General features: G+C 43.2%; 2 protein-coding genes across 3 annotated transcripts; both read left to right on the top strand.

Moving 5' to 3' along the window:
- The first annotated feature begins 23,865 nt into the window (after positions 1 to 23,865).
- Positions 23,866 to 30,783, top strand: LOC115146239 (delta-like protein 4). Of its 2 annotated transcripts, none has more exons than XM_029688200.2 (11): positions 23,866 to 24,328; positions 24,499 to 24,762; positions 25,060 to 25,117; positions 25,792 to 26,058; positions 26,706 to 26,766; positions 26,933 to 27,063; positions 27,273 to 27,442; positions 27,765 to 27,981; positions 28,198 to 28,948; positions 29,076 to 29,184; positions 29,342 to 30,783. In XM_029688200.2, the coding sequence occupies exons 1-11, from the start codon at positions 24,275 to 24,277 to the stop codon at positions 29,345 to 29,347; spliced, it is 2,088 nt and encodes a 695-aa protein (XP_029544060.1). In that variant the 5' UTR covers positions 23,866 to 24,274; the 3' UTR covers positions 29,348 to 30,783. The 2 variants fall into 2 exon arrangements, with proteins under 2 accessions (XP_029544060.1, XP_029544061.1); XM_029688201.2 differs by having other exon boundaries at positions 25,795 to 26,058.
- A 3,788-nt stretch (positions 30,784 to 34,571) lies between these two features.
- On the top strand, positions 34,572 to 41,623 carry LOC115146651 (glutathione-specific gamma-glutamylcyclotransferase 1-like). The gene is made up of 3 exons (XM_029688716.2): positions 34,572 to 34,867; positions 35,193 to 35,228; positions 40,866 to 41,623. Exons 1-3 carry the CDS (start codon positions 34,694 to 34,696, stop codon positions 41,229 to 41,231), a joined length of 576 nt encoding a protein of 191 aa, XP_029544576.1. The 5' UTR covers positions 34,572 to 34,693; the 3' UTR covers positions 41,232 to 41,623.
- Positions 41,624 to 72,089: the final 30,466 nt, after the last annotated feature.

The raw sequence follows: 72,089 nt of genomic DNA on the forward strand, positions 1-72,089 counted from the left end.
GTAGAAGGACACTGACAATCTGTAAGAGTTGACTTGTATTCGCAAGCTCATTCTCATTCTCTCAAAGTACATAAATACAGATAACACCCACATCATATTCCCTCATTTGAACTTGTTGCAACTTGCATTTGAGAGTGTGGGTGTACTGTGTTCATGCACATAGAGCCCTAAAAGGAGACATTTCTTATCTGTGACACAGTTTCCCATAAGCTCTCTGCCTCTATTCCCTGTTGCAGCAGGGCCAGACCACTTTCCCATTATTATGAGGAGGAGAGAGGGAAATAGGAAGGCACACGGTTTCCAGGTATTACTTTAGTCATGCTGGGGGAACAGTGAGAGGCAGGCCAATCTGAAGTGGAGACTGTGGGACCACAGGGGAACACGGGAGGAACACGGGAGGAACACAGTGGGAAAATAGGGGGGAACACTGGGGGAACACAAGGGGAACACAGTTGGAACACGGGGGGAACACAGTTGGAACACTGGGGAAACACGGTTGGAACATGGGGGGAACACGGTTGGAACATGAGGGGAACACGGTTGGAACATGGGAGGAACACGGTTGGAACATGGGGGAACACGGTTGGAACATGAGGGGAACAACGGTTGGAACATGGGGGGAACACGGTTGGAACATGGGGGGAACCCCAGTTGGAACATGGGGGGAAGACAGTTGGAACATGGGGGGAACACAGTTGGAACATGGGGGGAGAGGGAACTGGGACCCAGAAGGGGTGGGCCGTGACATAATAACATCACACAGAATGAGCTCTTCCTTGACTTTTCCTGCTCGAACACACACGAAGAGACACACACACGCACGCACACACACACACACAGACACACAAGCACAGGTTGAAGTAAGTCTATGCGTAAATATTGACAATGCCAAAACATTGTTGTAATTGCCATAAGATGGAGAATTGTTTTTTGTTCCCATTAAAACTCTATAGTAATCTTCAATTGTAGTACATTTTTCTCTGGTTGTCAGCCAGGGGCACCAATGAGAACAATGGACATTGTACTCCATGAGAATGACAAAGTCCTGTGATTCTATGAATGAGTCGGACCGGGAGATGATGGGGGAGTGGGTGTAGGTCAGGGGTGGAAGTGACACGGCTTTCCAGATTAATTGATTGTGTCATGGGTGAATACAGGAGCACAGGCCCTCAAAGATTGGTCAGTGTGTTTCATGTCATGTGGTCCTGTTGGTCAAGGTGCACTCTTAGAAAAAAGGGTTCCAAAAGGGTTCTTCAGCTGTCCCCATAGGAGAACCCTTTTTGATTCCAGGTAGAACACGTTTCGGTAAATGGTAGAACACTTTTGGATTCCATGTAGAACCATATGTGGAAAGGGTTCTACCTGGAACCAAAACGGGTTCTTCAAAGGGTTCTCCTATGGGGACAGCCAAAGAATACTTCTAGGTTCTAGGTAGCACCTTATTTTCTAAGAGTGTAGGGGATTTGACATCTGACAGAGTTGTTACACATCATAACCACCATAGGGGAAACAATGATGTGAAAACATTGGTCATTCAATTAATGCTGACATTTGAAATACCAAATCGCTTCAGACAATCAACCAAGCTGACCCTGTGAACTGAACTTTTGCATTTACAGTAAGCTGCTTTACTCACCATTAGTCCATAGGCTATAGGCTCCCACCCTGCACACTCCTTCTAGTTGCAGACCCACATTGTTTGAGAAGGCACAATGCACTGTCAGACGACAGCCTTATTGTCTGATGAGGAGCCATGTTGTCTAGTGACGGTCCCATTCTACTGTAGTATACAGTGTGTACCTTAATAGGTTTAACAGCAGCACAGAGCCCCCTCTCCTTTCTCAAAGGACAAACAGGAACTGGCCAGAACATGGAGGTGATGCTTATCTCCCTTTCACAAGCAACCCCGCGGAGGGAGGGAGAGAGAGAGCTATGGTGGGGAATGAAATGAGAGCAGACATGCAGTTCCACAGCAAATCATTTAGATGTAAAGGCAGAGATAGGAAAAAGAAGATAGAGCTGATAAGATTACAGTCAAGCTCCATTTTAGAGCAAATTAAAATCATTGCCTAGGGACGATAGATGGCTGCATTTAAGAAGCTAAATAACACCAGAGGAATTGCACACAAAATAATAATCTGGCAATATGTCTATTTTTGACGCTGGTCAAATGAAAGACTTTGTTAAAACTGCCAATATATTCACATGAAAATAATGAACAATGGGCTGATGCTCTCAATCTAAACAATAAAAACCTGGATTGTAAAAGTGTGATTTTGAACAAGAGCCAACAGAAAACCAATCAAAAGCTTTTGTTGATGTGATTCTTTTCTTGCCCTTAATTGCCTTGTCTTTTGTTGCATGTGCAGTGTTTCTGTTATTTGCCCAGATCTGAGGCATACAGACAACAATCCACATCGCACGCTCAGGCTGTCCGGCATGCACTAAGCCAAGCTCACGCTTCTGTTTCATTTCAATCTGTTTGTTTTCCCCTAGACACACCTGCAGAACAAGGAGAGGAGCCAGCAAACATCTACAGCTTCCAACATCACACACAAAACAACAACCCTTTAATTATTGTCCTCCTGCCATCATTCCCCTCTCCCAAAATACACAGTGCCATGGTAATGGTGCACTCATGGTTCCACTGGTCTAAATGGAATCTTTGGGATGTCCCAACTATGACATCACCCCATTGAAGTTGAATTCAAAATGGTTAAAGTTAGGTTTAGGGTTAGGCTAAGGTTTGCACACATCTCACCAAATGTGGATCTCCCGTTTGTCTACCAACTGTTCAGCGTGCTGTTGATGTTTAACTGCAGACATTTTCACTCGATTCTACATGTAAAATTGGATTGCACTCGGTTCGCAAGTACTCTCGGTAGGCAAATGCTATTGCTGTGTTCAAGCCCTTAGGATTAGGAACTTTATGTTCCTAGGGTTAGGGCACAGAGTTTCTAAACCCAGAAGCGCAACATCGTGAGACTTCCGGGAAAACTTGCGAAACAGACTACAGTAGGCTTGAGTTTGGGGTTTAAAAAGTCAATGAGACTTTTAGTTGCTAATTTTCTTGAAATCTAAAGGCACAACTTAGATTCGCTCCAATGTCTTAAATAGTTGTTATTATTACTCCAACCTCGTGAAAGTGACAAACTGACACGTTTTCATTTTCGGCAAAAACAACTTCATATCAAAGGTGCCTTTGATGGCCTGCACATGTGCAGTTCGGCGCGAGACGACCGTTAGACCCGATGACGTGTTTCTGCGTATGAGCTTAGCTAGCCAATGTCGCCTGACATCGACTACAAGTGTGATCTGGGATTCCTATTGGAGAAGAAGTTTTAGCCTATCTTCATACTGTACTGTCTTTGGTATAGGATAAGGATGTCCAAAGGATCCCGGATAGCACTAACCCTAGGCAGAAGGTTGGGAACAATACTTGCCTGCCCTGGTCAGTCCCCATCCATATATACAGTATCTCTCTCTCATACAGTAAAAGTCAGAAGTTTAAATACACCTTAGCCAAACGGTTGGGATGGTGTTTTTCGGCTTGCAAGCCTCCCCCTTTTTCCTCTAAAGATAACAATGGTCATTATGGCCAAACAGTTCTATCTTTGTTTCATCAGACCAGAGGACATTTCTCCAAAAAGTACAATCTTTTTCCCCATGTGTAGTTGCAAACCGTAGTCTGCCTTTTTTTATGGCTGTTTTGGAGCAGTGGCTTCTTCCTTGCTGAGCGGCCTTTCAGATTATGTTGATATAGGACTCGTTTTACTGTGGATATAGATACTTTTGTACCCATTTCCTCCAGCATCTTCACATGGTCCTTTGCTGTTGTTCTGGGATTGATTTGCACTTTTCGCACCAAAGTACGTTCATCTCTAGGAGACAGAAAGTGTCTCCTTCCTGAGCGGTATGATGGATGGGTGGTCCCATTGTGTTTATACTTGCATACTATTGTTTGTACAGATGAACGTGGTACCTTCAGGCATTTGGAAATTAATCCCAAGAATGAACCAGACTTGTGGAGGTCTACAATTTTTTTCTGAGGTCTGGGTAGATTTCTTTTGATTTTCCCATGATGTCAAGCAAAGAGGCACTGCGGGTAGGCCTTGAAATACATCCACAGGTACACCTCCAGTTGACTCAAATGATGTCAATTAGCCTAACAGAAGCTTCTAAAGCCATGACATCATTTTCTGGAATTTTCCAAGCTGTTTAAAGGCACAGTCAACTTAGTGTATGTAAACATCTGACCCACTGGAATTGTGATACAGTTAATTATAAGTGAAATAATCTGTGTGTAAACAATTGTTGGAAAAATGACTTGTGTCGTGTACAAAGTACAACTTGCCAAAACTATAGTTTGTTAACAGGAAATGTGTGGAGTGGTTGAAAAAACGAGTTTTAATGACTCCAACCTAAGTGCATGTAAACTTCCCACTTCAACTGTAAATATGTCAAATCAGGGCTAATCTCAAGGTGTAGGCTCAACTTTGTCCCAGCTCTGTTTTACATGGCATGAGGTAGCTAGCAGCAGAGAGGGACCCAGCTGGCTCAGCTATAGTGGGGCTGGGCTGGGGCCCATGTGTGACCTGTCAGCTCTGTCCAGGGGGTACAGGGCCAGTTGGGCGTAGAGGGAGGCGGGGTGGGATTCCCATGTCAGAACCATGCTAATGTTGTGGGTTTGCTTTATAGCATGTTGTCCTTTTTGCTTCTCTGTCTGGTCTCGTGGATGTTTTTAGACCTTTATTTTCTCGTCATGCTCTGCTCTGTGTCACATCCTGACTCCCAGGGGTCAGCCCCATCCATGGGAACATTGGCTATGGTCACATTGGGAACACAGTGGACGTACGCAACACAGGGAAGATGAGGCTGACAGAAAAGCTGAGGAAGGCACAGGCTACTTTTAACATGAAGAATGTTCTGCAGCAGCCAAACTGGAGAGAGGGAGGGAGGCCAAAGAAGACGTGGGGCATGGACACTTAACCTGGGACCCTATATGGCAAGGCCATGTGTGGGTGTTTGTTTAGGAGGAATAGGGAGTAGTGACTCAGAAGGATGTGCGACCCCTCTCCGAATGGTGTGACCCCTGTGTGACCTTCACAGCGGAGGTGAGACTCCCTGTGTGCACTGATTAAGGGCCAGGATATGCGTGGACATCCTCTGATGTTTCAGGAATTTTCTCATTAAAGAAGTTCATGCCGATGGTCACATAGGAATCAGTGACAGAATAAACAGAGGAGAACTCCACTGGAGCCAAATAAACATGGGACTCATTCATCATACAGCATGTAATGTTCCCAGAACATTCGTTAGGTTGCTCCCTCGTAACATAAAAACTTTTGAGGTGCACTGACGATTATGCAATATTTGTATAAAACATTTGCCTGGTGTTGCAAGAACATTCCCAGAACACATTTTCTTATTACATTTCCAGGAAACCTAATAATAACCTTAGGGGAATGTTCTGTGGTGGTTGTTACAGATGTTGTGTCCCAGGAATGTTCTGTGGTGGTTGTTACAGATGTTGTGTCCCAGGAATGTTCTGTGGTGGTTGTTACAGATGTTGTGTCCCAGGAATGTTCTGTGGTGGTTGTTACAGATGTTGTGTCCCAGGAATGTTCTGCGGTGGTTGTTACAGATGTTGTGTCCCAGGAATGTTCTGTGGTGGTTGTTACAGATGTTGTGTCCCAGGAATGTTCTGTGGTGGTTGTTACAGATGTTGTGTCCCAGGAATGTTCTGTGGTGGTTGTTACAGATGTTGTGTCCCAGGAATGTTCTGTGGTGGTTGTTACAGATGTGTCCCAGGAATGTTCTGTGGTGGTTGTTACAGATGTTGTGTCCCAGGAATGTTCTGCGGTGGTTGTTACAGATGTTGTGTCCCAGGAATGTTCTGCGGTGGTTGTTACAGATGTTGTGTCCCAGGAATGTTCTCCGGTGGTTGTTACAGATGTTGTGTCCCAGGAATGGTCTGCGGTGGTTGTTACAGATGTTGTGTCCCAGGAATGTTCTGCGGTGGTTGTTACAGATGTTGTGTCCCAGGAATGTTCTGTGGTGGTTGTTACAGATGTTGTGTCCCAGGAATGTTCTGTGGTGATTGTTACAGATGTTGTGTCCCATGAATGTTCTGTGGTGGTTGTTACAGATGTTGTGTCCCAGGAATGTTCTGTGGTGGTTGTTACAGATGTTGTGTCCCAGGAATGTTCTCAGTTTTCTGGGCAGTCACCACTCAAAAGCGTAAATTCAAAATACATTAAAGGAATGTTCTTTGGTTCTGTGAGATGTATAAGGCAAATAATATTCAATCACATCATTCAGTAGTACTATGCATTAATTAATAGTGCCATTGTAAAAATGTGTTTACCATGCAGTATATCAGCTGCCTGGACTGGGCTAGGGGACTGAACAGCATTGATACATGACAGAATTTTTGCCAGTGTCTCAGGGGACGATAAATATAGAAAATACCAAACATATGGCATTCACTACAAGTAACGGTGTCAAACATTCTCATGGAGGTATAAAATGAGAAAATTCCATTAAATTAGCCTATATTTCAGGGCTCTGGATAATGTTTTCCTTAATGGCTTGAAATGGGGCAATCAGAGTGGCTATTACCATATCTGAGAGGTACGATTAAACGGCAGGGGTACATCAGGGTTCTGTTCGTATGTTATTTTCTCTCTCTTTCTCTCCTCTACCCCCTTCTCATGTCTGACAAATCGTTTCCAGCTCATTTACGATGCTCAGAGTGTGGGAGAACAACACCCCTCGGACGTAACACAGCGCAAGCGCCACACCATGTCCCACAGAGGAGAGAGGTGCTCTCAGGAAACACTTGCTGAGATAACAAGATAGTAAGGAAAGCAGGGCCTCTGAAAGGCCACGGAGCGCTCCACATAGAGGAAGAGGGCAAGAGGGGTGGGCCAAAGGGAGAGAAGGTTGGACCAGCAGGAGAGAGGGGTCAGCCAGGGGGAGAGAGGGGTGGGCGAGTGGGAGAGAGGGGTCGGCCAGGGGGAAGGGAAGTGTGCATGCTGAGTGGACCAGGAAGGTGGTGTCTGTTTGTGACAGTGTGCTCAGCTGTGTCCTGTACTGGCTACAGAGGGGCAAAATGAGTGACTGTAGACCAATCGGAAAGGTACTGTATACCTGTAATCTTTATGAGCGACAACAATCAACAATTTACCATCATCAATTACACCAAACGGTTTACAACACTGACTAACAGCTCTATAAATACTATGCAATTACACCAAACGGTTTACAACACTGACTAACAGCTCTATAAATACTATGCAATTACACCAAACGGTTTACAACACTGACTAACAGCTCTATAAATACTATGCAATTACACCAAACGGTTTACAACACTGACTAACAGCTCTATAAATACTATGCAATTACACCAAACGGTTTACAACACTGACTAACAGCTCTATAAATACTATGCAATTACCTTTCCCATAAATGGTACTACTTTTCATTGAGAGAAAAGAGACATCAGATTCTTATCAATGGTACTGTATTGCTATAGACTGCCACGAAACCATTCACATTTTGGGACACAAAGCCACATCACTGTTAAAATCACTGCAACTGGGTAAGGGTTGAGCAATACAGCTGCCAAGTGGGGGCACACAGAGCTCAGGGCTATCATTCAGCCTGATTAATGAGTTTGCTTGTTTTCACTGAGCCCAAGTATAGGGAAGAAGCGGTAAAGGGAAGTCGTCTTCAAGGCCCTTGTGTTTACGTTCTGAGGACAGAGGCGAGAGGTCGCACGGGGCTTTAGGAGAAGAGCAGATATCCATTAGCAAGTGGAAAGAGAGCCAAGGGATGTGGAGAGGAGGTGTAAGGGCAGGGGGTTCAACTAATACCCCTCCTCTTTCTCCAAACCTCTCTCCCTACAGCCAGTACGGTGGGAAAGGAGAAGCAGGGAAGTGCAGAACTCTCTCAAGATCAATGAATGTGGTGGAAAAAGGAGTGGCCCGGGGCGGCCAATGAGGGCCAGGCCACTGGGAGCAGTGGGGTTAACGTAAACAAGGAAACCACCTGATGTGAGCGGGGTCAGATAAACGCACAGGCCGCCACACAGACAGATGCTTCCTGAGTCCTGCACTCTCAATCAGTTCAACCTCTCTCTCTCCCTCTCCGCCTCATCTATCATTGATGTAAACCTTTGTAAAAAGCAGGATGATGTTGAAAACACTATCAAAAGCAAAGTGCATTGGCCATATGGTTGGAAGTGAAGGGGTGAGATTTCTGGAAGGCAAATTGTGATAGCTATACATTGATATCATGTGGTATGGTTTCCTACCACCACTAGAGATAAGAACAGCTTGCCGCTACCTGCTGGTCCTACTAGGGTTGCTTGCACCACTAAAATGGCAAACACAGTGTTTGTTGGTGTCTGTGCTGACTGATAAAGGGATAATACATTTGTTGTGACAGTGTCAGGTGGATGCAGGAGATTGCAGAGGCGCTTGGTGTGTTTTCAGCTACTGATAAACTGTCTGCCCAGACTGATAGCAAACCTCTCTATCGCCACCTCTGTGTCCCTCCACCCCTCTCTCTCTCTCTCTCTCTCTCTTTCTCTCTGCTCGGCTGGCCAGTCTGGGATTGTTTTGTGCTGTCCAATGAGGAAGGAAGCCGGTGTGAGAAAGTGCCTGTTTTTTTGGGACCAACAGGAATTGGCCTCATCACAAGCAGTTCCTTTTTTTGCTGCTGGAACAATGCAGTGGCGTCACACCCCTCGACTGGACCTCAGCATTTCACATGGAAAAATGTTCCCAGAATTCCGCTCCCAGGCTCAGGCTGAGGAGGGGCGGGGGGTAACGGTTGTGAGGGTAGAGAGTGACAGGAGCTGACCAATGGACACTTGTTACCGTAAGCACTGTGCTGTGTCTATGGAAACACATTTACTCCAAATGATATTTTTAGAGGGCATAAATGCCTAAATTCATCACTTTTAGTTTAATGCACTGGGCAGATTAAAGTTATGAAGCCCTAATAAAGCCTTTATAGTTCCTCATACGTTTTAAATGAGAGTTTAATGTTGAGTAGCTCAAACACTTCATCCATTGGGGCCTTCATGCTCTCACTACTTTATATATTGGGAAGTCATAGAAGCAACTCACCATGACATAGTGATGGTGACATAGTGACTACAGAACATGTCAGTATGTCAGTTATAGTTCTACATCCAGCAGGGTGGACTAGCCGTGGTCTGGCCAGCCAGACTGACCAGATGAAAGTGTGTGTAAGACAGGCAGGCCAGCGGTCCTCTGGGACAACATAAGCGGCTCATTGCTCTGTGTTTGTAATTACCGTGAGAGGGTAGGCACTGCTGTTCTCTCAGCCTTATCAGCATCAACATATCATACAAAGTTTGGAGCTGCACCAAATTACACGGCTCCATTTGGACCTAGCAAAATGCCGTCTTCCACCACAAAGGTGGAAGACGGCATCATGCTGCCATGCATTATGTTGATGGGGAATTGGGTGGGTGTATGTTGAGGGCAAAGTGAAGTCCTGGTGTCAGTGACCTGCAGATGAAAAGATAAACAGTAAATAAAAGGCCCCTGGTTAGGACTCTATAAAGAGCCCTTTAATATAGACTTACCTATTGTAAGGGAAAAGCAATTTACTATTTGGACAGGCAATTCTATGACTTCCCAGGAGACTTCCAGAACACCGACTTTGTAGCCCCTGCAGTTGCAAAACCCAGGGTCTATCAGTGCAGAGATGGCTTCCTCTCTGAGTAAAACCCTCCCAGGCCAGCCATACCTAACACAGTCCACCTCCTCTAGAGAGGTCAGGAAAGGGTAGGTTCAACTAAATAGAGCCACTTCTCCTGGGTAAGAGAACTACATGGCTGACTGGTGAAGGGGACAGGGGTTCAATGTGCTAGCTCTGCACTTACAGTCTCGATGTCATTCATCACTAGGGATAATAAATCATACAGGTTGTATGAGAAAGTTGGGCCTGCAGGAAAATGAATTAGCACTGTGTGGTTTACTTTGCAACTCCAGCCATTAGAAATAGTGACATTTAGTGCGAAAACGTCAACAATGCACACGTTTGGATTGAAGTGGAGCATAGTAGGAGTCTAGGCACTGTACCCTCACAGTTGATTTGGATGTGTGCTTCTCAGAGGTGTAGCTTGGTGGGTAGAGACATGATAAAGAGTCAGTTAGACCCCAGAGGGAAAGGGGGATAATCTAAGAACAACACACCGTAGCCTTCAAGCCTGCCAATGAGGGACCTCTGGGCAGGGATCTCCAAAGTGGGGCAAATACATAAGTCTTCCCGTCACAGAGGCCCATGTGAAGAGTAATTTATCGCCATGAATCCTATCCCCCCACCACCCACCCCTCATCAGAGACCGCTCAGACCCATACAGACCTCGTTACACAAACACCCTGGGTTGCAGCTAACCCACCTCTGCCTGTCCTCTGACGTCCCACAGAGACGTCCCATAGAGAGCATTTATCAGGTGCGAGTCAGACAGCTCATGTTGTCTTATTGGTGCAGCTGAGTAAGCACCAACTTACTGCCTGAATGATAGCAAACTCAGCATGAAGCCTGCCTATTGGCCAGGGACTCAGCATGAAGACTGCCGATTGGCCATGGACTCTAATTGACTATGAAAGTCTGCCGTGTTCACCGCATGAAGAGGAATAAATAAACAGACTCACCCCATCGCGACGTCCCCCAAAGGTTAACTCTCTAGCCCTCGCTATCTCCCTGCTTGCTAATTCGGCCTGCTAACGGCTAGCTTGTCAAGCTCCGGTCCGCTAACTGCTACCTTGTCTAGCTCGGGCCTACGAACTGTTAGCTTGTTAGCACAGGCCTGCTAACCGTCTGTACCACCGCGTCCCAATCACTCTCTGACCCCATTTACTTTCTATCTCTTTTTGATTTTTAATTTGTTTATACCTTCCGGAAACCTGCCTCACCCAATGTGATACGGAATCGCTATTACTTTTACTCTTATTTTTATTTTTATGACACTCAAGAACCTCCAGACGCTAACCAGCTAACTAGCTACAAGCTAGTTAGTCATTGTTAGTTAAAAAAAAAATAATAAAATAAAATAAAAAAACCTGAATCACTCGCCAGCCCCCCTGCCCATCCACCGCTGCCCCCTGGACACTGATCTCTTGGCTACATAGCTGACTCACGCTGGACTGTCCATTAATCACGGTACTCCTTTCTGCTTGTTTGTCTTACCTGTCGGCCCCGTTGCCTAGTCAACGCCATTTTACCTGCTGTTTGTTGTGCTAGCGGATTAGCCTCGCCTACTGTTTTTAGCTAGCTTTCCAAATTCAACACCTGTGATTACTGTATGCCTCGCTGTATGTCTCTCTCAGATGTCAATATGCCTTGTATACTGTTGTTCAGGTTAGTTATAATTGTTTTAGTTCACAATGGAGCCCCTAGACCCACTCTGCATACCCCTGTTACCTCCTTTGTCCCACCTCCCACACATGCGGTGACCTCACCCATTACAACCAGCATGTCCAGAGATACAACCTGTCTCATCATCACCCAGTGCCTGGGCTTACCTCCGCTGTACCCGCACCCCACCATACCCCTGTCTGTGCATTATGCCCTGAATATATTCTACCATGCCCAGAAACCTGCTCCTCTTATCCTCTGCCCCCAACGCTCTAGGCGACCAGTTTTGATAGCCTTTAGCCGCACCCTCATACTACTCCTTCTCTGTTCCGCGGGTGATGTGGAGGTAAACCCAGGCCCTGCATGTCCCCAGGTACCCTCATTTGTTGACTTCTGTGATCGAAAAAGCCTTGGTTTTATGCATGTCAACATCAGAAGCCTCCTCCCTAAGTTTGTTTTACTCACTGCTTTAGCACACTCTGCTAACCCTGATGTCCTTGCCGTGTCTGAATCCTGGCTCAGGAAGGCCACCAAAATTCAGAGATTTCCATACCCAACTATAACATCTTCCGTCAAGATAGAACTACCAAAGGGGGCGGAGTTGCAGTCTACTGCAGAGATAGCCTGCAAAGTAATGTCATACTTTCCAGGTCCATACCCAAACAGTTCGAACTACTAATTTTGAAAATTACCCTCTCCAGAAATAAGTCTCTCACTGTTGCCGCCTGCTACCGGCCACCCTCAGCTCCCAGCTGTGCCCTGGACACCATTTGTGAATTGATCGCCCCCATCTAGCTTCAGAGTTTGTTCTGTTAGGTGACCTAAACTGGGATATGCTTAACACCCCGGCAGTCCTACAATGTAAGCTAGATGCCCTCAATCTCACTCAAATCATCAAGGAACCCACCAGGTACAACCCTAACTCTGTAAACAAGGGCACCCTCATAGACGTCATCCTGACCAACTGGCCCTCCAAATACACCTCCGCTGTCTTCAACCAGGATCTCAGCGATCATTGCCTCATTGCCTGTATCCGCCACGGAGCCGCAGTCAAACGACCACCCCTCATCACTGTCAAACGCTCCCTAAAACACTTCTGTGAGCAGGCCTTTCTAATCGACCTGGCCCGGGTATCCTGGAAGGACATTGACCTCATCCCGTCAGTTGAGGATGCCTGGTCATTCTTTAAAAGTAACTTCCTCACCATTTTAGATAAGCATGCTCCGTTCAAAAAATGCAGAACCAAGAACAGATACAGCCCTTGGTTCACTCCAGACCTGACTGCCCTCGACCAGCACAAAAACATCCTGTGGCGGACTGCAATAGCATCGAATAGCCCCGTGATATGCAACTGTTCAGGGAAGTCAGGAACCAATACACGCAGTCAGTCAGGAAAGCTAAGGCCAGCTTCTTCAGGCAGAAGTTTGCATCCTGTAGCTCCAACTCCAAAAAGTTCTGGGACACTGTGAAGTCCATGGAGAACAAGAGTACCTCCTCCCAGCTGCCCACTGCACTGAGGCTAGGTAACACGGTCTCCACCGATAAATCCACGATTATCGAAAGCTTCAATAAGCACTTCTCAACGGCTGGCCATGCCTTCCGCCTGGCTACTCCAACCTCGGCCAACAGCTCCGCCCCCCCGCAGCTCCTCGCCCAAGCCTCTCCAGGTTCTCCTTTACCCAAATCCAGATAGCAGATGTTCTGAAAGAGCTGCAAAACCTAGATCCGTACAAATCAGCTGGGCTTGACAATCTGGACCCTCTATTTCTGAAACTATCTGCCGCCATTGTCGCAACCCCTATTACCAGCCTGTTCAACCTCTCTTTCATATCGTCTGAGATCCCCAAGGATTGAAAGCTGCCGCAGTCATCCCCCTCTTCAAAGGGGGAGACACCCTGGACCCAAACTGCTATAGACCTATATCCATCCTGCCCTGCCTATCTAAGGTCTTCGAAAGCCAAGTCAACAAACAGGTCACTGACCATCTCGAATCCCACCGTACCTTCTCCGCTGTGCAATCTGGTTTCCGAGCCGGTCACGGGTGCACCTCAGCCACGCTCAAGGTACTAAACGATATCATAACCGCCATCGATAAAAGACAGTACTGTGCAGCCGTCTTCATCGACCTCGCCAAGGCTTTCGACTCTGTCAATCACCATATTCTTATCGGCAGACTCAATAGCCTCGGTTTCTCGGATGACTGCCTTGCCTGGTTCACCAATTACTTTGCAGACAGAGTTCAGTGTGTCAAATCGGAGGGCATGCTGTCCGGTCCTCTGGCAGTCTCTATGGGGGTGCCACAGGGTTCAATTCTCGGGCCGACTCTTTTCTCTGTATATATCAATGATGTTGCTCTTGCTGCGGGCGATTCCCTGATCCACCTCTACGCAGACGACACCATTCTATATACTTTCGGCCCGTCATTGGACACTGTGCTATCTAACCTCCAAACGAGCTTCAATGCCATACAGCACTCCTTCCGTGGCCTCCAACTGCTCTTAAACGCGAGTAAAACCAAATGCATGCTTTTCAACCGATCGCTGCCTGCACCCGCATGCCCGACTAGCATCACCACCCTGGATGGTTCCGACCTTGAATATGTGGACATCTATAAGTACCTAGGTGTCTGGCTAGACTGCAAACTCTCCTTCCAGACTCACATCAAACATCTCCAATCGAAAATCAAATCAAGAGTCGGCTTTCTATTCCGCAACAAAGCCTCCTTCACTCACGCCGCCAAGCTTACCCTAGTAAAACTGACTATCCTACCGATCCTCGATTTCGGCGATGTCATCTACAAAATGGCTTCCAACACTCTACTCAGCAAACTGGATGCAGTCTATCATAGTGCCATCCGTTTTGTCACCAAAGCACCTTATACCACCCACCACTGCGACTTGTATGCTCTAGTCGGGCTACATATTCGTCGCCAGACCCACTGGCTCCAGGTCATCTACAAGTCCATGCTAGGTAAAGCTCCGCCTTATCTCAGTTCACTGGTCACGATGGCAACACCCATCCGTAGCACACGCTCCAGCAGGTGTATCTCACTGATCATCCCTAAAGCCAACACCTCATTTGGCCGCCTCTCGTTCCAGTACTCTGCTGCCTGTGACTGGAATGAACTGCAAAAATCGCTGAAGTTGGAGACTTTTATCTCCCTCACCAACTTCAAACATCAGCTATCCGAGCAGCTAACCGATCGCTGCAGCTGTACATAGTCTATTGGTAAATAGCCCACCCATTTCACCTACCTCATCCCCATACTGTTTTTATACTGTTTTTTTATTTTATTTATTTATTTACCTTTCTGCTCTTTTGCACACCAATATCTCTACCTGTACATGACCATCTGATCATTTATCACCCCAGTGTTAATCTGCAAAATTGTATTATTCGCCTACCTCATGCCTTTTGCACACATTGTATATAGACTGCCCATTTTTTTTTTTCTACTGTGTTATTGACTTGTTAATTGCTTACTCCATGTGTAACTCTGTGTTGTCTGTTCACACTGCTATGCTTTATCTTGGCCAGGTCGCAGTTGCAAATGAGAACTTGTTCTCAACTAGCCTACCTGGTTAAATAAAGGTGAAATAAAAAAATAAATAAAAAAAAGTGTTACATTTGCAGTATATAGTATTTGCTCGACTTAATGCATGAGATATGGGTTTTGAGTTAAAGCATGTTGGATCAACCTATTGGATCCTGCACTGGATACATGTGTATGCACACCAACTAGCTCTTATGAGATCAATCCTAGTGCAGAGAGCAATTGATTGAGAACAAACAACTAAATCAATGTTAATGATGATGCAAACACAGATCTACCTAAACAGCTGTGGACCTAACACTTCCCCTTTCATATGCAGTCAGAGTATGATTTCAGTCCACTTTCCTACAGAGCTCTAACAAGTTTTTACAATGTGTTCAGTAAGTGGGGAATGTATGTATCAAATAGTATTATTTGGACCTTTAGGGACTGTCAGGACGTCAACCAAACAGACTATAAAAACACAAAAGAAGCTAAAGTGCCCAGAGATCTGAATCACTTCCTGGTGTTAATACATTAGAATTATAAACACAGTCATTTAAATATATTTTCTCTTCCAAATTATATTTCTTAAGTTCATACCTCAAATTAAATATATTCCATTATGAAGCACAAGTTACAGTACATCAGCGCGTAGCTTACTATAGAGTGAATTAAGTACAAACATATTATTTTTGTTGTTGTTGTAAATTTACGGCAAAATTGACATTTATCTTTGACTTATATTTACCTTACACACACAGTGTACAATAGCCTATATACTGTAAATTCATATGGAACCAGACAGCTTAACACAGTCCATCAAATTAAAACATTTACACCTTAAACACTAATTCAAATAGTCCCATCATACACTGAGTGTACAAAACCTTTGGAACACCTTCCTAATATTGAGATGCACCCCCTTTTACCCTCAGAACAGCCTCAATTCGTCGAGGCATGGTCTCTACAAGGTGTCGAAAGTGTTCTGCAGGGATGTTGGCCCATGTTGACTCCAATGCTTCCCACAGTTTTGTCAAGTTGGCTGGATGTCCTTTGGGTGGTGGACCATTCTTGATATACACAGGAAACTTTTGAGCGTCAAAAACCCAGCAGCGTTGCAGTTCTTGAAGCATTCAAACCTGTGTGCCTGGCACCTACTACCATACCCCGTTCAAAGGCACTTCAATCTTTTGTCTTGCCCATTCACCCTCTGAATGGCACACATACACAATCCATGTCTCAACTTTCTTAAGGCTTAACAATCCTTATTGAACCTGTCTCCTCCCCTTCATTGACACTGAGTGAAGAAGATTTAACAAGTGACATCAATAAGGGATCATAGCTTTCACCTGGATTCACCTGGTCAGTTTATATCATGGAAAGAGCAGGTGTTTTAATTGTTTTGTAAACAGTGTATAGTGTCAATAGAACATTCCATACAGAGATACCACATACAACGGTGCACTAATGAAAACCTGAGATCTGCCTTGTAGACCTCACTTCTGACATACTCTCTCACAGACAAGAACCCATAAACACACCTAATTCCCAGGAGTCATACTATGTGAATCGGAAGCAGGGTAGGAAATGGCCTCGGCATCCACCAAATGGGGAAGGGACAAACCAGGAATTTCTAATCAAAAAGGAAAAAACAACAGCCATCCAAAAATACCCCCAGTCCTGTAAATAAACAATAATATGACTACCGAGTCTTAGAGGTCATGTGCCCTTGGCCAGGAAGTGCAGGAAGAACAGCTGATTAGGGATCATTAGGCCACTCCATAATTAAGCCAGAATCACAGGCCGTTATCGCATATAATCACGCCAGCTACAGGAACTCCATGACAAGGTGAAATTATTTGATCCCAATCAGTCTCATGATGTTCTTGGGGAGAACAGAACAGTGCAACTACATCTACTTTAACACTGACACATTACAGTCTAAATTGTAATATACAGTTGAATATGCATTACTACATATTATTAAAACCCCTGTTGGTACTCACTACAGTACTGTCTGTGGCTTTAACATAAGGAAATTACAATTAGGTGAGTATGGGACTGTATGACTGTATATCTGCACTGTCTTACTGATAATGGAATATGGTGGCTTAGTAAACATAGACCTCTACTGTACATCATATGAAGAAGGGAATGCCCCTGTTTCAGAGTCACATAGAGTGATCAGTTTGAGTGTAACATGCAGTCCATTAAACCTGAGGGGCCTGTCTTCTGTCAGGGTGTAAATCTGAGAAGCTGCCTGGACTAGTGTGATCTTAACGGCCCTCTTCACACCGTCAGACTTAATCCCACTCCTCCATTTTTCTCTTTCCTTTTCCTGTCGGAGGGTTTTGTCTTCTGTTAGGCAATGCCTTGACCTCTATGGGGAAGGATTTCCTCAAGGTCCACAACTTCCACACACACAATTAGCTCTGCAATCAGACATCACACACAAAATGATATTATTGTGACAAAAAAAATAACCCATTCAACTTTAATGTACTTGTCCTTCAAGTGTCACTAATACAATACACATTCTATATTTGACTTTCTTTCTACTTGGCACAGACATACACTTCCTCTAAGTGAGTCAGAGGCGAGAGGAGTCATGGTCCTACAGTGACAGATGCCCTGATGGCCGGCTTTATGTCCCTGCTGCCCCACCTTGTGTAAGACCTGGAGCGGAGCTGAACAGAGCAGAGCTACAGTGATCAATGGTGTTCATTGAAGGGCCCTGCCCTGCCCCTCCTGGCTGGGGTAATGGTCCATGGGTGGGAGGTACAGAAACCTCTCTAGTTTTTTTCCTAGGTTTTGGCCTTTCTAGGGAGTTTTTCCAAGCCACCGTGCTTCTACACCTGCATTGCTTGCTGTTTGGGGTTTGAGGCTGGGTTTCTATACAGCACTTTGAGATATCAGCTGATGTACGAAGGGCTATATAAATCAATTGGATTTGATTTGAGGTAGGAGTGACATGTGCTGTCCCTGTCCTGTTGTCCCTGTGGATGGTTCCCTCTTCCCAGGCTGGCCCTGGCCCCGTGGGGCTCGGTAGGCTGTCACACATACACTGGTCCCTGACACCACAAATTGATTTTGTATACTCTCCAACCTTAAAAACATTGCTTAAAAAAAAGAAACATTCTTGTTTTAACCCCAGTACATATGCTACTGTAAGTAGCTCCTTGTTTATGCATCAACCTATCATATATCACTGTACACATGTCGTTATTATTATTACTAACAGATCCAAATGGCTGAGTCCTCATGTACCACATTGTAAACTTGACTCAACATGCTAACCAACTGACTTCTTAGTGTGTGTCTAGAGAGCAGTTAGTTACTTAATAGGCCATGTCCTCTTTGTCCTAGTGTCACCTAAATCCCAGGCAGCACGAAACAGCCCCAGTTATAGAAGAGTGTTGTCATTGCCGTCCATAGGGGTAGCAGAGTGCTGACAGGACACTGTTTAGTCAACACTACACCAAGAGGGTGGTTGAAAAGTTCCAAAACAGCCCGCGGCTTTCATTTCTAATACGTCTGACGCCAGAGCCAGCAGCCATCTGCAGTGCAGGTGCTGTCAACTCACCTACAGCATTGTCTAAGTTGCTGGTTACTATGAAGATGACGAAGATCAAGACTGCAACTCTCATGACAGGAGAGTGACAAACAAAACGGGAATCTATGACTGCAGCTATAGCGGATCTCCACGTGTTCCCTTGGAAGCAAATGGAGAAAATCCATCATCTGGTTCCATTACACTGTAACACATCCATGAGTCAGACATTAGTTCCTCTCACCCACCACTCCCTAATACGCTGTAGGTATAAATCCTGCTGCCTGCCCAGAAAGGGTTGATCAGGAAACTGCTTGGTGCTGGAAGCCTGTCAAACAAGGGAGACTGCACTGCATTCAAATTCACTGGCAAATATGCTGTTATTCAAAAATGACTGCCATTACTGCTTTGAAAATTCCAACTAATTGAGGTTAACCGCTGAATTCAGATATTTTCGACAAACTCTACAAAGACTCTACTTTGCAATGGATTTACATATGCAGCATTAGATAACTGCATGTGTAGCTCCAGTTTCAGATGAAACCAGGCAGCAGAGTGCAGTGGTGAGGACAAACAGCATTGTGTTCTCTAGTCATGACAGCAGGTGATTTCTCTTCGTATAGGGCGACATAGTTAGATCCAGCCTCAGATCCATTGGCAGAGCACATCAAAAGCTCCATTGATTCGCTGGACAGATTGGAGCATAGAGATCAAATGTGCTGTTAAGAAGTGTTAAACCGCTGTGCCTTAAACAGGGGCAGGTTTTTGGCCTAAAAGGGGCCATCTGTTAACACTGTAGCTAATTTCCCATTGCACATGCCCAGTGTGTTGATACTGTTGGAACAGTGAACAAAATAGGCACATATCGGAGATGACACAGTACTTACACTGGCAATGAGACAATACAGATTTACAGTAAGAAATGTGGACACACAGCTGAAAGAAATTCAGTTATGAAAATGTTTTGATCACGCTTGACTTGACCGGCGATGAAGGGGTATCCTCATATTTCAATATGTTTTGGAAATATATTAGCATCAATAGAGGCTTATAGAGACGTGTAATGTCAGTGTTTTGTTGTAGAAACTATTAGTAGCAGCAGGGGTGAAAGCTAAATGCACCTTCATACCTTGTTGTTTCCCAATGAACATTTGATTTCTAAGGGTTTCAGATCCAAGCTAAAAGGCAGGAGAACAATCAGAGAGAGGGCAGCTTTACAAAACACTGACACAAAGAAAAATGACGCGCGAAAGGGGCTGCTGCAGATGGAATTACGGACGGCCTATGTCTCCTTTCCAAATATGTGTTTACACAAGGCTAACAGTGAGAGGAGAGAATAGAGACAGTTAGGTTATAGTTTGCATTGGCTGAGTGTAAATAACCCTAAAAGGGTAGAGGCTGAAATGTCATATTATTTCAGGCCACAATATTAAAATGCTCAAATGAATAAGGGCACAAACATAGTGATAAAATTGGGGGAGGTACAGGGTGGGATTGGAGTAGGTACGGGGTGATGGGTAAATAGTGATACAATGGGATTGGGGTAGGTACGGGGTGAGTTGCTGTAGGGATGGGGTTGGTACGGGGTGATGGGTAAATAGTGATAAAATGGGATTAGGGTACTGTAGGTACAGGGTAATGGGTAAATAGTGATAACATGGGATTGGGGTAAGTACAGGGTAATGGGTAAATAGTGATAAAATGGGATTGGGGAGGTACAGGGTGATGGGCAAATAGTGATGAAATGGGATTGGGGAGGTACAGGGTGATGGGCAAATAGTGATGAAATGGGATTGGGGAGGTACAGGGTAATGGGTAAATAGTGATAACATGGGATTGGGGTAAGTACAGGGTAATGGGTAAATAGTGATAAAATGGGATTGGGGAGGTACAGGGTGATGGGCAAATAGTGATGAAATGGGATTGGGGAGGTATGGGGTGATGGGCAAATAGTGATGAAATGGGATTGGGGAGGTGTGGGGTGATGGGTAAATATTGAGAAAGTTTGATGACACCAAGTGTAGAATACTGAAGATACAGCTCCATATGCCTATCTGATGCTGTCTGTTTTTGTTTATCATATTTAAAGGATGTAGGTTACAAATCCAGGCAACTTAACTTGTACAGTTATTTTTATTTATTTTATTTATCTGTTATTTTACCAGGTAAATTGACTGAGAACACGTTCTCATTTGCAGCAACGACCTGGGGAATAGTTACAGGGGAGAGGAGGGGGATGAATGAGCCAATTGTAAACTGGGGATTATTAGGTGACTGCGAAGGTTTGAGGGTCAGATTGGGAATTTAGCCAGGACACCGGGGTTAACACCCCTACTCTTACGATAAGTGCCATGGAATCTTTAATGACCTCAGAGAGTCAACACACCCGTTTAACGTCCCATCCAAAAGACGGCACCCTACACAGGGCAGTGTCCCCAATCACTGCCCTGGGGCATTGGGATATTATTTTTAGACCAGAGGAAAGAGTGCCTCCTACTGGCCCTCCAACACCACTTCCAGCAGCATCTGGTCTCCCATCCAGGAACTGACTAGGACCAACCCTGCTTAGCTTCAGAAGCAAGCCAGCAGTGGTATGCATTAATTTAATAATTTACCACCTCCTAAATTATTCATCTGTGTAGAAGTTTTGAAGTGTGTATGAGGGGCCTTGGGTATGACTCATAGCATGGTACTGAAGCTCACCAGTTTCCTTCATTCAGTCAGAATAAACTGGCTTTTTACAGATTGCATCCATACTATCACTTAAGAAAACAGGAAAATACCCCTACAAAAGTCTGGCTGAGCTCAGGTGCTATGACTCTGATCTCCTGAAATTCTGAGCATCACTGCAACTGTTGAGTAAAGAGTAGACCAGTCTGAAGACTCCAGCGCTTCTCCACAGGACCAGTCCAGTGTGCCACGGTGAATGGTGGGAAAAGGGCTCCAGTGCATTGGAGATTTGAGACTCAATAGTCCATTGTCCCTGTGCTCAACAGAATCGCCTTCAACCAATAAGTCAAACGTGGGGGGTGTAGATGAGGTCATCTCTGCAGGAGTGTTCTGCCATGAGACACCTTCATCTGGCCAGGGAACAGTTCGTAAATCCTGTTCCCTCACTCCTCCACTGTAAATCCTGCTGGACAAGGCGGTCTGCTCAATAAGTGATAAAGGCAACAATGCTGTTCTGCCATGAGACACCTTCATCTGGCCAGGGAACAGTTCGTAAATCCTGTTCCCTCACTCCTCCACTGTAAATCCTGCTGGACAAGGTGGTCTGCTCAATAAGTGATAAAGGCAACAATACTGTTCTGCCATGAGACACCTTCACCTGACCAGGGAACAGTTCGTAAATCCTGTTCCCTCACTCCTCCACTGTAAATCCTGCTGGACAAGGCGGTCTGCTCAATAAGTGATAAAGGCAACAATACTGTTCTGCCATGAGACACCTGCATCTGGCCAGGGAACAGTTCGTAAATCCTGTTCCCTCACTCCTCCACTGTAAATCCTGCTGGACGAGGTGGTCTGCTCAATAAGTGATAAAGGCAACAATACTGTTCTGCCATGAGACACCTTCATCTGGCCAGGGAACAGTTCGTAAATCCTGTTCCCTCACTCCTCCACTGTAAATCCTGCTGGACAAGGCGGTCTGCTCAATAAGTGATAAAGGCAACAATACTGTTCTGCCATGAGACACCTTCATCTGGCCAGGGAACAGTTCGTAAATCCTGTTCCCTCACTCCTCCACTGTAAATCCTGCTGGACAAGGCGGTCTGCTCAATAAGTGATAAAGGCAACAATACTGTTCTGCCATGAGACACCTTCATCTGGCCAGGGAACAGTTCGTAAATCCTGTTCCCTCACTCCTCCACTGTAAATCCTGCTGGACAAGGCGGACTGCTCAATAAGTGATAAAGGCAACAATGCTGTTACCCAGCATGGGTCTATGTGTGATAAAACTGTATGGAGGGTTTAAATGATTTGTTTAAGTCCTACATGTACTTAATTGGATTCATTTTGGTTTCCTTCTCTCAACAATCATTTGATCTTAAAAAGGAAAGAGGGAAAGTTATTTAACAGTTTGGCTGGATATTACATGTTCAATAAACATAGTTGTTTAAAAGTTAAACTAACATATAATGAGTAGGACTACAGTCTGCCCCCACTTCAATTTCCACAATTGGCTGTCTGCCAGTGAAGGTCATATAATGGAGGTTGGTTGAGCAGGTGGCATGGTATTATACTGGGCATTTATTTAATAGAAATCAACACAATGTGAACAGGGTAATTAACTCTTAGTTTACACGAAATATACAACAATAATCTAGTATGTTTACCCGAAATACACAACAATAATCAAACTTGTAAACAAAAACATGTATAATGTTGAAAAACAATACTGATTTAATTCATTAACATAAGTACATATCTTAATAACCTCTGTTACAATAATTATGTCAGAGAATGAGACTGGAAGTTTGGATTTGAGCAGTTCTTCACATTTCTGATGAGTGGGTGCATTCAAAGACTTGTGATTTTTGAGGCGCAGTGGTTTGGATAGAGCTCAGCTCATTATCATACAGCTGTATGTTTATCTCCCGCTTCTTCTTCTTCACTATTCTATATAATATGTGGCATTAACAAAGATGTGTGGTCAGTGATAATGGTAGGCACGCGACCAAAGAGGCACGCGGCATCTTTGTGGATGAGGGCGCACCCAATGACGCACAGCCAATTGGAGAGTGCAAAATGGATGCACAGGTTAAAAAAAGGAAAAGGTAATCCGTTTTACGATTATCAGGAATGTCTACTAGTGCAATATAAACCACACAAACCATATCAAATGTTAACTAATAGTTATCCAATGTTAAAGGTACAGTCTGGGAGAGATAACGAGTCACAATTAATTATAGACAGGGTAAAATAGACAGGATTTTCGTACAAATGCTATGATATTAATTTCGTAATTACTGATAATAACATCAAATAAAGAGGATGACATTTAATTTCCAATAATAAATAAAATAATAATTATTCAAAATATATTTTGAAAAAAAGTGCGTAACAACATATATAAATTATCCTTTGTTAAACAAATTCACAATTGCTGTAAGGCTACCAAATCCACAATTGCTGTGAGGCTACACGTGCTGAAAACCCCTTTCAGTGAACCAAAAACATATCAACAGATGCCAAATTGTTGATAGTCAGAAGTCTGTCTCCTGCGAGAGACAACGGCAGGATTATTACAATTGGACATGAGGGTTGGTTGCAACAGGCGTGGATGGAAAGGGGCGGTGTTTATTGATTGACAGTATTCATAATGACACACACGTATATAACGTGAACCGAGACGTGAAACACCCTTCATTAAGAAACAGAGTGCTCTGTGACTGATGTCCTGCCATATTTTCATAACAATATTGGCGCCACCAGAAGCTTTCTGTATAAGCAAAGCGCAAGAGTTGCATCGACACAACGCCAAGAGAAAACACATTTTCAGCAGGATCAAGATGGAAGGTCAACGTAAAGACAGAAGGATGAATAAACTGTGGATATTGACGTTACTGTTATGCGTTTGACCTGCATCTCACTGTCTGGATAACAAGGTTTCTCAATTTCTGCGCGTTTTGGATTGCGGAGCTCGGTCTCGCCCAAAAAGGTTTTGAAGAAGGATTTATTTATTTATCATTTCCAAACTTCATATTTCATCATCACTGCTTGGAATAAGAGCCCTCTGTGGAGAACAGGTTATTTTTCAAAGGATACGAACCGATCTGTGGAAAAGAATGGCAACTTGGTTTACCTTTATCATCGCAATTATTATAACGATTTTTAAGCAGGTAATTTTATAGTTAAACTATTACTGGAATCGTTCATGCCTAGATGTTGACACAGCAACAGTGTAATAATGCACAATGTAATAGCATATAATACGCCTATAATAATGCGCAATGTAAATTATTGCAATGGAATATTGTTCTATATTTATTAATTGATTCTCTTCCTTTAGGTTCTGGGATCTGGTGTATTCGAGCTTGATCTTCATCAGTTTCAGAATAATAGAGGTTTGCTGGCAAACGGCGTAGCTTGTAGTCCAGCGTGTAGGACTTTTTTTCGAGTTTGCTTGAAGAACTACCAGACCATAGTGTCACCAGGTGACTGCTACTTCGGCAGTGTCGTTACACCTGTACTAGGCACCAACTCGTTCAGCGTCATGGAGGACGGCACGTTCACTAAACCTATTCGCCTGCCACTCACCCACTTCGCATGGCCGGTAAGACACTATGCATTGCCTAAAATACCACATTGAAGTGGTTGAGAATATATATGCCTATTGATACATGGATTCACGGTGTTTGCAATAAGATGGGTGGTGAAGAGCTAAGCATAAATCAAACTGCACTAACCTATATAGACGTGCATGAGGATTTATGACATGTTAGTATGTCATTAGCCTAGTCCACATATCATTCAATAGATGTTATCTAAAGAAGAAACAAATAATGAAAAAAGATGTGCAACTGAAAAAATGAAACTCATGGTAGGCTAATGTTTTTTTCTCCACTCCCAGGGCTCGTTTTCTCTAATCATTGAAGCATGGTTTTCTCCTTCAGCGGATCTACCTGAAGGTGAGTGGCGCGCTACATACATGACCACCGCTAGAGGGATACATGGCACTGTTAAAGATGCATGACAAATACTCCCTATGCTCTAGATTTAAATCATTACGCAGAATAATTAAATGCAATTTATGCAGTATTAATAAATTCAATGTACACAGAAATGTTGCAGTTATAATGAAACTTGGAAATATGAATGTGTTGATGTCCATGTGTCATGATGAATTACGTGCAACAGAGCACTTCTTTCATGCTCTGTGTCCAACACAATCGCACTTCCTCTGGTTTATTTTAAGCGTGGGAAAGTGTTCAAGTCTTTAGTGAGAATATCTAAACCTTGCCAAAAGCCTCTGACTGCTTTTCCTGTATTTTACACCTTTTGCTGTTCCGCCCATTGGAAGGGGAATAATGGGTTGAAAATGTTTTGCTGACATACATGAAGATGACATTTCAATCGCAGTCCAACGACCCAATTGAAAAATAGGGCACAGGCCTTGATACATACCTATCATAAACTGAAAACTTGCATTACACATTTACTTTCTATATATCATATTGAGAGAAATAATTCAAGACAATGTGCACTGTTTGTTTGGCCTTTTTTTAAAGCATGCAATCATACAGTAGTGGCCTACTTGATAGGCCACACTATCTTGACGCATGTTTTTTGTTCTCTATCCCAGCAGATACAAACAACCCTGCTTTATTGATTAGTTATTTTGCCATTCAAAGAAAGTTGGAAGTAGGAGATGAGTGGTCCCAGGATGTGCAAAGTGTGAGGCAGACGGAGTTAAGGTACTCATACCGGTTCATCTGCCATGAAAATTACTACGGGGACAGTTGTTCAAAAATATGCGCTCCAAGAGACGACCGTTTTGGCCACTACACCTGCAACCCTGACGGGCAAATATCATGTCTACCGGGCTGGAAGGGACAATACTGCGAAGAACGTAAGCAATCAGAATAAAATGTTTTGGGTTTCTTAAGAAGACCTTTCACAAAATGTAGTAGGATGTTATTTCTCAAAGTATTTGCATAATAGGGCCCATAGTGTCGATATGCCGCTGCTCTAGAAAGGCTTAGATTTGCAGTTTGGAGTGACAAGGATGAGCGAAAATAGTGCGGCGCGCTCCCTCCCAACCCAGCCCCTTCACCCCTAGATTTCTCACAATTTTGGGACCATGTGGGTAGAATAATCCCGGGTAGCGTTCTGGTAAAGCAGCACGCGCCGGGTTAATCGCGGCATTATTATCAGCCACGCGCCACTAAATTGCGGGCTCTATTGTTGAGCGGTAGGGCAGCAGCTGCAAACAGGGTTCAACAGCCTACCAACAACAATGGGGCAGCTGTCCGCTTTTGAGACCAAGCATCTGCTCAGGCCTAACCAGCCGTTAAACACTAGTCTTGTAACCATGCAAATTCAATGTCACAACACAGAAACAGCAAATTAAGGTTTCATTAGAAATAGACAGGTAACCGTTTTGATACTACAACAGTGGGAAGGGAATTCCTAATCCGAGTCTGAAGCTTTATGATGTATTGTTGAATGAGTTTACAAAAAAATAAAGTTCCTCTTTTGTCTCACATTTATATGCAGCAATTTGCCTTGAAGGATGCAGCAAAATAAATGGAAATTGCTCAAGGCCAGGACAGTGTGTGTAAGTATACAATAGTTCATCTAGTGTGTGTGTGTGTGTGTGTGTGTGTGTGTGTCTGTGTCTGTGTCTGTGTGTGTTTACATACATGCTTGCCTGCCTGCATGTGTATTTGCCTGCATGTGTGTAAGTACACAGTGCTAAAGGTGTGATGTTTTGTTTGTGACAGATGCAGAGAGGGCTGGCAGGGCACCTTCTGTAATGAGTGTAAAAGGCATCCATCCTGCAAACATGGCACTTGTCAGCAGCCCTGGCAGTGCACCTGCAAAGAGGGCTGGGGAGGCCTCCTCTGTGACCAAGGTCAGTGTCTCCGGCTCCTCTGGGTCCTGCTGTGAAACAATACAGAAGTACTGCTGTTCAATAGCACATAGGGGGAAACCACAAGACGTGCTCTATGACAGTATAAATATGACATGTTCCTATAATATTGCAAGAGTCATCAGGCATCCTGATTATGATAGGAGACTAGGGCCGGGGAGTAACTGTTTTTCAAACACATTTATCCACAGATCTGAACTATTGCACCCATCACAAGCCGTGTCGTAATGGGGCCACTTGTATGAACACGGGCCAGGGGAGCTACACCTGTACCTGCCAGCCGGGCTTCACAGGGGATAAGTGTGACAGCGAGGTCAGGGAGTGCGACAGCCAGCCCTGTCGGAACGGAGGCCAGTGCTTGGTAAGCCCGGAAAGCCTATCCGTTTCCCACAACACACAGCACACACAGGCTTTCCTGTTTTTGTTTTTCCTATATCTATCTACATCTCTAGGCCGGTATAGAAGAATGCAACAGACAGACCTTTAGCCAGTTCACATACTCTCTCCTGTAAATGAATGTAATTCAAACTGGGGCACAGGGGGCATGAGAATTATGAGATAATAATGTGGAGTCGCAAGGGCATCGAAATGAGAGGCACAGCAAGAAACCTACACCGAATTTTGCTGGGATTGTTTCCTGTGACAGTGGGCTGTGATAACCTCTGTCTATCTGTGGCCAACAGGACCTTGAGAACGGCTATAGGTGTGCATGTCCACAGGGGTTCGAGGGGACGCACTGCGAGCACAGAATGCTGACTTGTGCCGATTCACCCTGCTTCCACGGGAAGTGCAGAGAAAGGGACAACGGGCGGAGCTACATGTGCGAGTGCCCAGGGGGCTTCACTGGACTCAACTGTGAAAAGAAAGTGGACAAATGCACCTCCTTGCCCTGTACAAATGGTATGTGATAGTTTCCACTCTCTCCACATCTCAACAACAACAATTAGAAGGAATTTGTTAATTGACTTTCAGTTCTTTTCAACACTGTCAGTACAGAGCACTTACTCAAACAAATCAATTTGGAATGTTCTCTCTAGAGACATCTGCATTAGAGCTAACCTCAATTGAATATGATGTGCACTGTTTGATAATGCTGGGCTGTTCTGTTCTGTTCAGGTGGACGTTGTGTTATCCACGGAACCACACGTTGGTGCAGCTGCCGCTCAGGCTTCACTGGCCCACGCTGCGAGATCAACATCAACGAGTGTTCCATGAACCCCTGCGCCAACGGAGCCAGCTGCATGGACCGCATCAACGACTACACCTGTATCTGCCCCCTGGGCTACACCGGCCGCAACTGTGACAAGCCCACTGACAGCTGTGCCTCCAAACCCTGCCTGAACGGTGGGACCTGCACCAACAGGGCCAAAGGCCAGCCTGCTGACTGCACCTGCTCAGCCCACTTCAGCGGCACCCAGTGCCAGTACTACGATGTGCCTTTACTCATCCCCTCCAGCCCCAGCCCCAGCCCTGTCAGAGAGACCCAAGACAGGCTCAACTGGGCAGCCATCTGTCTGGGTGTGGGCCTGGTGGTGCTCCTGGTGCTGATCTTCATGGTGGCCATGGTCCTGCGCCACATCCAGCAGCAGAGGAAGAGGGAGCAGGACTCAGAGACCATGAACAACCTTTCACATTTCCAGAAGGAGAACCTAATTTCTGACCTGCAGCTGAAGAACACCAACAAAAAGGTGGACCTGGAGGTGGAGGTGGATTGTCTCAGGGAGAAGTCCCAAAACCACAAACACATCAACTATCACTTGGACAACAAAACCTTCAAGGAGTACAAGGATGAGCCGTCGCAAGAGGATAAAGACGAGAACTGTAAAAAGACGATAGAGGAGAAAATGCCGTTGAGTAGAAAGTACAGGTAAGTTCAAATGCTGCCTGCAGATGACAACCTGGATAGATTTGACCTACTTCCTATTCTCCAGGGTTTGATAAATGACAGTGGTTTGGTGTTTAAAAGTGTTGACATGTTTTCTTTTCATTTACAGCGAAAGGCCAGAGTGTAGGATAGCAACGATATGTTCTCCAAGAGATTCCATATACCAGTCTGTGTTTGTGATAGCAGAGGAGAAAAATGAATGCGTCATAGCAACTGAGGTAAAGATTATTTTTTCACATTTCCTCTGAACATGTTCCTGCAACTCTTGACAGTATGTCATTAACAGTTATCAATCAGCAATGCAAAAATATATCACGGTTTCCATTATATTGCTCTTATGATTAAACTAGTTAACTTTTTGTCTTCTACTACCAGGTATAATACATGGAGGGTATCAGACATTCTGAAGAATGGATATCTTCTGGACTGTTTACAGTGTAGAAACAGACAGGGATTTATTTAACTGTGAATTGCTGCTCTTGAAAACTTGATAACTGGACCGAGCCGGTGTGCTCTATGAATGCAATAGGACTCAAACTACAGAACTTTGTTAGAATGTAAGGACTGAACAGACTGTGAGAAATAATACACAACTTGGACTTTTGGATGTTTCACCGTCAGGGTGTACTGACAGATTCAGCCCCTTGACAGGACTTGTCCGACCATATCCATGGAAAACAGGCCTATGTGTTTATGCCACCTTGCCCATCTGCAGGACGAGAGGGCTCTGTCTGGAGATACTCCACCTTATTTTGATAATCAGCCATCAGCAACCAACCAATCAACTTATTGCCAACAAGACTGTGGAAGAAGCCAGCTACTTCCATTTACCCTGGTGATGTGCTACAGTATGCAAAAAAGGAGACTTTGTTTAATAAACTTTCAAGGAGAGAAAAAAAATACTAGAAACGGTTCATTTTTTGAGAATATTTGAGACCCAGGCCTATGTCAATTTTGTAAATTATTATTATTATTATTATTTACATAAAAAATGTTAATAAAGAATGTATGCATCCCGAATCACAGAGCCTTAAGTATGGGTTATAGAGCTTGATACCCTGCTTCTTCTTGGATCCATTGCACAACAAAAACTGAAGGGAAAATACTTTTAAGAGAAAACAACTGATGCAATAAATGACGTAGTGCCAGGGGGATTCAAGAAGAAGCATTTTTACTTCTTATTATGCAACATTGCCCAGAAATTAAAACAAAGAAAAACAAAAGTGACTATCATACCAAGGACGCCTATAATTAGAATTGACATTACTGAACCAATAATGTTTTTTTAAAGATGAGTATTTCACTAGTTATTTAAATATTATGAAGCACTGGTCTTTCTATTATGTTTTATACGATTATTTTGTATATAATGTATATTTATAAATTTAGAAGTCGGTGTACAACGGTTTTCAATTTGATGCCCAAAAAGTTGAATTTATTTTCATGTTTAATGTTGTTGTGATTGTTGTTTTTTAAACAATGAAAACATATCTGGTACACTGTTTGTTGGTTTCATGTTGAGTAGAAGTGGTCAACTATAGAACTTTCAATTTGCCTAGATATTGGAATGATTAAGAACCTTCCGTTGAAGTCCTTCCCCTGTTGTGGAAATGGCTTCTTGTCTAGATGATGTATGACCTTGTAGCAGTTCTAGTAATCACATGCATACGGTGGTGACTGGTGAGTCAATGTGATGTGAAATCAATGTGCACGCAATCATTTAGTGGACAGTATTGTATTTGACAGCAATGTGAGAAATATGGACAAAAGTTATATATAAAAAAAATTGAATAAAAATTTTGAAGTACAGTACACAATATGGTCAGTATTTGTGTTTGTTTTTCAAAAAGAACATCAATCTCATCCTTATGCTCCTTGTTGTCAAGCATTCAAGTTGCTTTAAACTGGCTTAACTCCATTTGAGTCCATGAGCAGTCATTTTGACTCATTTGCTCTTAACAGTCTAATAAATACATTTAATATACGGTATCGAAGAAAAGAATATGTGGGTTGTGTTTATGAAGGTCTTTTTTTATTTTGTATTAACTCAATAGCATGTTCATTTGCTTATGTTACTGTAGGCTATCCGTTGCTGCATGTGACTGTAGGAGAATTTGAAAAAGTACATTTTCGGGGAAAAAAATGACAAAACTGTTTGTGATATCAAAATTCTTACAACATACATGTGTTAAATAGACTTATTTAGGAAAAGTCCAGGATGGAGGGGACATCACTTAAACAATTGTAGAGGTAATATAATTTTAAATTCATATCGAGTCAAAATGACTCACTCTGCTTTTCTGGTGTTAAAATGTCAAGCTGTTTCCTTGGATGTCCACCCCATAAGTTAAAATATTGAGACGAGGAGGGAACACAATCTGGAAAAGAGGCTACTTAACAAAACCAGGCAGATGCTTTGGGGTGTGACCCTACACCACTGGGAAAATCAGTGCCTCCTCTCTAACTGAGCGTGAATGCAGCAAATAGGGCCCCAAGAGTCCAGTGCCAAGTTACCGGCAGCCTTGAAGGGGTGCTAAAGCCAACACAACACCCCAGCCAGTCCAGATCTCCCAACAAAGACAACGATCACATGCTTAACGCCTGATCATCCATCTCTGCTATAATATTGATTAGTTTAATTCATTATTTTCTCTTAACAACCCTAACACACACACTTTTGTCTAATTCACATATTATATTTTCTTTCCTATTTTATAACCCTTTCAGACATCTACCATAAAGCCACATATTTTCATTGTGTTATAATCAAAGCATCCTGTTTTTGGCCAATTGACAACATTTCCTGCATCCCGTCAGATTAAAATGCACAGGACACTGGCCAAAAACTTCTCTCACATCTGTTACAAAAAGACTGCATGTTGATAAAAATATATTCTCCCATTCCTATTTCCCACGGTTGCGAACATCATTATCAATTGCTCTATGTTCTTCACAAGGATAAGATGTTTGATTATAAAGGCATTTATTCGTCACAAAAATCCTCAAAGTCCTATAAAAAACAAACATAGTAAATGACTGATAGAAAGAGAGTACCTAAACGTGCTTCAGGCCAGCTTGAACAAAAGAGAATCAAGTGCTCGACTGAGGAGACCCCAACTAGTGACTTTCCAGGAATATAAAGAAAATAGTAAATGACTGCTTTACAACACTCAAACAATGAGAATTAAATCTAAATTAAACCTAAAACAGTTTTCAAAATAGAGTGTATTGACAATAATTTGCATGTTAACATTGAGGAAAGGGCATCTGATCTCAGGAAATACAGTAACTTCAGTTTTCTTTCTTTTTGTAATGTTCTTAATTAACACATGGGGGCAGTAAACCATACATGGAAGTTACTTGCAACATTTCCTTCAATACTTAAAATGAGAGTTGGATAACTAGAGGCACGGGGTGTATTCTATATTTTAAGATTTTGTGATGATATCAAATAAGCTATTGTATATGGAACACCATTACCAGACTGTGTTGTTCATGGTAGGACCAAAACATCATTGTCCTAGCCTGAGGTCAAAGAGGGCTGAAGGTAAATCGTCTACTTAAGCGTCATTCATTGATCAGGTATGATACAAGCTTATATAGGGTGCTAGAGAGACACCTAAGAAGAGAACAGATGTTAAAAGGGCTTTACAATACTTGGATCTTATTCTGCAAGCTAATGCTTCTATTTATAGCTAATCTCATTAGCTGCTTCTGTGGTATCACACTATGTGACACTCAAGGATATAATGGGAGCTCTGTTTTCACACATGGTTAAAAAGAGACTGCAGGCTTGCTGTTTGCCTTACTTTCCTGACAGTGGAGAGCAATGAAGCAAACAGTGATATACATACAGTACTTCAAAGTACTTCAAAGAGAGTAAACATGTATTTTTCAAACACTACTATCACACCAACATCCATGGTGGAATTGCAAGATCTCAAGCAAAGCATTTTTACAGGATATACTCAAATCAACTCACAAGTGTGGACACTGGACAGCCAGTGTCACTGTCAATCTATGTATAACCAGGGAACATAATGTAAGAGCTTTCAACATCCTGTGAATGGGGAAAAAATAGCTTGCCGTTTCTGTGTTATGTAAACTATCCTCTGAAATACAATGAAAGGATGGAATAATGAATGAATGAAGTAATTCATGAATTAATGAATTGTTGAATTACTTTATATGTCTGTGTCTTTTATGTGACTCATGATTATTAGATACCATTTTCAGTAAATCAAACGACTACAAGATTGCAAATACAGTAGGCTACATTGTACATGACTTCCAGTGACTCCACAAGTAAAGATTAAACTACACACTTAATAAATCCCCTCTCTTATCAAAACAGTTGTGATGCTCAAAATCAATTCAGACAGTAGAGGAGAGTTGGGTAAGTTGAGCCATTTTCTTCCCATTCAGCATTACTCCGTCAATAGAAATAGTATTATTGTCTGACAAAGCTATCCACATATATTTCCCTGGTAATAATCAGAATTAATTTAAACATTTCAGTTTTGAAAACATAGCTTGTCCAAAAAAGTGGTCTCTCGGCACAAAATACCTCAGTTTGCACAACTTACCAGACCACTTTTTTTAGTCTTTTAATAATTTTAACCGAAAGGTTGCTGGATCGAATCCCCGAGCTGACAAGGTAAAAATCTGCCGTTCTGCCCCTGAACAAGGCAGTTAACCCACTGTTCCCTGGTAGGCCGTCAATGTAATTAAGAATTTGATCTTAACTGCCTTGCCTAGTTAAATAAAGGTTAAATAAAATAAAAATGTCTAAACATTTTAGAAACAAGCATCATGAAACCTCTAGCACAATACAATAATTTGACTTCGTGGAAATATTTTGGGGGACCCAATTTGCTTAACTCTTTTTCCATGCCATGTGGTTTCTTCCTTCACAGACTCCATGAAATGATGACCTCATCCTAAATATTTGGTCAAATTATAAATTTTGTTTATGGTTTCCTACAAACAGTGGTGGATCAATTTACGCATTTGGCTCAATTTTCCCCACTCTCCCCTACAGATCACTCATAGAATTCCATGTTATTGTTTGTCAGTGTCTGTTCGTCAGATATGTTGTTATAGCAACATTGTAACGTTCGAAAACAGGATTTCAGAGAATGTTTTGTGCTCGATAAGGTTTCTAATTGGTCGGCTTGTACTTTTAGTACGACCTCTTCTATGATATCATTGGTCAGCAACGTCTTGGTCTGACATCCCGCCACAAAACACATACACGTGTCTGTCTGTACACCAATATACTGTTGTAGTAGTACTGCACATTGGTTGATAGACACACCAAACTGATTGTACAGATATAAGTTGCGGTGAGAGATACTAGGTCTATGCATCAGCTCTTTTACATTTATCAACATCTTTGGGTTGGCTATGATAGGGTTATTAAGCATTAGCAAGACTTCGAAACGCCTAGGAAAAACCATGGCTCGGCGAAATGCATTTATAGCGAGTAGTTCAGCGGTCTCATGCTTCGGAATGCATCTACAAAGGAGAGTGAGCTCCACCGGTAACATCTTATAACAGCTCCACTGGCCACATACCTCAATTAAACGTCTATTCCACTTTGGTTCAACGTGGAAACAACTTTGATTCAACCAGTGTGTGCCCAGCGGGCTATTTCTTGACAGAAGAAAATAGGCAATACTTTACATCTTCTCTTACATATTACCTGAACCTGACCAACTAACCATAATGAAGCTACTGGACATTACTGTATCAGAAAAACCCAGCCTGTGGATATTCGGATATGGCTCATTAGTCTGGAAACCAGACTTCAAACACAAGAGAAACTACGTCGGCTATATCAAAGGATTTAGTAGACGCTTCTGGCATGGGGACAATTTTCATCGAGGAGACAAAAACTTGGTAAGTCTTTACCTTCAGAAATACAATCAGTGTATTTGCTACTGCTGTAGACAGACATAATATTATCTCAGATCAAACTGTTGAGCTTCAGAAGGTGGGAAGTCAAATGAAAAGTCTAATAAAAAATGTCTGATTTGTGTTGCAAACATATCGGTTATGGAAATGTCAACGTACATAAAGGTCTGGCATGGCCAAAAATACCTAGCCTGATAGGCTCACATGTAGTAGACTAGTCTAGCCTAAGTAGAAATTAATTGGTAAAACAATGCTGACTGTGCATTGAATCTTAAGGGCTCTATTAATCTCTGGTCCTTATCCTCCACAGCCAGGTAGAGTGGTGACTTTAGTGGAAGATCATGATGTAAGTGGCTTTGTTTCAAAATAACCCAGAACACACCTACAGCTCACATTTGTTTTGATCCTGTCTACTATGAATAAGTACTGTACTTTGTGTTGTAAAATACATTGACACTGGCAGTGGCGGGGGGGAGGGTCATAACATTTTGAACCTTAATCGATGCAAGGTGTAACGCTCGAAGAGTGATGGGTGTGGAGTCAGGCGCAGAGAGCAGAGGATTCGGGAAAAAACGCTTTAATGTCTAACAGAAAAATGTACAACGGGTGACGCCGAACACAGGCGTAATACACTCTACCCAAGTACAAACTGGTACCCCACCGGACAGTGAAAAAACCCAACAATAATCAGGAACACCTCTTGACATAACAGTAACAAGCCCCCACAAACACAGGCGGGCTAACCAAACTTAAATAACCCCAACCCAAAAACCCCAACAAGGAACATGTGAAACCAATTAGACAACGAAAAGGGGAAAAGGGGATCAGTGGCAGCTAGTAGACCGGCGACGACGACCGCCAAGCACCACACGAATGCCGACGTGTGGCTCCCGCAGTGCGCCGACACCGGCCTCGAGGACCTCCCGGAGGGCGATCCGGAAGGAGGCGATGGAACTCCCTCAGCATAGATGGATCCAATATGTCCCCCACCGGGACTCAGCACCTCTGAGACTCTGCACCCACTCCTCCACTGCAGGACCCTCGGTCTGGCTCTGATGCCATGGTGCCAGGACCGGCTGGTACCCCAACACGCACTGAAATGGTGACATGTTGGTAGAGGAGTGGCGTAGTGAGTTCTGGGCCATTTCAGCCCAGGGGACGTATCTCGCCCACTCCCACGGCCGGTCCTGGCAATACGACCGCAGAAACATACCCACCTCCTGGTTCACTCTCTCCACCTGCCCATTACTCTCCGGGTGATACCCCGAGGTCAGGCTGACCAAGACTCCCAGACGTTTCATAAACGCCTTCCACACTCAGGATGTGAACTGGGGACCCTGATCAGAAACGATGTCCTCGGGCACCCCGTAGTGCCGGAAGACGTGGGTGAACAGAGCCTCCGCAGTCTGTAGGGCCGTAGGGAGACCAGGCAACGGGATAAGACGGCAGGACTTAGAGAAACGATCCACAACGACCAGGATCGTCGTGTTTCCCTGAGACGGGGGAAGATCAGTGAGAACGTCCACCGATGTATGGGACCACTGCCGTTGTGGAACGGGGAGGGGTTGTAACTTCCCTCGTGGCAAGTGCCTAGAAGCCTTGCTCTGGGCGCACCCCGAACAGGAGGAGACATAGAATCGCACATCCTTAACTAAGGTGGGCCACCAGTACTTCCCCCTAAGACCCTGCACTGTCCTCGAAATTCCTGGGTGACCCGACGAGGGCAGACTATGAGCCCACCGAATCAATTGATCACGAACAGCAAGCGGCACGTACCTACGACCCTCCGGGCACTGTGGAGGCGCAGGTTCCTCCCTTAGCGCCCGCTCGATGTCCTCGTCCACCTCCCATACTACCTGTGCCACCAGCCTAGCCGCCGGATTGATGGGAGTAGGATCGATGGACCGGTCCTCGGTGTCGTAGAGACGGGATAGCGCGTCAGCCTTAGTGTTGAGGGAACCTGGTCTATACGAGATTGTGAATCTAAATCTGGTGAAATACATGGCCCACCTTGCCTGAAGAGGATTCAGTCTCCTAGCTGCTCGGATATACTCCAGGTTACGGTGGTCAGTCCAGATGAGGAAAGGGTGCTTAGCCCCCTCAAGCCAGTGTCTTCACACCTTCAGGGCCTTAACCACAGCCAACAACTCCCTGTCCCCCACATCATAGTTTTGCTCCGCCGGCCTGAGCTTCTTCGAAAAAAAGGCACAGGGGCGGAGCTTCGGTGGCGTACCTGAGCGCTGTGAGAGCACGGCTCCAACCCCAGCCTCGGATGCGTCCACCTCCACTATGAACGCCAAAGAGGGGTCCGGATGCGCCTACACTGGCACGTCGGTGAACAGCGCCTTCAAACGACGAAAAGCTCCGTCCGCCTCTGCCGACCACTGCAAATGCACAGGTCCCCCCTTCAGCAGTGAGGTAATGGGAGCCGCCACCTGACCAAAACCCCGGATAAACCTCCGGTAGTAATTGGCAGACCTTAAGAACCGCTGCACCTCCTTTACCGTGGTCGGAGTCGGACAATTACGCACGGCCTTGACGCGGTCACACTCCATCACCACCCCCGAGGTGGAAATGCGATAACCCAGGAAGGAAATGGCTTGTTTGGAAAACTCACATTTCTCCACCTTCACGTACAGGTCATGCTCCAGCAGTCACCCAAGAACCTTGCACACCAGAGACACATGCGCGGAGTAGATCAAGATATCATCAATATACACCACCACACCCTGTCTGTGCAGGTCCCTGAGAATCTCGTCGACGAAGGATTGAAAGACGGCTGGAGCATCCTTTAACCCGTACGGCATGACGAGGTACTCATAATGGCCAGATGTGGTACTAAACGCGGTTTTCCATTCATCTCCCTCCTGAATACGCACCAGATTATACGCGCTCCTGAGGTCCAGTTTCGTGAAGAACCGCGCCACGTGAAATGATTCCACCGCCGTAGCGATGAGAGGTAGTGGGTAACTAAAACTCACCGTGATGGAATTGAGACCTCGATAATCAATGCATCAACGGAAACCACCCTCCTTTTTCTTCACAAAAAAGAAAAACTCTAGGAGACGGGTGACATGGAGGGCCGAATGTACCCCTGTCCCAGAGCTTCCTTGACATATGTCTTCATAGCCAACGTCTCCTCCTGGGACAAAGGATACACGTGACTCCTGGGCAGTGCAGCGTTTACCTGGAGGTTTATCACGCAATCCCCCTGTCGATGGGGTGGTAATTGGGTCGCCTTCTTTTTACTGAAGGCGATAGCCAAATCGGCATACTCAGTGGGAATGCGCACGGTGGAAACCTGGTCTGGACTCTCCACCGTTGTCGCACCGATGAAAACTCCTACACACCTGCCTGAACACTCATCAGACCACCCCGACCGGAAGTGTGCCCTCTCCGGCCACAGCTGGTGCAGAAGGAGCCTCCTCCTCCGGTCTCCCTAGATGCAGCCCCCCCTAGCTCCATAGGTATGGGAGCGGGAGGGCCAGGAGGTGGAACAGACTGGACCCTTTCAGAACGTCCGCGAGCAGCCAGCAGATTGTCTAGCCGTATCGACAGGTCTATGAGCTCGTCCAGGGTGAGCGTAGTGTCCCGACAAGCCAGCTCCCTGTGGACGTCCTCTCTCAGGCTACACCTGTAATGGTCTATCAGGGCCCTGTTGTTCCACCCCGCTCCAGTGGCCAAGGTCCGGAACTCCAGCGCGAAGTCCTGCGCGCTCCTCGTCCCCTGCCTGAGATGGAACAATCTCTCACCCCCCGCTCGGCCCTCCGGAGGGTGATCGAACACGGCCCGAAAACGGCGGGTGACCTCCAGGTAGTGGCCCCTCGCCGATTCGGGCCCATTCCAGACGGCATTGGCACACTCCAGGGATCTACCCGTCAAGCAAGAGACGAGGACATTCACGCCCTCCTCGTCCAAGGGAGCCGGCCGAACGGTGTCCAGGTAAAGCTCGAGTTGGAGCAGGAATGCCTGGCACCCCGCCGCCGCTCCATCGTACTCCCTCGGAGGCGTCATACGCAGGGAGCTGGTACCGGATATCGCTGGAGGAGATGGTAGCGTTGCAGGTGGGAGGGTTGGAGGGGAAGTAGGGAGACCACTCCTCTCCCAGCGGTCCATCCTCTCCATCATCTGATCCAGCGCTGATCCGATGCGATGGAGGATGGACGTGTGATGAAGGACACACTCCTCCATCGCGGGGAGAGGGGTGGTCGCTGCTCCTGCTGACTCCATACTTTTGGTGCGGGCTTCTGTAATTCTCGAAGAGTGATGGGTGTGGAGTCAGGCGCAGAGAGCAGAGGATTCGGGAAAAAACGTACAACGGGTGATGCCGAACACAGGTGTAATACACTCTACCCAAGTACAAACTGGTACCCCACCGGACAGCGAAAAAACCCAACAATAATCAGGAACACCTCTTGACATAACAGTAACAAGCCTGCACAAACACAGGCGGGCTAACCTAACTTAAATAACCCCAACCCAAAAACCCCAACAAGGAACAGGTGAAACCAATTAGACAAAACCAAACGAAAAGGGGAAAAAGGGATCGGTGGCAGCTAGTAGACCGGCGACGACGACCGCCGAGCGCCACCCGAACGTGAAGGGGAGCCACCTTCGGTGATATTCGTGACACAAGGTGTATTTTTTGGTTCAACACATTAAATGTTTGAGCTTAGGTTTTGTACATTTCTCTGATCAAATAAATCATACATCAATTTCAAAACACCTGTTACAGTTTTTGGATTCAAGGTCAGGATTTGATATAAGGATTTTAGCATACATCTGTAAATTCACTTGAAAGTGGCATCCAGAGTGCAAATTATACTGTGACATTAGAGGGGTCTCTATTTTTTATGGGCTTTATAGTAAAGACATGTAATTGAACTTTGACCTTTTAATGTGTCATGAACACAACCAGCCATTATGTTTTTATCTGATTGTCAAACAAATCACTTCAAAAAGTAGATTAAAGGAGAAGCTCACTATTTTACAACTTAATGTTAGATGGCCCCTCACCCTGAAAGTAGTCTATGGGTCAAGGAGAAACTGTAGTCCATGGTTCAGTTTTCTTTTATTAACAGCCATTACAAACTTCAGCTAACTTTAGCCACCACACACTAACAATCAATGGAAGTGATGGGGGCATGTGACCATGTTTTTTTAAATGGCCAACGTACCTTAAGTACCATCAAACCAAATAGGGAGTTGATTTGAATTGATTTCAGGTGATTTGGACATACATTTTTTTAAACATGCCTCCAGCACTTCCATTGATTGTTAGCTTGTGTTGGCTAAAGTTAGTTGAAGTTTGTAGTGGCTGTTTAAAGAGAACGGATCAATGGATTACAGTTTGTCTTGGCCCATAGACTATTTTCAGAGTGAGGAACCATCTAACATCAAGTTGTAAAATAGTGAACTACTCCTTTAAGTAGGTTACCTGCGCATGTTCATCTACTCCAAAATAAGTCCAGCATCTGAACAGTGCACTGTGCCCCTGCAATTTGAATAGACGGACATCTAATACAAACACGTAAGTGGAATGACATTCAGCCTACAAAGTGGTGTGTATTCATTGATTCCAAGGGAAGCCAGGCTTCCCCAAAAATGTATGATTTCTCATTGTGTCTATCCATGTTTAATAATTGTCCTTCATTTCGCGAGAGGCTGAAACTATTTCACCAGAGAAAGCATCTGAGCGAGGCAAACAGCACCCCTCTTTCTTAGTATCTGTAGCCCATGTATCTGATGCTATTTGGCCAAAAAGAATAACACATACTCTTTTTGGCCATACAGCATCAGATACACGGGCTACACGTGCTAAGACAGAGGGTTGCTGTTTCGCTGGCTCGTATACTTTCTCAGGTGATATTGATGTCTTGCTGTAGGTACGTGTCTTAGTCAAAATTATCAATATATTCTATACATTCAATCTGATTACCTACTTCTCCTGCCCCAGTCTAACATCCATCTCTTCTTACGGCAGGCTTGCACCTGGGGGATAGCCTACGAGGTCACCGACTCCCAAATGGAGGAGTCTCTGCAGTATCTGAATGTGAGAGAGGCTGTGCTGGGGGGCTACGCCACCAAGGTGGTGGAGTTCACTCCCAGAGAGAAGTGCCAAGGGTCTCTGCTTGCCCTGGTCTACATCGCCACCTCTGACAACCCCATATATCTTGGGCCTGCCACTCCCACAGAGATAGCTGCTCAGATTGCCATCTGCAGAGGCAACACGGGCCACAACATAGAGTACCTCCTTCGCCTGGCTGAGTTCATGAGGCTGTACTGTCCTGAGGTAGAGGATGACCATCTCTTCTCCATAGAGGCAGCCGCCCTGGCTCTGCTCATCTGAACTACCAGGGCCAGGGATACTCACATCAGACCAACGATACGACCACTCAATGCTACGACACGCGCAACCCTGCTTGTTAATATGATCAATGTGAAGACAATGACAATATGAAGAGAGTGCGAGTCACTATAAAAAGGGTCAACATGTCATGATCACTGTTTTTGTTGTCCATTGTCTGTGAACGCCCATGACATTGAAATGTTTTAAGTTAATGGGCAATGAGATTACAAGTACGGTGCTGTATGTTTCTCTACAAGGTGTGTAAAGGGAAATCTGAAATTATTATATTTCCTGCAATCTTGTGCAAAAATGGTGACAGAATTCACCTTAACCTTTCCCAGTAACTTGGTTAATAAGGACTATGTTTGTACACAAATCTGCTTTCTAGTATAGCCATGAACAGCATTTATTGTATACTTTGATTACATATTAAAGAATAACTTAATCATACAGTAGTCTTGCTTTGCGTACAAGACTCCTAGGGTCTTTTACTATGAAGACATAGAGGCTGGCTGACTGAAGAAATCTACTCATATAAAACAGAAAATGTAACCTTTACCTTGGTGGCATACCACAGTTTCACCTTAACATTACACCATGCAGTCTGAGATTATTAAAGCTATATAACAACATCCTACCTTTTCCCAGCAACAAGAGATATGTCTTATGTAGAGAAATTGGGAGCCTATCTAAATGGAAGCTAGTGATTTGAACAACTATGAAGAGACTATCTTTCAATTGTCTGATGCAGAATCAGACTCCTTATCCATTAGGCCACACAGTCTATGATTATTAAATCTACATAACAATGTCCTAACTTTTCCAGGCAACAAGAGACATGTCTTATTTAGGGAAATCAGGAACCTGTCTAAATAAGTAAAGCTAGTGAAATTGAACGACCATGAAGGAACTCGAAACCTCAATCTTCTGATTCGAAGTCCGACATCTTATCCATTAGGCCACTCAGTCTAATTCTACACAGTGCCTTCGGAAACTATTCAGACCCCTTGACTTTTTCCACATTTTGTTCCGGTACAGCGTTATTCTAGAGTTGATTAAATAGTTTTCTCCCCTCATCAACCTACACACAATACCCCATAACGACAAAGCAAAAAATGGTTTCTAGAAATGGTTGCAAATTATTAAACATAAAAAATGGAAATATTTAATTTACATAAGTATTCAGACCCTTTACTCAGTACTTTGTTGAAGCACCTTTGGCAGCGATAACAGCTTAGAATATTCTTGGGTATGATGCTACAAGCTTGGCCCACTTGTATTTGGGGAGTTTCTCCCAATCTTCTCTGCAGATCCTCTCAAGCTCTGTCAGGTTGGATGGGGAGCGTTGCTCCACAGCTATTTTCGATTGGGTTCAAGTCTGGGCTCTGGCTGGGCCACTCAAGGACATTTAGAGACTTGTCCCGAAGCCATTCCTGTGTTGTCTTGGCTGTGTGCTTAGGGTCGTTGTCCTGTTGAAGGTGAACCTTTGCCCCAGTCTGAGGTCCTGAGCGCTCTGGAGCAGGTTTTTTATCAAGGATCTCTCTGTACTTTGCGCCGTTCATCTTTGCCTCAATCCTGACTCGTCTCCTGCTGCTGAAAAACATCTCTACAGCATGATGCTGCCACCACCATGCTTCACCATAGGGACGGTGCCAGGTTTCCTCCAGACGTGAAGCTTGGCATTCAAGCCAAAGTTCAATCTTGGTTTCATCAGACCAGAGAATCTTGTTTTGGCAAACTCCAAGCGGGCTGTCTTGTGTCTTTAACTGAGGAGTGGCTTCCATCTGGCCAATCTAACATAAAGGCCTGATTGGTGGAGAGCTTCAGATATGGTTGTCCTTCTGGAAGGTTCCCCATCTCCACAGAGGAACACTAGAGCTCTGTCAGAGTGACCATCGGGTTCTTGGTCACCTCCCTGACCAAGGCCCTTCTCTACCGATTGCTCAACTTGGCCGGGCGGCCAGCTCTAGGAAGAGTCTTGATGGTTCCAAACTTCTTCCATTTAAGAATGATGGAGGCCACTGTGTTCTTGGGAACCTTCAATGCTGCAGACATTTTTTGGTACTCTTCCCCAGATCTCTACGGACAATTCCTTCAACCTCATGGCTTGGGTTTTGCTCTGACATGCGTCTTTCCAAATCATGCCAATAAATTACATTTACCACAGGTTGACTCCAATCAAGTTGTAGATGATGAATGGAAACAGGATGCACCTGAGCTCAATTTTGAGTCTCATAGCAAAGGTTCTGAATACTTATGTGAATATGATTATTTTTATTTTTTACTTTTAATACATTTGCACAATGTCTTAAAACCGGTTGTCACTTTGTCATTATGGCGTATCGTGTGTAGATTGATAAGGGAAAAAATGTACTTAATCCATTTTAGAATAACTGTAACGTAACAAATTGTGGAAAATGTCAAGGGGTTTGAATACTTTCCAAATGCACTGTAACTTCCTACAATAATACAAATTTTTCCATGGGGCAAAGAGAAAAAGTAGCAGTATTATAGCTAATCTCATGATATTCTACACATTTTGCAATGAGGCTGAGAGAATTTAGCATTTTTAAAGCTAATTTCTAGCAATTCTGCACATATTGCCATGGGACAGAGAAAAGGTAGCAGGTTTACAGCTAATTTCCTGTCATTCTAAACATTTTTGCCATGCCTTATGACGTGTTCATATGCTATCTGGAGGGGGAGGGGACCTCTAGGGGGCCCCCCCTCCAAAAATAAATATATACACTCAGTGGCCAGTTTATTACGTACATCACCCCATTCTCCTACAGACAGTGAGTCACGTGGCCTTGGCTTGCTATATAAAACAGGCAGAGAGGCATTGAGGCATTCTGTTACTGTTCGATTGAACATTAGAATGGGCTAAATGTGTGACCTAAGCAACTTTGAGCGTGATCACCGGTGCCAGGCGCGTTGGTTTAGTATCTCAGAAACGGCCCACCTCCTGGGCTTTTCACACACGAGTGTGTCTAGGGTTTATAGGGAATGGTGCAACAAACAAAAAATATCCAGTCAGTAGCAGTCCTGTGAGTGAAAAAAATCTCATTGATGAGAGGTCGAAGGAGAAGAGCAAGAATCATGCAAGCTAAGAGGCGGGCCACAAACAGGCAAATAACAGAGCAATACAAAAGTGGTGTGCAGAATGGCATCTCGGAATGCACAACTTGTCGGTCCTTGTCACGGATGGAATATTGCAGCAGAAGACAACCACACCAGGCTCCACTCCTATCAGCTAAAACAAAAATAAGTGTCTCCAGTGGGCACCCGATCACCAGAACTGGACAATTGAGGAGTGGAAAAACATTGCCTGGTCCAACGAATGCCGGTTCCTGTTGCGTCATACTCATGGCAGAGTCAGGATTTGGCATAAGCAGCATGAGTCCATGGCCCCATCTTGCCTGGTGTCAATGGTACATGATGGTGGCGGTAGTGTAATGGTGTGGGGAATGTTTTCCTGGGACATGTTAGGTCCCTTGATACGAATTGAGAAATGTTTCTATGACCCGAAGACTTCAGGCTGTTTTGGAGGCAAAGGGGGATCTGACCCGGTGCTAGATGGGTGTACATAATAAACTGGCCATATATACAGTGGCTTGTGAAAGTGTTCACCCCCTTGCATTTTTCTTATTTTGTTGCCTTACAACATGGAATTAAAATAGATTTTTGGGGGTGTTTGTATCACTTGATTTACACAACATGCCTACCACTTTGAAGATGCAAAATATTTTTCATTGTGTAACAAACAAGAAATAAGACAAAAAACAGAAAACTTGGGCCCCCCCCAAAGTCAATACTTTGTAGAGCCACCTTTGTAGCAATTACAGCTGCAAGTATCTTGGGGTATGTCTCTATAAGCTTGGCACATCTAGCCACTGTGATTCTTGCCCATTTTTCAAGGCAAAACTGCTCCAGCTCCTTCAAGTTGGATAGGTTCCGCTGGTGTACAGCAATCTTTAAGTCATACCGCAGATTCTCAATTGGATTGAGGTCTAGGCTAAGACTAGGCTATTCCAAGACATTTAAATGTTTCCTCTTAAACCACACAAATGTTGCTTTACCAGTATGCTTAGGGTCATTGTCCTGCTGGAAGGTGAACCTCCATCCCAGTCTCAAATCTCTTGAAGACTGAAAGAGGTTTCCCTCAAGTATTTCCCTGTATTTAGCGCAATCCATCATTCCTTCAGTTCTGACCAGTTTCCCAGTTCCTGCCGATGAAAAACATACCCACAGCATGATGCTACCACCACCATGCCTCACTGTGGGGATGTAGTTCTCTTGGTGATGAGAGGTGTTGGGTTTGTTCCTTGATGGCCAAAAAAGACAGGAATGTCAGTGATCTGCCATGGCCAGCGAAGAGCCCGGATCTCAATCCCATTGAGCACGTCTGGGACCTGTTGGATAGGAGGGCCATTCCCCCCCAGAAATGTCCGGGAACTTGCAGGAGGAAGAGTGGGGTAACATCTCACAGCAAGAACTGGCAAATATGGTGCAGTCCATGAGAAGGAGATGAACTGCAGTATCAGGCCTTCATGGTCAAATTTCTATAAACTATTAATGGACACCAATAACAAACACGAGCAATGGACATTAGACCGGTGGAAATCTGTCCTTTGGTCCAAATGAGTCCAAATGTTTTTATTTTTGGTTCCAACCGTCATGTCTTTGTGAGACGCAGAGTAGGTGAACGGAAGATCTCTGCATGTGTAGTTCCCATTGTGAAGCATGATGGAGGAGGTGTGATGATGTGGGTGTGCTTTGCGGGTGACACTGTCAGTGATTTATCTATAATTCAAGGCACACATTACCAGCATGGCTACCACAGCATTCTGCCATGATATGCCATCCCATCTGGTTTGCGCTTAGTGGGACTATCATTTGTTTTTCAACAGGACAATGACCCAAAACACGCGGGTGCTGCGGAGGTGTATGTAACAACAGTGCTTTTTAACGGTTTCTGGTCAGATTTAAAAAACTGGTCTTGTCGTAGAACATGCATACCTCAGGTTGAGTCCTTGCTTGAGTCATGCAAATACTTATCCAGTGATGAAATAAGATTATTGCATTGCTCAATGTACTGCATATATTGTAGCTATTTCTATTATTATATGCAGTCTATTTGCCCTTTTTGTAAAGGAACAGGGATTTGTATGCTTTGTTCTTCTAATTAACTGAAGTAAATAACATTGAACTTGAGATCTTGCCAAGACCCCTGGTTCTTTCCAATACACAGTGGTGTAAAGTACTTAAGTATAAATACTATAAAGTACTACTTAAGTTTTTTGGGGTTGGTATCTGTACTTTACTTTACTATTTATATTTTTGACAACTTTTACTTTTATTTCACTACATTCCGAAAGAAAATAATGTACTTTTTTCTCCATACATTTTGTCTGACACCCAGTTATATTTTGAATGCTTAGCAGGACAGGAAAATTGTCAAATTCATGCACTTATCAAGAGAACATCCCTGGTCATCCCTATTGCCTCTGATCTGGCAGACTCACTAAACACAAATGCTTTGTTTGTCAATTATATCTGAGTGTTGGTGTGCGCCCCTGGCTATCCATTACTTACTTTTTCCTGCATGCCTTCTCCATTTAGAACAAAGAGTAAGCAAAATTGCCCACAGTCATCAAGCTAGGTAAGATATCATTATTAAATATGTTTAAGTGATTAACAAGAAGGTAATTCAATAATACATATTGTGTTTCACCTTTAACCAATAGTTTAACAAATGAACAACTCTTGAAAAAAAGAGACATCCTCTATATCAAATTTCAGCCAGTATGACCAGCCAGCCCGAGCTGCCTGCAAGCCCGACCCCCACCAGTCTAGTCAAAAACGAAACACTCTCCCAACACAATTTCCTTCCCAGTTCACACCTTACATTTTTTTTGGTTCCCAAGGGAAAGGTATGGAAACAAAAAAAACACATACACCTCAAAAATACATTAACACACAGAAACAGCGAATCCTCCATATAATTAATCTCATAGGACTAATATAACTGTAGAGCTCTTTTTACTTGCACACAATATAGCTGGGTCACCCAGTCCTGTCCCTAGGGGTCCACCACCCTGCAGCGCCCCAACACACCTCACTCAGCTTTAGGATCTTAGTGAAACATTCATTATTGGTTCGGGTGTTTTACGCCAAGGCCAGAGTGACAACCCACAGGACGACAGACCACCAGGGCCAGGACTGAGTAGCCCAGCAGCTAGGGATTGCCTAAATAGGTATATCCCATGACATGGGCATGTTTTCAATACAGACGCCTTTTGTTGTACTGTATTCCATATAAGGCATCCAGACTTTAGGAAAGTTGCCCAGTATACCCTTAATCTTGTAATAAATCAAATCTAGTGATACATGACTTGACATTGTGGGAGGATAACCAACCTTCCATTTAATGGGAATGCATTTCTTAGCCGCTATAAATGCTTGGTTAGACAGTTTCTTCAGATAAACGTCTCCAGTATCAACATTTCCAAGCAAACAAAAACAGGTAGAAGGGTGAATCTGTAGACATGCTGAGACAAAAGAACACAGTCTTTGCTAGAATTCAGCCAGCCTTTACAAGACCATAACATATGCAAATATGTCCTCTTTTTTGTTTTACACTTCCAGCAGGGGAATTACATGTCTGAGTGCATGTAATTCAGTTTCATTGACATATTGTATGTTCTATGGATGGCCTTAAACTGCAGTCATTTATGTCTGAGATGATATGAACATGACTCAAACATATCTGTAGCCATTCGTCATCATTAATAGCTTCTTCCAAGTCTTCCTCACATTTTTGTTTTACATGTTTTGTGTCATCAACCCTTAATACAGTTTGTAAATCAACTTTGGAGGTTTGCCAGAGTGCCTTAAAATAGCATCTGGCTTGTCCAGTGTTCCAAAAAAATAACAGCTAACGTTAGCCAACTTTTGTCCAGCTCTCTCTCGAACGGTACATCAACTGGCGAAAGCTAGCCAAGTTAATTTACTTCTGAAATGGGACAAAACAAAGGCCACAAAACATTTCCAAACAAACAACAGCTGTTAGATAGCTATTATTACTATCTGACAGATAACTAGAGGTTAGAGCTGACCTGCTTGTGGTAGCTACTGTGCTAGCTTGTCACACCCAGATCTGTTTCATCTGTCTTTGTGCTTGTCTCCACCCCCATCCAGGTGTCAACCACCTTCCTCATTATCCCCAGTGTATTTGTACCTGTGTTCTCTGTTTGTCTGTTGCCAGTTTGTCTTGTCTTGTCAGGTCTTACCAGAGAGTTTTCCCGTCTCCCTCCTTTCTCAAATTCTGTTCCCTCGTTACCCCAGTTCTGACTATTCTGCCTGCCTGCCGCTCTGTACCAGCCTGACTCTGACCCGTTTACGAACTTCTGCCTGTCCTGACCACGAGCCTGCCTGCTTTTCGGTACCTTTGTTTCTGCCCTGGATTACGGACCTCTGCCTGCCTCTTTTGCCTGCCCCCTGTTTGAGTCAATAAATATCTGTGACTCTAGCTGTCTGCAACTGGGTCTTATCCTGAGTTCTGATATAGCTAGCGTAGCTTATTCATTCACCTCAGTCGAGAGGGGATGAAACATTCGCTAATGTTACATATCAGCAGTGGTGGAAAAAGTACTCAATTGTCACACTTGAGTAAAAGTAAAGATACATTAACAGAAAATGACTCAAGTAGGTAGCCTAGAGTTTAGAGCATTGGGCCAGTAACCGAAAGGTTGCTAGATGAAATCCCCGAGCTGACATGGTAAAAATCTGTCGTTCTACCCCTGAACAATGGCAGCTAACCCACTGTTCCTAGGCCGTCATTGTAAATAAGAATTTGTTGTTAACTGACTTGCCTATTTAAATAAAGGTTACATTTAAAAAATAAACAGTAAAAGTGCAAGTTACCCAGTAAATACTACTTGAGTGAAAGTCTAAAAGTATCTGGTTTTACATGTACTTAAGTACAGTGGTAGAAAAAATATTATATTTTCCTACTTGAGTAAAAGTACAAAGTAAAAGTAAATGCTATACATCAAAGCAAACTAGACGGCACTATTTTCATATTGTTTTTAATTACGGACAGAAAGGGGCACACTCCAACACTCAGACATCATTTACAAACACAGTAGTTGTGTTTTGTGAGTCAGCCAGATCAGAGGCAGTAGGAATGACAAAGTGTTATATTGATAGGGGCAATAATTCTGTCCTGCTTGAGCATTCTAAATGTAACGAGTACTTTTGTGTGTCAGGGAAAATGTAATGATAAAAAGTACATTATTCTCTTTAGGAATCTAGTGGAGTAAAAGTAAAAGTTGTCAAAAATATAAACAGTAAAGTAAAGTAAAGTACAGATACCCCAAAAAACTACTTAAGTGGTACATAAAAGTATTTTTACTTTAGTACTTTACACTACTGCATATCAGTTACAAGCATTGTAACTCCACTAGATTCCTAAAGAGAATAATGTACTTTTTATCATTACATTTTCCCGGACACACAAAAGTACTCGTTACATTTAGAATGCTCAAGCAGGACAGAATTATAGTTTTTTTTCTGTTAAACAGCAGTTACCTTGCCAGCGACATCAATCAACTAAAGAGTAGACAGTCTCTGCTCTGCTTGCTTTTACAACTCGGTGAAAGAGTGCAACACATACGCACTGAACTAGGCTCAAGTCTCCGAAGCTGATCCAGCCAGCCTTTCAGAAGCTTTGCCTTCACACAGCCTACCTGACCGCTCAGAAACATCCACATGGTCCAGGTACTCCAACAAAAATGCAATTTCAGAATGTGTGTGGGGGGTGGGGGGGGGAACATGACCCCCTGTCCCCAGTGAAAGTTGTGCCTCTGTTTAAAACCAAATACTTGTAGACTTTTACTCAAGTGTTATATTCCTGGGTGACTTTCACTTTTACTTGAGTCATTTTCTATGAATATATTTTTACTTCTCAAGTATGACAATTGGGTACTTTTCCCACCACTGCCAATACAGTATAAGTATATGCTTGTGGCAGTCTAATAGTAAAGCTTAAAATGAAAATCTGTTCCAGGTACGTACTGTAGATAGTGTGCAGATAGAGATATATAGAGGATTGGGTTAGAGGAAATCTGTTTTTCTCTCTCAATACAGAAAGGCATCCCAATGCCTACAAGTTTTTCCTCAACAGTATGTTTCCTGGTTACGTGCCAAATCTCAAACTATTTTACTTCTGCACACCCTCATATCCTATGGCCAAATACAGCTACACTATACACTCAGTGGTCAACAGTCTAGACTATTCTGAAGCAAAGAAGAGAAACACGAGCTCACAGCACCACTAGAGTGCCTTTGTATTTATTATGGATCCCCATTAGCTGCTGCCAAAGCGGCAGCTACTCTTCCTGGGGTCCAGCATAATTAAGGCAGTTTATACAATTTTAAAAACATTACAATACATTCACAGATTTCACAACACACTGTGCGCCCTCAGGCCCATACTTCCCCCCTACCACCTATCTACTGTACACAGTGTGTGTGTGTGCCAATGTTTGTGTTACTTCATATTCCCCACTGTTCCATAAGGTGTTTATTTATCTGTTTTTTAAATACATTTTTACTGCTGGCATGAGTCACTTGATGTGGAATAGAGTTCCATGTAGTCATGGCTCTATGTAGTGCTGTGTGCCTCCCATAGTCTGTTCTGGACTTGGGGACTGTGAAGAGACCTCTTGTGGCATGTCTTGTGGGGTATGCATGGGTGTCCGAGCTGTGTGCCAGTAGTTTAGACAGACAGCTTGGTGCATTCAACATGTAAATAAAAGTAGTGATGAAGTCAATCTCTCCTCCACTTTCAGCCAGGAGAGATTGACATATTATTACATATTATTAATGTTAGCTCTCTGTGCATATCCAAGGGCCAGCCGTGCTGCCCTGTTCTGAGCCAATTGCAATTTTCCTAAGTCCTTTTTTGTGGCACCTGACCACACGACTGAACAGTAGTCAAGGTGCGACAAAACTATGGCCTGTAGGACCTGCCTTGTTGATAGTGTTGTTAAGAAGGCAGAGCATCGCTTTATTATAGACAGGCTTCTCCCCATCTTAGCTACTACTCCATCAATATGTTTTGACCATGACAGTTTACAATCTAGGGTTACTCCAAGCAGTTTAGTCATCTCAACTTGCTCAATTTCCAAATTTTTTATTTCAAGATTTAGTTGAGGTTTAGGGTTTAGTGAGTGTTTTGTTCCAAATACAATGCTTTTAGTTTTAGAAATATTTAGGTCTAACTTATTCCTTTCCACCCACTCTGAAACTAACTGCAGCTCTTTGTGGAGTGTTGCAGTCATTTCAGTCGCTATAGTAGCTGATGTGTATAGTTTTGGGTCATCCGCAAATATAGACACTCTGACTTTACTCAAAGTTAGTGGCATGTCGTTAGTCAAAAAAATTAAAAGCAAGGGGCCTAAACAGCTACCTTGGGGAATTCCTGATTCTAACTGGATTTTATTTGATAGGCTTCAATGAAAGAACACCCTCTGTATTCTGTTAGACAAGTAACTCTTTATCCACATTATAGCAGGGAGTGTAAAGCCATAACACATACTGTATGTTTTTCCAGCAGCAGACTATGATTGATAATGGATTTTATTCAATCAAACCCACAATGCACAACAAAATCAAACTGCCCCTGCATGGAGTAAAGGCACATTTTCACTCAAATCAAAAGTAGTTTTCCCCACTGAACATGTTCTGTGAATCACATATTGTTTTAATATATGGTACAGAAACCATGTGTTTTTTATATGTACAGTATATCAAGATTTGAAAAGACCAATGAACAGATTCCCAGATCCCAGACTGGCTTTAACATTTGGAGCACAGCATTACTGTCACCAAAACAGATCTGCCCTTTGTCGTATGCCAGGTGCCATTAATACAGGTAACGAGTGGAGGACAGAGGAGCCTCTTAAAGAAGAAGTTACAGGTCTGTGAGAGCCAGAAATCTTGCTTGTTTGTATGTGACCAAATACTTATTTTCCACCATAATTTGCAAATAAATTCATAAAAAATCATACAGTGTGATTTTCTGGATTTTTTTCTAATTTTGTCTGTCATAGTTGAAGTGTACCTATGATGAAAATTACAGGCCTCTCTCATCTTTTTAAGTGGGAGAACTTGCACAATTGGTGACTGACTAAATACTTTTTTGCCCCACTGTATACCTACTTACATTTTGGAAGCTAATAGATTACATTTAGTTAAAATATGAGAAATAATAATTGTAATCAGAAGATACCTATAATATTTACATGTTAATAGTAACAGAATAAATAGCAAAATAATAACTGCAGATTAAATAATGCTTTAATTGAAAATAGTACACCCACCCACCCTTTAAGAGCTAGAATTGACTTTGTACCTTATGTTGTGATTCTCAACAAATATATTGTTGTCTTCTCACACTATTTTAACCCCACAAGCCAATAAACAGGTTAAGAAGCTCTCTTTATATTGCAAACAAATAATCTGAACTAAAAACCACACATATTTGACATTTCTGTGCATCCTTGACAATCGCTAATCAATATCCCAAAACAGCACACCTTTTTTTCTATGAAACTGAACATCATCATCTTCTCTTTCCAATGTGAGTTTCAAGGCACAAGGCGAGACCCAGATGCAGACACAGGAGGCAGGTGGTTGGAGTCTTACAATGTTTAATAATCCAACGGGGTAGGCAAGAGAAAGGTCGTGGACAGGCAAAAAGGTCAAAACCAGATCAGAGTCAAGGAGGTACAGAGTGGCAGACAGGCTCGTGGTCAAGGCAGGCAGAATGGTCAGGCACACGGGTACAGAGTCCAGAAACAGGCAAGGGTCAAAACCGGGAGGACTAGAAAAAGGAGAATAACAAAAAGGAGTATGGGAAAACACACTGGTTGACTTGTCTAAACATACAAGACGAACTGGCACAGAGAGACAGGAAACACAGGGATAAATACACTGGGAAAAATAAGTGACACCTGGAGGGGGTGGAGACAATAACAGGAACAGGTGAAACTGATCAGGGCGTGACAGTGAGGGGTTATGGCAGGGGAAACTGTGTTGCATAGTTTAGTGTGTGGTGCGGGAATAATGACAAGTGAACCTGGGGAGCTTTTTGTTCACATTGCCCTTAAAAAGGGAAACGGACTGAGGATTTCAAGCAAACTGAACTCAGACCACCTTGAGGGTCTGAGTTCCTTTTGTAGTTTTCACACTGGACAAAAAATGTCTGAAAGGGACCAAGTGTGAGAACACCCTAAGAAATATCAGAACGAGCAATGTCGAGAGTCCAGAACTGCGTGTACAAAACATTATGAACATCTTCTCTTTAAATGACATAGACTGACCAGGTGAATCCAGGTGAAGGCTATGATCCCTTATTGATGTCACTTGTTAAATCCACTTCAATCAGTGTAGACTCCGGAATATCTAATCAAATGGCTACCCAGACTATTTGCATTGTTATTATCTATGAATTGGTAACTTTAATAACTCTACCTACATGTACATATTACCTCAATACCGGTGCCCCCACACATTTACTCCGGTACCCCCTTTTATTACTGCTCTTTAATTATTTGTTATTTCTTATCTCTTACTTGTTTTTTAGGTATTTTCTTAAAACTGCATTGCGTTGGTTAACGGCTTGTAAGTAAGCATTTCACTGTAAGGTCTACACCTGTTGTATTTGGCGAATGTGACAAGTAAAACTTGATTTTATTTTTTTGAAGGGGAGGAGACAGGTTAAAGAAGGATTTTTAAGTCTTGAGACAATTGAGATATGGATTGTGTATGTGTGCCATTCAGAGGGTGAATGGCAAGACAAAAGATTGAAGTGCCTTTGAACGGGGTGTGGTAGTAGTAGGTGCCAGGCGAGACGGTTTGTGTCAAGAACTGCATTGCTGCTGGATTTATATATATATATATATATATATATATATATCACAAACCCTTGAGGTGCCTTATTGCTGTTACCAACGTAATTAGAGCAGTAAAAATACATGTTTTGTCATACCCGTGGTATACGGTCTGATATACCACTGTTGTCAGCCAATCAGCATTCAGGGCTCGACCCACTCAGTTTATAATGGTGTGTATAAACCAGTGGAGACTGCTGAGGGGAGGACGGCTCATGATTATGGCTGGAACTGATTCTGCTCCAGCCATTACAACGAGCCCGTTCACCCCAATTAAGGTGCTACCAACCTCTTGTACAGACAGTATGGACAGTATATGAATAGGAAAGGTGTGTACAGCAGTAGTTATATAGGGAGGCTGAGGTCCTTGATGATCTTCTTGGCCTTCCTGTGACACCGGGTGCTGTAGATGTCCTGGAGGGCATGCAGTGTGCTAGTACATTATGTTCCTGGGAGAGTACATTATGTACATTATGTTCCTTCTTCACCGACTCACATGAGAAGTGCTTTGTGTGTGTTTAGAGTGAGACACAGGGGGCAGAGGGGGTTCCCATTCCCTGCATGTGGAGTTTGATTACATTGTGAGAACATGTGCACACCCAGCAAAAATAGTTCTCAGCAGTGCATGCTTTTTGGGCTGTGCTCCTTCAGAGGCACACTGGTCCAGATTCCAAGACAGCTGTCTCTAAATGGGTGAAAGGTTAAAGCCGTAAACAAAATGCTCTCTGCTAGGAAAGGCAAAGGCTGTTTAAACAGTATAAATGGAAGTATAGGCCCGTATGATGAATTGGACGAATGGAAACTCAGTCAACAGAAGCGTCTGATGAGACCTTATGTGACTGGACCCCTCTGTGTGCCAATAGGACTACACACTTCAATTGGAGGCCAACAGCATATTCGTAATAGAGTATGAAATCCTCTGCACTATTATCAATCATAATGCATCGCTATCTGATGACTCAGGAAACAACAAAGCATGACCTGAAAACCATTTGGGCTCTATTTCAACTAAGTGCAAAATGCAGTTGACTTGACTCATAAATCCACACCATTTTTATAGGCTGTTTTGAAAATATCCTCTGTAGTCAAAACACTTCAATTGGCTTTGGGAATAAATTAACATCATGATATGGTGGAGGTTAAAACCAGTTTGAAGACCTGGATGTACAGTATGTGATACTTCCAGGTTGTTATTGTAAAATATGTGTCCTCAATAAGTCCTACATGTGTACTCAATAACCTGCTAATGTACTGATACACATGTGTGTTCTACTAATGTGTACTCAATAACCTACTAATGTACTGATACACATGTGTGTTCTACTAATGTGTACTCAATAACCTGCTAATGTACTGATACACATGTGTGTTCTACTAATGTGTACTCAATAACCTGCTAATGTACTGATACACATGTGTGTTCTACTAATGTGTACTCAATAACCTACTAATGTACTGATACACATGTGTGTTCTACTAATGTGTACTCAATAACCTGCTAATGTACTGATACACATGTGTGTTCTACTAATGTGTACTCAATAACCTACTAATGTACTGACACAGATGTGTGTTCTACTAATGTGTACTCAATAAACTACTAATGTACTGCTACAGATGTGTGTTCTACTAATGTGTACTTAATAAGCTACTAAAGGCAATGTAAACCCACTACACTAAAGTCTGAGTGGTTGCTTCTAGCATACAGTACCTTTAAAGTCAAAACAGGACAGCAATATGGCTAGTACAACAGGAATACAGTACACCATGAATGTGTACATGTACATTCTCATGGACAGTAAACAGAGAGCAACCGCTCTGTTAGATCAGTGATTAATCATTACGCGATGACCAGTTGGTTATCCTGAATATAATGAACTGTCAAGCTAACACCTCTTAGATGAGCTGATAATAAGGGCTTACCAATCAATAGAGCTCTCACAAAGCCTCCATGAGGGTTCCTTGGAGGCATATAGGAGTGAAAACATGACCCGGGGGTCACTCAATTAGAGCATAGGGATCAGGCACAGGCCATGTCATCATCCCTGACCATCTCCATTACATAACCACATGGCCCGAACTCACTGTAAGTGGTCATTTAAGACAAAGTAAAAACCTAATCAAATAAAATGAAAAATGTAATTGGTTAATGAGGGGCAGACATTTCTTAACCTTGCAAAGCTGCCTGATCCTGCAAGCTTACATGAACGTTGGTGCACTGATATCTGCAAGCTACCATGAACGTTGGTGCACTGATATCTGCAAGCTACCATGATATCTGCAAGAATCAGTCTGGTATTTACGAAGGCTAAACATTTCTAGCTCTGAAACTTGTCTATTTTGTTTTTCAATTGTTTCCCCTCTCACCCTTCTCAGCCCCATTGACTCATGTTCTCCTTTTTGTGGTCATCTGACATAGAAAAGAAAAGTTATTATGCTCTGACCTGCATGTGCATTGATTGCAAGGAGCATGCGTAAACAATACTGAGGAGGAACAGAGCGACGTCACACATCCTCATGGTAATACCAGTCTGTTCCTGGCTAATCATCCCCTTAGCCTCCACCTGCATGCTAATGTGTACTCTGGCTGAACCCAGACCCTTGACCTTGTGTGGTCAGAAGGAGGTTGAAGGTCATCCTGAGAGTGCGTTAAAAAAGTGATTAGGGCACTAATGGAGTCTGGGCACTTAAGAGTATCTGGTCCTCAATAATGGAAGTAATCCCAAACCCCAAGGTCAGGCCTAGTGTCCACTGAAAATCAACGAACCCCATCACAGACTGGTTCCACTGGACATGAAACCATTACAGACGTAAAAGGCTCCACACAACAGAGAACAAATACTTCACACTAATCTAACACTAACAATGGGTAACGGGTTGGCAGTAAATCTGAAACCGCATATCAAAGCTACAGTTGAAGTCGGAAGTTTACATACACCTTAGCCAACTACATTTAAACTCAGTTTCTCAGAATTCCTGACATTTAATCCTAGTAAAAATTCCATGTCTTAGGTAAGTTAGGATCAGTACTTCATTTTAAGAATGTGAAAAGTCAGAATAATAGTAGAGAGAATGATTTATTTCAGCTTTTATTTATTTCATCACATTCCCAGTGGGTCAGAAGTTTACATACACGCACTTAGTATTTGGTAGCATTGCCTTTAAATTGTTTAACTTGTGTCAAATGTTTCGGGTAGCCTTCCACAAGCTTCTAACAATAAGTTGGGTGAATTTTGGCCCATTCCTCCAGACAGAGCTGAAGTAACTGAGTCAGGTTTGTAGGCCTCCTTGCTTGCACACCCTTTTTCAGTTCTGCCCACAAATTCTCTATAGGATTGAGGTCAGGGCTTTGTGATGGCCTCTCCAATACCTTGAATTTGTTGCCATTTTGCCACAACTTTGTAAGTATGCTTGGGGTCATTGTCCATTTGGAAGACCCATTTGCGACCAAACTTTAACTTCCTGACTGATGTCTTGAGATGTTTCTTCAATATATCCACATAATTTTCCTCGTCATGATGCCATCTATTTTGTGAAGTGCACCAGTCCCTCCTGCAGCAAAGCACCCCCACAACATGATGCTGCCACCCCCGTGCCTCACGGTTGGAATGGTGTTCTTCGGCTTGCAAGCCTCCCCCTTTTCCCTCTAAACATATCGATGGTCATTATGGCCAAACAGTTCTATTTTTGTTTCATCAGACCAGAGGACATTTCTCCAAAAAGTACGATCTTTGACCCCATGTGCAGTTGCAAACCGCAGTCTGGCTTTTTTATGGCTGTTTTGTAGCAGTGGCTTTTTCCTTGCTGAGCGGCCTTTCAGGTCATGTCGATATAGGACTCGTTTTACTGTGGATATAGATACTTTTGTACCTGTTTCCTCCAGCATCTTCACAAGGTCCTTTGCTGTTGTTCTGGGATTGATTTGCACTTTTCACACCAAAGCACATTTATCTCTAGGAGACAGAACGCTTCTACTTCCTGTATGATGGCTCCGGGGTCCTGTGGTGTTTATACTTGAGTACTATTGTTTGTACAGATGAACGTGGTACCTTCAGGCATTTGGAAATTGCTCTCAAGGGTGAACCAGACCTGTGGAGGTCTACAATTTATTTTCTGAGGTCTCGGCTGATTTCTTTTGATTTTCCCATGATGTCAAGCATAGAGGCACTGAGTTTGAAGGTAGGCCTTGAAATACATCCACAGGTACACCTCCAATTGACTTAAATGATGTCAATTAGCATATCAGAAGCTTCTAAAGCCATGACATAATTTTCTGGAATTTTCCAAGCTATTTAAAGGCACAGTCAACTTAGTGTATGTAAACTTCTGACCCACTGGAATTGTGATACAGTGAATTTTAAGTGAAGCAATCTGTCTGTAAACAATTACTTACTTGTGTCATGCACGAAGTAGATGTCCTAACCGACTTGCCAAAACTATAGTTTGTTAACAATAAATTTGTGGAGTGTTTTAAAAACGAGTTTTAAAAAGTAAAGTGTATGTAAACTTCCAACTTCAACTGTAAGTTGTTAATTCAAACTGAAATGCCATATTGACCTGTTAGCTCAACGTTCACACATGCCTGAGCACACCAAAAGGTCTGTGAGCAGCTCTGCTTTGCAACAGGGTCTGTCTGAGTCAGAACTTACGTGTTCTGACTTATGTATCTACGTGTTGCTGTTAATGGTCAAGCTACCAGATTCTGCAAACAGGGACAACAAAATAATAACAATCATCCATCATCATATGATGGTAAGACACAAACTTCAATCCATCACATCTATCATTCCCTACAGACTGATGTGACTGATGTGTGTCCCACCTCCATACAGAGCACAACTAACAACCTCTGGATATTATAATCCAATATGTGGGCACCAGGGCTCTGGGGGCTGGGGCCTGAACCAGGACTGACCTGATTAGCCTCTCAGCCAGAGAGCTGCCCTCTGCTTCATTAGCCCAACCCTCCTCTGTGGAATGGCACTTTTACTACTCTTAATTTAATTTGCCTAATCTAATTTCCACTTGAACACACCATGGCCAACCCTCTTCTGGTTGTGGGGTGTTTTTGGGGCCTTCTGGTAAATAGCATTGTGAGATCATCTCTTGGAAGACTTCTGGCTTTCACTGATGGGGGTGGGGTGGGGAGGGGGTCAAATTGATGTGTAGTTATAAAACAGTCTGGAGTGAGGGCTGATTGTGTGTTGGTAAACACTGGCTGTCTGTTTGCATTTCAGCCCTCAGTCACCTGCTTGGCAACACATCAAAGACACCGGGACCATATGGTACTCTCGCTGAGTGACGCTATCTCGCCCTATCATCAAGATTGCACAATGTTGGTTGTCAACACAAAGCAAACCATACTGACAAAGAAAACGTTTTTCCAGACCAGGTCTGGTTTGAGTTGTAACAGCAGACAGGTCAATGTAACTGATTGGGGAGGGATGAGCAAACAGCTCCCCCTGTTGGCTGTGTCTGTGTGAGATACAGTAGCAAAGAGACATGAATAAGAGAAAAGAGGATGGGACAAGAAGAGAGGTTGACATGGTAAGTTGGTAGAAGACATTGCAGAGAGGACAGATTATGAGTGACCTTTCTGAAGGTCAAGAACATTCTATCTATGCAATATACAATCATTGTACAAAACATTAAGAACACCCGCTCTTTCCATGACAGACTGACCAAGTGAATCCAGGTGAAAGCTATGATCCCTTATTGATGTGACTTGTTAAATCCACTTCAATCAGTGTAGATGAAGTGGAGGAGACAGGTTAAATAAGGATTTTTATTTTATCGTGAAACAATTTAGACATGGACTGTGTTCCGTTCAGAGGGTGAATGGGCAAGACAAAATATTTAAGTGACTTTGAAAGGGGTATAGTAGTAGGTGCCAGGTGCACCGGTTTATGTCAAGAACTGCAACGCTGCTGGGTTTTTTCACGCTCAACAGTTTCCTGTGTGTATCAAGAATAGGCCACCACCCAAAGGACGTCCAGCCAACTTGACACAACTGTGGGAAGCATTGGAGTCAACATGGGCCAGCATCCCTGCGGGACTCTTTTGACACCTTGTAGAGTCTATGCCCAAAGAATTGAGGGTGTTCATGCTCCTGTGTATTATTTACGAGCAATAAATAACGTGTAATAACTGATGTCGCTGTGGATTAGACTTTCCTTTAATTATTTCCACCAAAGGGCAAAGATCCTTGGTATAGATAGAGATGGCCCTGACATATGCACTCTGTAAACACGTATGTACCAAATTCACTTAGCAAATATCAAAAGGCCCTGGATGTTTCCTGCCATTTTTCTGGAGAGTGTTTTCTCTCAAAGAACAGGAAGCAGAGCCTAATTTTCCCACAGACCCACAGAGGTTGGATCTCAATGCCGTTCCACAGTGGTTCTATGTTGTATTTACAGAGGACAATAAAGGAGACGCTAACTTATTGTGAGTGGGCCTCTGTGTCGGGGCTACTTGGCCTCCTAATTACAGTAAGGAACACAAAAGCCCTTCTAACTGTAACTCTGTCTGCAAATTGTTTCATTCATATCATCGTTTCAGTTCATCAACAGCACATTGATTGGTTAGACAATAGAATTGATATTGGCCAGCATTCCTCTAATGTAAAAAAGGAAATGCTTGGGAGTTAGGGGGCTCCCTAACTAGCTTATTGTCAGCTTCACATTTCTGACAGTTTGTTCCTCCATAGTTGGCAGTCTTTCCATAGGTAATTTACCTGAGGTGGGAAGTATCTGCTGCCTGCCAGGGGCATTGTTCTGGGTCATCAGTCAGGTGTCATTGACTAGTGATCCATCATGCTGTTTTCAAAGATAATGGGGTTCCCTTTTGACCCAACAGTTATAGGAACCAGGCCAGTCCTGGTGTGTTTTTCAAATAATATTTCAGCCAACCTGACAACTACAGCTTGTTGAAACATGTATAAAAAAAAGTCAAATGTGGCTTTCACTTTGAGGGTAATGGTTTGGCTTAACACCATGGGTTGTGTGGTGAGCCATGAGTGAAGCATCATTTGTCAATATTTGTCAGGACTGTTTTGGTCCAACACCATCTTTTCATCACAGGTCAAACAGTGATCCTAGATAATGCTATGAGGACAAATCCAGCTTGGAAACATCCCAAAGGGGGCTATGTGGACTCAGGAAACCTCACTTGACTTACGCTTTGAAATAACTGCTCCCTTTGGAACAACTTGATACAATCTTGTATTAGCTAAAATCATCCGGGTTCTCTATATAGATTTCCCTTTGATGTTCTGCATTTGTGCTTGGGTTCCTTAATCTACTGCCCATTCTCAGTCACTGGAACCTTCTGATTCAGGTTCCTGATGATTGCCATGACTTTCATTCTTCACTTTTACCTATCTGCCTGTTCACCCCGCTATCATCCAGAAGGCGAGGTCAGTACAGGTGCATCAAAGCTGGGACTGAGAGACTGAAAAACAGCTTCTATCTCAAGGCTATCAGACTGTTAAACAGCCACCATTGAGTGGCTGCTGCCAACACACTGTCATTGACACTGACCCAACTCCAGCCACTTTAATAATGGGAATTGATGGGAAATGATGTAAATATATCACTAGCCACTTTAAACAATGCTACCTTATATAATGTTACTTACCCTACATTATTCATCTCATATGCATACGTATATACTGTACTCTACATCATCGACTGCATCCTTATGTAATACATGTATCACTAGCCACTTTAACTATGCCACTTTGTTTACTTTGTCTACATACTCATCTCATATGTATATACTGTACTCGATACCATCTACTGTATGCTGCTCTGTACCATCACTCACTCATATATCCTTATGTACATATTATTTATCCCCTTACACTGTGTATAAGACAGTAGTTTTAGAATTGTTAGTTAGATTACTTGTTGGTTATCACTGCATTGTCGGAACTAGAAGCACAAGCATTTCGCTACACTCGCATTAACATCTGCTAACCATGTGTATGTGACAAATAAAATTTGATTTGATGATTTGATTTTATCTGAAAAAACAGAGAGACATGTCTGTGTCCAATGTTATCAGTGCTGTGAGCTAAAATGTGCTTGTTACAGATGAACAAGACTGGTCTAAAGTACACTATATATACAAAAGTATGTGGACACATCTTCTAATTAGTATATTTGGCTATTTCAGCCTCACCAATTGCTGACAGGTGTACAAAATCGAGCACACAGCCATGAAATCTCCATAGACAAACATTGGCAGTAGAATGGCCCGTATTGAAAAGCTCAGTGACTTTTAACATGGCACCGTCATAGGTCAGTTTGTCAAATTTCTGCCCTGCTAGAGCTGTCCCGGTCTACTGTAAGTGTTGTTATTGTGAAGTGTAAGCGCCTAGGAGCAACAAAGGCTCCGCTGCGAAGTGGTAGGCCACACAAGCTCAAAGAATGGGACTGGCGAGTGCTGAAGCGCGTAGCGGGTAAAAATCGTGTGTCCTCGGTTGCAACACTCACTAGCACGTTCCAAACTGCCTCTGGAAGCAATGTCAGCACAATAACTGTTAGTCGGGAGCTCATGAAATGGGTTTCCATGGCTGGGCAGCCGCACACAAGCCTAAGATCAGCATGCGGAATGCCAAGCATCGGCTGGAGTGGTGTAAAGCTCACCGCCATTGGACTCTAGAGCAGTGGAAACACGTTCTCTGGAGTGATGAATCACGCTTCAACATCTGGCAGTCCGACGGACGAATCTGGGTTTGGCAGATGCCAGGAGAACGCTACCTGCCTGAATCCATAGTGCCAACAGTAACATTTGGTGGAGGAGGAATAATGGTCTGGGGCTGTTTTTCATGGTTCGAGCTAGGCCCCTTAGTTCCAGTGAAGGGAAATCTTAACGCTACAGCATACAATGACGTTCTAGATTATTCTGTGCTTCCAAATTTGTGCCAACAGTTTGGGGAAGGCCCTTTCCTGTTTCAGCATGACAATGCCCCAATGCACAAAGCGAGGTCCATACAGAAATGGTTTTGTCAAGATTGGTGTGGAAGAACTTGACTGGCTGAATGGAAGCAAATCCCCATGGCAATGTTCCAACATCCCAGAAGAGTGGAGGCTTTTATATCAGCATATTAATACCCATAATTTTGGAATTATACTGTATGTTTGACCAGCAGGTGTCCACATATTTTTGTTCATGTAGTGTATATAATATATCACCATCACAACCCCAGAGCCGAAGGTCTCACCATCATTTCTCTCTCTAGGGCCTAGGCCAAGACAAATATTCCTGACTTGTACTTGTTAAATTATAGGGAGCTATTTCCTGAAGTGATTAAGGAAATCAGTCGTCATTATCCATATTATGTGTTTGTTCGGAGTTCTTTACTCCTTTGAAAAGGGTATGTTTTACAGTTTAAAAGGTAATCAGCAAATCTTGCCAGATTTTTTCAGCTTTTTTATTGATCCTATCATGCTTCAAAAGACCAGATGTTGGAGCTTGGACTGATCTGATAGGGACAAACAGATGTTTCAAAGGCCAAAATGTTCCTCAACATCTGATGTTGAGGCACTAATTCCATGAAAGACTATGGTCCCATGTGGATATGTCAATATATTGAGGCTAATGTCACATTACTTTATTAAACCCCTTTTCAGTGGTGGAAAAAGTACTCAATTGTCATAATTAAGTAAAAGTAATAGAAAATGTGTCAAGTAAAAGTGAAAGTCACCCAGTAAAATACTACTTGAGTAAAAGTCTAAAAGTATTTGGCTTTAAATATAGTAATAGTAATATAAAAGTAATAGTAAAAGTATAAACCATTTCAAATTCCTTATATAAGCAAACCAGATGGCACCTCTTTTGTTTTTTTGACAGATAGCCAGGGGTATACTTCAACACAAAGCATTTGTTTTTAGTGAGTCCGCCAGATCAGAGGCTGTAGGGATGACCAGGGATGTTCTCTTGATAAGTGTGTGAATTGGACCAATTTCCTGTCAACATGTAACGAGTACTTTTGGGTGTCAGGTAAAATGTATGGAGCAAAAGTAAAAAGTTTTCTTTAGGAATGTAGTGAAGTAAAAGTGAAAGTTGTCAAAAATATAAATAGTAAAGTAAAGTACAGACACCCCAAAAAACTACTTAAGTAGTACTTCAAAGTATTTTTACTTAAGTACTTTACACCACGCCCCTTTTTGACACCAAGGTCACTCTCCCTCCAAATGCTGATATACAGTGCCTTGTGAAAGTATTCGGCCCCCTTGAACTTTGCGACCTTTTGCCACATTTCAGGCTTCAAACATAAAGATATAAAACTGTATTTTTTTGTGAAGAATCAACAACAAGTGGGACACAATCATGAAGTGGAACGACATTTATTGGATATTTCAAACTTTTTTAACAAATCAAAAACGGAAAAATTGGGCGTGCAAAATTATTCAGCCCCCTTAAGTTAATACTTTGTAGCGCCACCTTTTGCTGCGATTACAGCTGTAAGTCGCTTGGGGTATGTCTCTATCAGTTTTGCACATCGAGAGACTGAAAATGTTTCCCATTTCTCCTTGCAAAACAGCTCGAGCTCAGTGAGGTTGGATGGAGAGCATTTGTGAACAGCAGTTTTCAGTTCTTTCCACAGATTCTCGATTGGATTCAGGTCTGGACTTTGACTTGGCCATTCTAACACCTGGATATGTTTATTTTTGAACCATTACCATTGTAGATTTTGCTTTATGTTTTGGATCATTGTCTTGGTGGAAGACAAATCTCCGTCCCAGTCTCAGGTCTTTTACAGACTCCATCAGGTTTTCTTCCAGAATGGTCCTGTATTTGGCTCCATCCATCTTCCCATCAATTTTAACCATCTTCCCTGTCCCTGCTGAAGAAAAGCAGGCCCAAACCATGATGCTGCCACCACCATGTTTGACAGTGGGGATGGTGTGTTCAGGGTGTTGCTTTTACGCCAAACATAACATTTTGCATTGTTGCCAAAAAGTTCAATTTTGGTTTCATCTGACCAGAGCACCTTCTTCCACATGTTTGGTGTGTCTCCCAGGTGGCATGTGGCAAACTTTAAACAACACTTTTTATGGATATCTTTAAGAAATGGCTTTCTTCTTGCCACTCTTCCATAAAGGCCAGATTTGTGCAATATACGACTGATTGTTGTCCTATGGATAGAGTCTCCCACCTCAGCTGTAGATCTCTGCAGTTCATCCAGAGTGATCATGGGCCTCTTGGCTGCATCTCTGATCAGTCTTCTCCTTGTATGAGCTGAAAGTGTAGAAGGACGGCCAGGTCTTGGTAGATTTGCAGTGGTCTGATACTCCTTCCATTTCAATATTATCGCTTGCACAGTGCTCCTTGGGATGTTTAAAGCTTGGGAAATTTTTTGTATCCAAATCCGGCTTTAAACTTCTTCACAACAGTATCTCGGACCTGCCTGGTGTGTTCCTTGTTCTTCATGATGCTCTCTGCGCTTTTAACGGACCTCTGAGACTATCACAGTGCAGGTGCATTTATACGGAGACTTGATTACACACAGGTGGATTGTATTTATCATCATTAGTCATTTAGGTCAACATTGGATCATTCAGAGATCCTCACTGAACTTCTGGAGAGAGTTTGCTGCACTGAAAGTAAAGGGGCTGAATAATTTTGCACGGCCAATTTTTCAGTTTTTGATTTGTTAAAAAAGTTTGAAATATCCAATAAATGTCGTTCCACTTCATGATTGTGTCCCACTTGTTGTTGATTCTTCACAAAAATATACAGTTTTATATCTTTATGTTTGAAGCCTGAAATGTGGCAAAAGGTTGCAAAGTTCAAGGGGGCCGAATACTTTCGCAAGGCACTGTATAAAAATGTCAATCTGATATGATGGGGTATGGTGGAGGGAAATATTAACTGCATAAGGGAAGTGGAAGACTGAAAAAAATCCTCCGGCACCAGGGGCCCTCTCCTCTCCAGAGCTGACAGGCAGACAGACAGGGGTGGGATAGGGGTTCCTGGGGGATCCCAAAAAGAGCTGAACAGACTGACCCACAAGGAGACAGGGATAAAGCCACACAGTCCGTATTTCCATCATAGGAAAAGTCAACTGGAATTACATGGTCAGGTATGCATTATGGGGACAAATGCTGTGGTGGTTACAGGCAAGGACTATAGGCGCTTTCATGTGTGAAACTTAGTGTGGTTCCAAGAAATTCAACTGTGTTTCATAATGGGCTTTACCAAGCTCAGCTGAGTAGCACAATACAACCTTTAATGTGACTAGCACAGCAGACAAAGCTCACACCATCCTAGTTAGACTTGTGATAGGCGCTAACAGACAGAGGGAAGAGATTCAACTTGAAGTAGCGCTCCAGCTGACCCAGCTGACCCGTGGACCCAGGGTCCGATTGGAGAGACGCTTTGAAGGTGTTGTGTTCCAAGACATGGTAGGCTTGAGCTGGGAGACGCACCAACAGAAGGGAGATCAAGCCCCAGGACCCACTGAAGAAAAGACTAGAGTTACACCCCCTCAGCCCCCCAAAAAACTCATAGCTCCCCACTGCCAATGTGCTGACAGAGGACTGACAATGTTGTGGTCCAGAGATACTATGCCTAATGTGGTTTTGTTTTATTTGTACAGATACAGTTTCTGCTGTATAACAGTAAAGTATGTCTGAAGGGCGATAAGTCGTTTTTCATGATCCCTCACTGGAAGCATATTAAGCAAGTGATACAACGTTTGAAACCTAACTCCACCACCTTCATTTATTACTGATGAGGCTAGCTTTGACATGGACCAAACATGTATGCAAATTAGTAGTTAATTCACTGACCTGGACTAAATATTCTATTGCCATCCAACAGGCAGTGATGAACATGAACCTTACTATCAGTTTTTGACCGTTTGTTTTGGAGCAGTGGTACTTGTCATCAGGGACAGACCTCCTGTGGCTTTCTCTTGAGGACAAAGTGGGATTAGGGCTCCCCCTCCTCTTGGACCACTACCACGGCTTAATGGAGCAGGATTTAATGAATTGGAGGATGGATGGATAGATACTGTAGATAAGTAAATGGATGATCTGAGGATACACGCAGGGTCAGGTGACCCCCAAATCAGCACTTGGGCTCTACTTACAGACAAAGCGCAGGGAGGAATAGGAGTTGTACTCTGGTGTGTGGGATATACTGTGAGTAGTTTCTGCCACCTCTGCCATAACTGGCAACAAGTCAAAAATATGAGCAACAGGGGAGATTCACAGAGCTCTGAATTCCTATGAATCTACCCTGTTAATGAAGGAGCTATAGGCCAGGGAGGTGACCTGGGAAAGGGCTGTATCCTGTCTCCAGGGGAGGTGCAGAAATACAGACTAAACCAGTCTGGCCCTGTCAACATCTGGTTCCTCTCTGCCTAACCATACATGTAATGGGCCTAAGTAACTTACATATATAGACCCTAACTGACTATTTATATAGTCTGGCTCTAAATATTCAGAACTAATATTTTACTATTAAATTGTACCTTGGGTTTGGGAATGAAAAGTCCAGCCAGGAACAAACACCCCTGGAGGAGCACTATAGACTACAATACCTCTCCGCTCACCCCCTTTGTTAGAGAGACACTCATAAAACACACAGAGAATCTCACTGTCAATAGACTGTCGATAGGTACTTATCACAGTGGGAGGTCATTCCTTCTCTTGCTAGAGCAAGTGCTGGCCCGATAGTGGATAGTGACGAACCTAACGATTGTACTTGTAGAATTGCAATGCTCATCAGCGGACAACAACATGACTTTGAGCCAATCAGAGAGCACAACTTGTGGGAGAGAAAAAAAAGGGTGGGTGGGAGAGAAAAAAAAGGGTGGGGGGGAGAAAAACATGTTCATTTTTTTCCATACATCCGCAGATGAGCCAGTCACACTTCATACGCAATGTAGGCTATGTAGCTAGCTAGGACGCAATGCACACAACACTAAATACCTCCTCCAAGCAAGCTAACAATTGTAGCCATTATAATTAGCTAGTTTCCATTAATTAGCTGACTGTGTTAGCTGCCAATTAGTGCAGTGTCCTTAGCTAGCTAGCTATGTTGTGCTAGCTTGCGAATATGCTAACGTTTGCTAGCTAGCTAAACATTTTGCTATGTGCTGGCACTGGCAGTATGGATTATGGAGTGGGAATTCAATTGTTTCTTCGTCATCTTGCTAGGTAGTTATCTAGCTGTGGTTATCTGGCTAGTATAAATAAGGGCTTTCTACAAAATAGCAACATTAGTGCAGATAGCTTGGAATCTATTCTAGACCTTAAGCAATACTCACGGTTATGCATTGCTAAACAATGCCACTGCCACCTGGTTTGGAGCATTTTAACAAGGCTGATGACTTCCAAGGTCTTTGCTGTGTGAACAACACTGTTCAGAGGTGCTAAGTACAGTCGGCAGGCAAACGTTTGACAAATCTACCAGTGTGTCTGAGCTTTAAGACGGATGCCACTGGACCCAAGAGGAAAGAGGATCCGTAAAAGCATCATCACGGGGTCCCAGAGAAATCTGTAACCTATCTCATTTGATGAAGGCGTGCTCTGCAAATACTCAACTGATAGCGCAGGCTTGAAGGATGCTGTTGCTTTCACTGGTAGATTTTTCAGGAAAACATACCCCACATATGCAAAGAGCTTATTTTCTACCCCATTTGACCCTATCTATGCCAGTGGCACGTTGATCTCCAGTTTACGATGTATAATCCTTTAACACCTCTCTGACAGATTTTCTGTTGTGCTCCAATTCGGTTTAAGACGTGAACTTCAGTTACTGTGTTTACTCTTTAACATATTTTAAAGAACTGGTTCAGATGTATTTGGGTTGACGGACTGTTTTATATATTCTGTAAAGCTGCTTCACAGACCAAAGGCCACAGTTTTGATAGCATGTGAATGGAGCCCTGTACGCTAGTGCATTGTAGGCTCTGTTGTGGTGACCTGCAGATATCCATTCAGAGACCATTACTAAGCAGATTACTCCTCCAAATCTGTGTCAGGATATAGTTCTCATGTCTGGTGATGCTGATACAGAGATGTGGAATATGAATGGATTGCTCTTTTTATGAACCACGCAGGAGGAGTACAGTAAAGGTCAATACAGTGTATCAAAAACATGTTTACAGTAACTGAGGCGTGAGAACTATAAAGAATAGGCAAGGTAAACTAAGTAGCTGTGCAGTTCAATGAAGCCTAACAGTCAGATGATCCTGAAAACAGAGTGCTGCTGACACCTACAGCACAGGTCAGGACATGCAGCAAATAGCAATAAATAGGGAGACTCCATTAATTTAATAACTGTCCTTTCACACTAATTTCATGCAAGTTATATAATCACACAAACTTGTGCCCGGGTCAAACATGTTAAGAGCAGCTATTGAAGAAAAGGGAAATTGGAAATCCAACTATAACGGTCTGTTTCCTGTGTATGGCAGTGTTACCTTGGATGTGGGAATGAGTCCTGTGAACCACTGTGCCAAAATGCAGTATGGGGACTGGTGATACCATGAAGACAGGGTCCAGATGTTGCCCTTCTACCGAGGGGGAATACATTCCCTATCATTCACACTGCAGGTGGGAGAAAGAGAGGGAGAGAGAATGAGAGAGAGAGTAACAACGGCAAACAGGAAGTAGGGAATTTACAACACAATGCTCCTAGAATTTCCTGCATGCTTCAACAGATAAGGAAGTCAATCTAATTTTATATTTTCCCCCGAAATATATTCCCACTGTACCAAGTCACATCTTGTGTTTTCTGCGCAGTAGGCCTATACTAGGGCATTGTGGTGAAATAACTTCACAAATACATAATTGTGTCCCTCAGACTGAAAAATCTTCATATAAATTTGTAGACCGTCATTGTAAATAAGAATTTGTTAACTGACTTGCCTAGTTAATTAAAGGTTAAATAAAATAAAATAAAAATATTAATTTGAACAATGCACATTCCAACTCTTCCTTATTAATTAATATATCATATAGAATTTCTGTGAATCAGGTAAATCCAAATACTATTGTAGTCTTTCATCGAGAGAATGATTGCATGCACAACCTTGAAGGCTCTAAAACACTGGGCACACATAGGTGTAACCTAATACATCAGACAGTGATAGCTAAGCATTACAGTCTGAAACAAAGCAATACAATTGTTTGGAAATGTTCCTCCCACGACCTCTGCAAGCCAGAATGTTCAATAAAATGACATTTGAACAACCGGTTGTCTGGGCGGTTGGTCCTTTATGCAGCTGGAAGTTTGAGACAAAATATCCAACGGAAAGTTTTATGAAACCGACTTTTTAAAATGCTAAGTACTGAGATTTCCATCACCTTGCACATGTTCAAGACCATGTAAACACCCGCAAGAGCTTGGTTAGTAAGCATGCATCACGTTTTGCATGTAGACTATGAATGCAACATGTAAAGTGCTGGTCCCATTTCATGAGCTGAAATTAAAGATGGTCCATATGCACAAAAAGCTTATTTCTCAGGTGATGAACAGACAAACCATGAAAGCCACACACAGACATCTGTGTTTTGAATTTGATATTTGGTCAAAAAAAATATCCGGCATAAGGATGAACTCAGTGGACAACCGGCAGAGTAAATTAAAATTAAGTTTTTTCAAAATTCTGACTTGTAAAGGGACTGTTCGGAATGATGTAATCTATGTTAGAGACGAGTGTAGAGGCATGTCCATTTCACACTCAGATTCGTAGAGGCTAACGCAGGTGATCCTCTGTGTATCTTCCTGACTAGTGGGAAATCACTCCAGAGAAAATCCCACCACTGAAATGGAACTTGGGACATGCTGCTGTAGCAGAGGATCCTGCATCTGACAGCTGAGCTGACCAAAGAGCAACTGTCAAGCTGTTGACAGAGCCACAATGCCCACTCAACTGAGCTATTTCAGAGGACAATCAGATCTGGGAGAGGAGAGGAAGCCACAAGCAGGTCTGGAATCACAGAGGGAGCTGGCCACACACACAGGGCTGGAGAGGCAGATATTGTAGCTGACAGTGGAACAACACTGCCTCCTATAGAGAGCGGTGACAGTCTCACATTATAGACCTACATGAAGTAAATAGTATTGTTTATTAGTTATTAGTAACGGGGTATTACGCAGCAGCTAGAGTACAATTACTGTGGTAGGCCTATAAGTATCTGTACTTAAACTGTTACAATGTATAAGGTAATCCATAAATAATGCCCAGTATCAATGGACATCAGTGTTGTTACAATAGGCCTATAGGCATAATATTCTGCTTTCCAAGATAAAAGTATCCTGAATGATCACAATCTTGAATGCAGTTGAGCGATGTGAGCGCATTTCCAGTAAACTTTTAAATTGCATTTACTGGTCACTTAAAAAGTTGAATATGCTTAGGCTTGCGTTGCAGTAAAGCTGTAGGCCTATGTGGCGAATCGGATATTGTTGTTTTTATCGTTTTTTCATTACCTCTGTGGAATTTCATACTGTAGTGAAGTGGGAATTCAGCAACTCTTTATTCTTAAAAGTAAAATCAACACACTATTAGCATTCCTTAATGTATTAAATGTAATATACTTCTTTGGTATCATGGCATTCGCACATTTTGTTTGTGCATTCCACCACCTACTGTGCGGTCAATCACCTTACATTTTGTCTTTGAATTTTTTTTAAAGAAGTGGGAAAATAAAAAATTGCATCCTCAACTAACCCTTACCATCCACCTATATACCACTGGTTTATTAAAAAAACACCACCCCATTCCACTACTTTGACCCTAAATGATCCTACACCAGGCCGACGGTCATTCAACACACCTTGTAACTCCAGGCCGACGGTCATTCAACACACCTTGTAACTCTTCTGCAGTAAAACCTTGTACAGGCAAGTACATCTCTGCAGCTGCCAT

This window comes from Oncorhynchus nerka, linkage group LG18 (genome assembly GCF_034236695.1).
Source record: "Oncorhynchus nerka isolate Pitt River linkage group LG18, Oner_Uvic_2.0, whole genome shotgun sequence".
In the NCBI taxonomy this organism is placed as follows: domain Eukaryota; kingdom Metazoa; phylum Chordata; class Actinopteri; order Salmoniformes; family Salmonidae; genus Oncorhynchus; species Oncorhynchus nerka.

Excerpts from the sequence above, each read along its gene's own strand:
- LOC115146239 (XM_029688200.2), top strand. The coding sequence starts at position 24,275 with ATGGCAACTTGGTTTACCTTTATCATCGCAATTATTATAACGATTTTT. Across the intron at positions 26,059-26,705 it reads GGGACAATACTGCGAAGAAC|CAATTTGCCTTGAAGGATGC; the intron begins GTAAGCAATCAG and ends ATTTATATGCAG. Across the intron at positions 28,949-29,075 it reads CCGTTGAGTAGAAAGTACAG|CGAAAGGCCAGAGTGTAGGA; the intron begins GTAAGTTCAAAT and ends TTTCATTTACAG.
- LOC115146651 (XM_029688716.2), top strand. The coding sequence starts at position 34,694 with ATGAAGCTACTGGACATTACTGTATCAGAAAAACCCAGCCTGTGGATA. Across the intron at positions 34,868-35,192 it reads ATCGAGGAGACAAAAACTTG|CCAGGTAGAGTGGTGACTTT; the intron begins GTAAGTCTTTAC and ends TATCCTCCACAG. Across the intron at positions 35,229-40,865 it reads CTTTAGTGGAAGATCATGAT|GCTTGCACCTGGGGGATAGC; the intron begins GTAAGTGGCTTT and ends TTCTTACGGCAG.